This window comes from Ascidiella aspersa, chromosome 4 (assembly GCF_963924565.1).
Source record: "Ascidiella aspersa chromosome 4, kaAscAspe10.2, whole genome shotgun sequence".
In the NCBI taxonomy this organism is placed as follows: Eukaryota; Metazoa; Chordata; class Ascidiacea; order Phlebobranchia; family Ascidiidae; genus Ascidiella; species Ascidiella aspersa.
In genome coordinates, this window is record NC_139450.1 from 25,563,549 (window position 1) to 25,635,637 (window position 72,089).

A 72,089-nucleotide genomic window follows, 5' to 3' on the forward strand; every position below is an offset into this window, starting at 1 on the left:
AAACCCCAATTTTAATACAGGCAAAGCAATTCTTTAAACAAATGCCTAGTCATGTTGTTTTTTTAGTCAACATTCTAATAGGATTTGTTTATTAAAAATATGTAAAAATTAAAACAGAAGTGTAGTTAAAATTTGATTGGTATTTTCCAATTAATGACACAAATATAAACAGGTTGTTAGAACTCCAAAATACCAATATTATCTAGTAATCGAGAATGTTGTACCAGTACAGATACACTTTATTAGCAAAATGCCTTAAAATGCTCATGAAGTTTGAAGGGCAATATATAGTTTAGCAGAAGTGCTGGTTGAAATACTTAAAAGTTATCTATCGATAAGACATAAGTATAAATTACACTGTACATCTTTGCTGATAATGTGTAAAAATCCAGGGAAAATAATTTAGTAGTCTCAAATAATGTCAGTACAAAAAATTACATATAATTTTTTATTTAGAATCCAGTGGTATAAAGTAACATTAAACCTAATTGTGATTCTGTCTTGCAATAAGAGATATTTCCAACAACATTTTTCTAAAATAACAAGAGTCTTGTTTTTCTGAGTCATTTTCATAGCTGTTTGTTATTTAGATATAACTAAAATATCACCTATGCATTAAAGAGATTTGTAAACCCGAAAAAATAACTGATTTGTATTGGACAGTTTATCAAAAAGTAATTAAAATATTAATGAAATTGTTGATGGACATTTGTTGCACCTATTACGATTATCTAAACAGTTGGTTAAACATAGGGATATTTAATATTTAATAAAGGGTCTTAAGATTCAAATCCAAATTTATATTGCATCTAATTTCTCTGTTTTGGATGTTCAAACCAATATAGTTCAAGTTTTACAGCAAAGAATTGCCTCAATTGTACATACGCAATTAAAAATATTAATGAAATTGCAGACTGAATTTGTTGCACCCATTATGCTTAGCTGAAGAGTGGGTTAAACATAGGGATATTCAATATTTAATAGAGAATCTTTAAGCTTATATTGTATCTAATTTTGCTGTATTTGATGGTTGGAACCAATATAGTTTTTAGCTTGAAGTATAGGTTGAGCTTGGAGTGCAAAGAGTTGCTCCTAATTGTACATACGCAAGTGGCAAGTTTGAATAAAGGTCTGTAGCAGTGGCGAAACAATTACTGTACTTGCTATAAAGGTAGCCATTTACTGCGACACCAGCGTTTTTCTAATTATTTGCTGTTAACCTTCGCCTAATAATAATATTTATGTGGGGTTACTCGAGGTTAACAAAGGTTACTTTACAGTGTATTTACCCAGTGATAATAAGATATTAATGGCAAATAGTAACATGTTATTTTCAGCATCATATTCAGCTGATTAACCAGATCAGTTGTAGCAAAACTTAAATACAATACAACAGTTCCCCCCCCCCCCCTTTGTAAAGAGCTCATTGTGCTGCACCGCACTCATTAAATAAACAAAAAATTAAGTTTGGGCAACAACCAGGTGTTTCTGTTATGATATTTTTTGTTGGTAGTTATGGTCTACAATTTATACAACTTTTTGAAATGTCAGTTGTTTATAATGTTGAATATTTGTTTTAATTTCATGATATTAATATAAATGTTAGCAAATAGTTTTGCGGTTGATTGCACGACAACCAACAATTACTTTTGATATAGTAACATTATACTGTGTGGAGGCTAGCATTCACATATATTATATAGCTTGGTGTAAAGAAACAAAAGTCAGCTCACCGAGAGACACTTTGATGTAGGGCTGCGCCTTTCTACTAGATAGTTATTTTTCAAGTTTAAATAAACATTCTGATTATTGGTAAAAAAACGCTTTTATGATTAAAAAGAATTGGTTCGGTTACGATACTTTGGCACGGGAAGAAGTTATAAGATAAAAATTGGCACTCCGGCATGTTTGAGTTGGACACCCCTGGTTTAATGTTTATTATAGTTTGGAATCCAATCACAACTAAATCTTTTTCTATAATTTACTAATTTGGGTGTGCACCTGTCCTGGAGAACAGAATAGGCTGTAATAACCTTACAAATGCAATTTGTCTAGTTTAGATAAAGTTCAACTGAAAACTGTACTAGGGGTTTTATATTGTGATTGTGGAGTTAATCTGATTCCACAGTAAATTTCCATAAAATGCACAAAGTGCAACTGCATAAGATAAGGCAAACTTTCCAACTTGGGTACAATGTTCTTTAAGCAGTGGCCTACAAACTTTTTTGTCGCTGCCCAAAATGCTCTTTCAAGAGCTTTTAAAGGCCCAGCACATGAAGCGAATTATATCACAGAGTTTTTGTCATAAAACACTTAATACTAACAATTAGACGTTTAGTGCAAAAAGTTTATAGTTTCATTTAATAAAAATTTACTTTGTAGCATTTATAAGTCACACAGCTCAACATACGATAGTATGCACAGCATTTGGGGCATAAACAGTTTAATGCAGTATAGATTTTGGGGGATGTATAGCACGGTGGCACTATGATGCTACAATGAGCAAAAGTAAAAAAATACTCCTAAGCACACCATTTTTTAAAACACATTACAGTGAATGTGATAGTTATCAAGAGTCGTTTAAGGAGGCAGTCCATGAGCCAACACAAAAAAGATCAAAACTGAAGAAACTGCCTCAGTGTTTTAAAGTGCATATTGTCAGTGTAGCGATAGTCAGGTTATTGAAAATATGTAAATTAAAAAAATTCAGCATAGCTCTGCTTTTAATAAATACAGTTCACAGTGCAGCAAGAACATGTCTCGCAAGTATTGCAATATGATTGTTGTGTATGGTTGGGTGTATTTCCAGTAGCTGTGTTAAACTATATTATAGCACAAGAGTCCATCATGGAAAGTATGACAAGTGCACCCACAATTATTTTTAACAGACTAGACCAGCGTTTCTCAACCGGTGCGCCCGGCGCACTGGTGCGCCATGGAAGGCTGCCAGGTGCGCCGCAAACAAAAAGAAAAAATAATGTAGGTCCTATTATATAAAACATATTTTTTACTTTCCAATTAACTTAGCTCATTGACTTCACAAGGCTTTCAAGTGGAAAACTCAATAAGCCTACAAAGCAGCAATATCTAAATCATATAATTAATCTATAACAGGCTTTCATAGTTGGCCTATTAAGACCACCGAAAAAATAACGCCATATTCGCAGTAATAACCACGACAGAATAAGATCTAAAATAGTCTAGATAAGACCTAAACATGTCAAAATAAGTCCAAAATTAATCGGAATAAGACTTAAATGGACAAAATAACGTTTTCAGTCTTAAACACTGGAGTCCCTTTAAAGATATGCAACTATTAAACAATATTTGAAAAATTGCAGTAAGAGAAATACCGGGTACACCTAAAAAAATTCTCGCTCGCTTCGCTCACAAGGTGCGCCGCCACGTTTTCATACGTCTTTAGGTGTGCCACCAAGTCAAAAGGTTAAGAAACAATGGACTAGACCTTCAACCCTTGAAAATGAATATAATAGCATAATAGCAGTTTTTCAACAAATTATATTGGCGGGTGCAGTTTTGACCTTAGTTGCATCAGGTCATCCCAAATTTTCTGGCAGTGCAATCGCAAGATTTCATCAAAATCTGTCATATTTTCCATACGGGACAAGGGCGATGGCGGGTAAGCTAGTCAGTTGCTGACTTTGGTTCGGGGGAAAACGAAATATGCCAGGACAGTTTTAAACTAAGATTTGGTCTATTTACGCACAGCGCACAAGTTATAATTACAAATATGTTGGCTCGCTACATGTTTAGACCTGGGCAACTAGACAAGCCACAAAAAATGATTGCTTAAACGGCTGTGTTTCTTGATAAGTGATAGGTCCAGACTAGTGAAAACAGTTAAATACTAATAAAAATGTGACCGAATGTTAGCGGTAGTCGGGTCACAGACTCGTTCTGCAGGTATAGCGTTATTTGAGTAACAAAGCCCTTTACTATACGTTAGGCTGTCCAAAACGGTAGTAAAGACTAGTAAGCAACCATCTTCTATAGGTTAGATTGCGCCTAACATTTTCAACAATATATTATTGCTGCAATGCAATAACAGGGAAAGCTACTTGTACAGGCAGTGGCTCTGCAGGCTACATGACACCCTCAGGGCCGAATATAATACACTTTATCATGACTAAAACATAGCTGACAGGAAATGTTAACTGATCAGGTAATTACTTTTTGCCTTTTTTCATAATTTTTAAAACCGTGCTGACAGAAAGACAACTTTTTAAGCTGAATTGAAATTTTTTAGTGTTACGGTCGCTACAATGGGGAGTCCCCTTATACGAGAGTATAAGTTTTAAAAAAAATATTAAAAATTCTACATTTTCGTATTTCCTAGTTATTCGTAAACTAAATATATTTTTGCTGTTTTTATTCGTTATTACTTAAGTAGTTCATCTTTGCATCATTCTCGGGTGAAATCGTTACCTTTGTGTAATAAAAAAGCAAAATAATGCGTTTCTCTATAGCCGCTTGCCAGTAAATCACATTCACGAAGATTCGTGAGTGCTATGAACCGAGTGGAATAAGCTGTTGGCATAAAGCAGGCAAGTTTACCCACCAGTGGGTCAGTGGACATCCACGGGACTGCTTTAAGGCCGAAGAAGTGAAATTATAAGACGGCTTGAAGCGACCTAAACGAGTCGGATCGGGTGCATTCTTAATATTATGAAAGTATATGACGTCACGTGATAATCATGACAACATTGGTTACACATGGCTGGTTAACGGAAGCCAGTTGAAGGATTTTTTCGCTTGCCGCGCACATGAAAAACATTTTACCGCACTTTTTTCCTTGGAATAGAATTATACCGAGACAATATGGAATCTATAAATGAAGTATCAGTCATGTCATTTAAAAGTTAACTTAAATGCGATCAAGTTATTTTCAATGAACAAAAATCACTTGCTGAAAATGGACATATACATACATTTTAAAATGATTTTAAATCGCAAAGAAACGCCTTTGTATTACTTAAATCGCCAAAATTTAATTTTCGAAGTTGCGATGAAACGCACGACGCCTGTGTAAATCATTTAATCGAAATAGAAAAAAATGTCATGTTGCGGTCCAGGTCAATATGGTAGTCAAGGCACTGTCATTTAAAACCATTCGATTCAAAACAAAATTTCGTATAGCTAGCACCAAAAACTAAACAAACAACTATAGCAATCCCTTTTCCTAAAAACGTTAAGGGCTCTGCACACCAGACGCGGTTGACGGTGACGGCTGGCGATAAGCGGCGGCAACGGTTGATCGCGTTTCTTCCGCGCGACGTTTGACGCAAAAACGGCGTTCACACCAGCTATGCGTTTGGCGACGCGGCGACGAAGTGTTTTTGTCTTGCAAACACAGCGGGATAGGAATGGATCATCTTGTACTGAACAAAGGCTTTGCCAAATTCAAAAGGGCACGAAAAGTAACGGTTCATAACTTATGTGTCCATGGTTATTTGCGCTTTTGGACGCTTATAGCCAAATAAAGTGGGTCAGTGTGCTTGACAGAAGGAGTATATTAAACCCCACCCCAGTAAAGAATCAAATAGTCATGCATGTTTTTTATTTATTAAGACAAATATCTTAGCAATGTGAACAATTTGTTATTAAAGCCCAGTAAGGATCTGCATTACCTTTGCTACATATGAACCTCGTTCTTTTCATTCACTGTTTTGTTAAATTTGTTTTTGTACATATTAAAGCAAACAAAGCTTTTGCACATTTTCATGTTTGATAAGCCAGAAACAGCATAAACATTGGCTAATAATACAGAACAAAAAATATAATGAGGTAACAGAATACCATGAGTACACACAATTAACACTTGGAATATAAAAATTACAAAAAAGCATATAAAAATACAAGACACACTAACAAAACACCAGGAGCATATGAAATTGAAAACAACTAGACTGTACAAAAGTGCACATAAGCATACAAAAAGTGCAAGACACTATACATTAGTATATGTTAAATTGAATTGATTGAAACCAAACAAATATAAAAATACCATCTTTTGGTATAGCTCTTCATCTTGTGTGAAATTAATAATTGGACTGGAGGTTTGGCGAAAGTTGCCAACAGTCCTATGAAAAATCACAGTTGTTAACAGAGCACATTTAAAAAATTTCTATTAATTTTAAAAATCACACACTTTATGCCTCAAATGCTCTTGCAAAAATTTAAGAGCCTCATAGTGCTCCCTGTAAATTTGCAGCAGCAGCACCACTTTTTTGTGCATTTTCATTCTTCCTCTTTTCTTTAGCAAAGCGGTCTCGCAAACTCTACCAGCGCTTCATGCAAGTTTCAACTGCAACATTGATAATCGTGTCATAATTAAAATAATTTACCGGGTATCAAGTCTTATTTGTCTGGCCAGTTTGTTGGGCAATATGTTTCCACACATTTTCTTTCCGCTTTTGATCCTTGTACTGGCTGCTACCAGAACCATATATACAGGGAGAATCCTGAACCAATTGTATCAGCATTTCATTGAATTCCATTGTTTTTTAAGCAAAAGTTTTATCTTAACAAAAGTCTACAACACAACACCAAAATAATTAAATCAAACCAACATTATTGCACCTTTCATCGTGTCTTTTACTCTTCTTGCGACACTTTTTCAAAAAAAAAATATTAGGGAAGGACAAACTGTACCCTTACCATAAATAAATATTACATAAACCTTCTATCCTCAAGCCAACCAACTTAAAACTACGAAATTGTCCCGTTGCAACAAGGTTCTGCACACAGCTCTTCAGTCTGCAAGTAGTGCGGCTGACGGAAAAGTTAAATCTGCCGTCAGCCGTTTCAAGCGAAAAAATCACGCCGTCACGGCATGACGCCGTCTGGTGTGAATACCCTGTCGCTTGCCGTCGAACGCAAAAACGCGCCACTTGCCGCCAACCGCGTCTGGTGTGAATCTTGCTTTAAGTTTTTTTTCAGATATTTTAATAATGAGTTGCTGGTTTTTTTAATATTTCACGCAACTTAGATAAAATGACTTACAATTCAAAGATTATTCTTCCACATTTATTGACCCCCATTTTTAGATTTAACGCAACTTAAGGAATAGATTATGTACCCGAAGCGGAATGACCCGGTTTTGAAGTAACGATGGTCAAACCGGAGCTCAACCGGAACTTTTAAATTGCTTCGAACCAAAAACCGGAAGTGAACCGGATTCCGAAAAAATCCTTTAACACGAACCTCAACCTAAAAACTCAAATTACAGTTTAGGCCTATGTTAAAAATATATCCGGCTTCATTTTGTTGGTCAGGCGCCGTGAATATGTTTGTTAATTTGCCTAATAAAGAAGACAAACAAGAAGAGTAAAAAAACGAATAACGGGAGTAAGACAAAAGTGGCCGTAAACAATGGAAATTACGATTAGAAAAATTTAAATCCGCTGTCTTGTTACAGCTGGTATATAAGCTGACAGAAAGCCTGTGAAGTTTGCTTAAAACATGCTTGGCATATCGTTGGGTTTCCCACTTCAGGGTAGTAGGCCTATAGTTCCTTTTTGAACCAGTCGGTCATGTGCAGGGGCGCCCGCAGAAAGTTTTCCAGGGGACAATATGAATATATAGGGAAGGCGGGACAAAACGGATCCCTCACTTTTCTAGTGAACGAAAATTGCCAGCGTCAAAAATTGTAGGCTGATTCGATTTTGAAAAAAACTGGGAGGGGGGAAATGTGTTTGGGGGATGTTGATGTAAGCATATAGTACAGTAAAAAGAAATGAGGTTTTTCTTTTGTAAAAGTTCGATTTATAATAATTGTTTTAATACTTATGAGTTGGTATGGCTCAAGAGAAATAGAAGGCAGTTGATGTACGACCTATTTATAACCATTTAACTTTAATATTGATGCAACAAATGCGCATACTCGTAGTATATTTTGGTTATCTTGTATGTTTTGTCCTAATTTTGTAAAATATGTTTAAAGGCAATGTATACCATATTACTTAGATTATGATGTTCCGTAGTGACGCAATTTGTTATAAACATTTCTAAAAATTTTATACGACCCTAAACAAAAATCCTTGACCCGCCATTTCCACACAACAAGGCAGTTAACTATCTTTTATTAGTGGGGTCCGTTTTGCCCTGTAAAAACGGCAAAAATGGGTCATTTATTCGGAATGTGTGCCTTTTTCAGTGATTTTTGTAACTATTTTGTTAAACTCGGAAAATAGCATTTATCCCTTCAGAGGTCTGTTTTGCCCCGCCTTTACCTACACATAAATTAACCTAAATATTACACTTATAAACAATCAAAATAATCTTGCTAAATTTTCAGAAGACGGTCAAAGTTCTGAAAATTGAACCCCCGTGCAATATAGCTGATTACAGAACAAAGGGATTTAGGGGACATCGGGGCGGCGGGGCGTGTTGATAGTGTAGCGTTATAAGTAATAATTAGTGGATAATTTGTAATTTATTGCATTGTGTATTTATCAAATTACGATTTATGATTTGTCAGTTTTTCACGCCTTTTACCAAACACTCGCTGTCACACTGAGAACAAAGCATTCGGCTGTTTCACACATGAATAATGTTATATCGTGACACATATTTCCATTATAGATAAAAGTATTTCACTTGTGTGAACGCGTTATTGTAACAGTTCCCGGCTGACAAAAAGGCTTGGGTTATAAATCATTTCCGCTTTCTCGTGTCGCCTTTCCTCTTTTATGCAAACTTTCAACTTATATATGCGAAAACTTATATCAATATATATCCAGTCTTGTCTAGTCAATACAGTGAGTGGTTGTGCTTGCCGGCATTAGCCGGTTTGCCCATAATAGCCAACACAAACTTTGTGGATTTGTAATCAGACAACAGCAAAACTTATTGAAGCAATAGCGAGGTTGATTGCCGAGGCAAATTAGTTTAATGACACTTGTAATCAACACTCATGCTTTAATAGAATTTATATTATCTAATGTTTTTCTTTCGAACGAATGAAAAAAACCTTCGCCATATAAAAATACAATCTTTTAGCAATAAGTTGTAGCAGGTTCCATAAAAATATCTTGTCCACGGCAAAAAGTTATAGGTAAGCCTTTCAAAATAGATAAAAAAAGTGTTACAATTTGCACCGTGAACGGGTCGGTTGTAACACTGGATGGGGCGAATTGTAACAAACAAAAACAACCGCATAAATACATTGATAATCCATTTTTATTGTTAAACTTCAACGAAATGTCAAATTCAAAGGTAAATGTACCGTAACAGAAAGTATTCGCCTACGATAGACTAATAGGGCTACTATCAGCAGGCTGTAGGTCTCAGACCGGGTGTTACCAGGGGGTGAAAAAGGACAGGATTACTACTGTTGAATTATTGCCTACAGCTGAAACTGCAGGCTTGGATGGGTACGAATTATTAAACTAGCTTAAACGAAATTGTTGGTTCTTTGTGCTGAAAATAATTTAAACAACTCGATGGCAAACGAAAAAAAAGCAAAAATAATACGTTCTCTGAACGTAACATTAACCTATACTGTAGGTTAGATAGTGCACATCATGTGCATACACATGAGACAGCTTCGCAAGGTAGTGTTACCATAGTAATCCAGCAAATTAATTTTCAGCATCCGAGTCGTGGGCCCACAATTAGGTGACACATGACATGTTGATTCCAGACCTCGTTTGTTTTAGAATTTATGGAAATGTTCCATATATAACAAAGTACAGTAATTCTCTTCGTCGTCCAAGGCATCAGTTAGCGTGGCTCGTTTTCATGGGATGTTTACATTTGTTTAATTTTTTTGGCAACTTTTTTGGGAGAATTATTTGTCTTTTAGCTTTAGTAGACTTCTGTCTCTCCGCTTTTTCTATTGCTTTCTTGACTGGCGTATCCGTTATAATTTCTGCTTGCATCTTTTTCGTTTGGATGTAACTATTTGTCTTGGTGGTGATTTTGGCAATGGACGTAGTTTTTCAGGACTAAAGTTAGAATGAGGATGAAAGCATGAAGCAGAAGTTGATGGAGTTTGACCTAAGAATTACGAACCCGAAGACAGAAGAGCACCTTTAATGTGACAGACCTTTAATTGTCGCATTCCACCACACGACGAATAATAATTTACATGTGGAGACAAAGACGTCTTATTGTGAGTTGGGGCAAATTGCCAGATATAACATCTGGCTTGGAGATAAACACACCGACGTGGTGTTTGTGAAAACTCGTAGCCCTTCACAGACTCCCTGTGCACTTTGCAATTATAGAGTTGAATTTCATTTGATTTACCCATGCAGTAAACCAATCCGCTCCGGCATTACCATTTTCTTCCGGAATCTTGCGGGATGACTGCACTTGTATTTCTTTAGCTTCTGTTTTGCTTTGCAAATCTAGACAATGTTACATGGCAAATAGAATATTCTTTTGCTACTGATCGAATAGATTTTCCTGGTTTTTCACATCGTTGGCAGCTCTTGCTATTTCTTGCACATGGGGTGTAGTAGCCTATACCTCTGTCATTATTTTTTAACTGTCGATTACTGTATATTCAAAAGGTTGAGAAAAATAGGGGGCCACGGTGTAAAAAAGGTTGGGTCATGAAACTTTGCCCCACACCTTTTTCACAGCAAAACACCATGCCTGGCAAAGCTGAAAAGAAATACTATTAAGCATCTAGAGCAGGGGTTTTTAAATTTTATTTTACCTGGCGTAGACCACGGTAAGCGAGAAATTTCCATAATGACGTCATAAATTTACGTCACAATACAAATAGACCTCAGACATCTGCCGATTTTGGTACAAAAAATGTGGAAGTGTTTAATGGAGCCAACATTCAGTGCAAATCGTTTTAATTTTAATTAAAGTTATTTTAAATTTTTTTTATTTTTTAAATGTATACTACTATTTCCATTAGGCCTTCATGGACCCCCTAAAACTAGTTAACGGACCCCCAAGGGGTCCATGGACCCCAGTTTAAGAACCCCTGATCTAGAGAGGAACTCAACAAACGTCGATACAAGTATTATTGTTATTTGGTTGATACAAATAATGTCTTACTGCATCCTGTTGTTTTTCGGCAAAATTGCTTGTCGACTCATAAAGAAAGATTTAAAATTCGATTTTTTAGACTTCTTATGGCAGGGGTCGGCAACCCCTGGCACGCGTACCACTTGTGGCACGCAAGATGATTTTGCATGGCACGCCAAATGATTTAACGCGAACGTCATATCACCTTAAGAAAGTGCAAGCATTACATCACTACCACATCATTAACATTACTATTACATCACTAACACTAGCGCTAACTAAATGGTTGCACACACTGCCAGTTCGTGTCACAAATAAGTGTCTTAACTGTGTTGTACTTAATATTATTCTTTGTGGGCATTATACTTGTTGTTTACCAAAAACTGTTGCTATTACGACACAATGCCCCAATTTTGGCGTAACGTTTACTACGTTAAAGCAGGGCATTCTACATCAGTGGTTCTCAACCGCCGGTTCGCGTCAACTTTCCCGCCGGTCCGCCAAATTTAGTACAAATTTATATCTCAATTGCAAAAAGCAAGATGTTGAAGGCTTGTCCATCAAATTTATAACTTATATATAGTTCCGTAATTTGCAGCATTGTGACGTAACATAGAGTTAATGGTCGACTTAAACTTTAAGACCAGTTGTATGTGAAAAACTTCAATAGAACCACGTGTAACACGTGTGATATCAATAAGACAGCAGCAAATTTCTCATTACATTGAAGTTTTCGTTACTTGCTTTTAAGTTGTATACTTTTGTAATAATTACATTTTTTTGGGTTGATTTTAATTTTTGAAGGCCCATCGGTCCGCAAAAATTGTTTTAATATTTTACCGGTCCGTAAGCAAAAAAGGTTGAGAATCACTGTTCTACATTAAAAGTAAGCACGTGTGTTTTTGTGCGACTGAGAAACCAACAAAAAGCGAAACTGATAGTTTTCTAGGTATCAGGCTATCGGCTTAAAAAGCATCGAAGTATATTGCAAAAAAGATACGTAAATTAGATGTCAGATCACAGCAGGGCTGCTGAGTCGAACTCGGGACTCGAGTAAGACCAGGTAAAACTATACTCGAGTCCGACGTGTGCGGCATGCGCATTGCGCAGCCGCAGTACCAAATTTCGACACTGATTTAGGCAGCAAACTGCAAATTGTTAAGGTGGAATAGCATATGCTCGTGGCATATTTTTCATGACCCTATGAGTGAATTGCGGAATATCCACCTTATTTAAGTTACGTAAATTGGTGAAATACAGAGGCTGAGTCGGACTCGGGACGCGATGAAATCTCACTGTCTTATGGTATTACGGCAACACTGCGACTCGAACCGTCACAAGAAAAATACATTTTTATTACTTTTTCCAGGATGTTTGTAATGACAGTTTGTAATATAAAACTCTATGAGTCGGTTTCAAATTATTTTAATATTTAATTTAACAATTTGTTTTCTTGTGTTGTGGGCGTGAGAATTTCGGATAAAAACGCCGTTATTTTTAGTGTTGGGCACATAACTGCATAGGCCTACCATTTGTCCATGTAAATAAACACCCTGATTTGCGGTTTAAAAACAATTTCAGGCGAGATAAAAAAGGCAGGTTAAATACTTGAAAATCATTTTGGTCGGATGAAAATTCGCTGACTGGCTGTCGGCATTTTTTGCGAGTGTTATTTTGCTGGACAAGTGCTGCTTGTCAGACCCTCGCTCGACTGGAAACTGTAGATTGTAATTCAATGCCAACCCTGAAACGATTTAAGACTCCGTTCGCGTCTTTTACGTTTTCAGACCCAAATAAAGAAAGTTTGTTTTGTCCTGATGTAAATTATATTCACGTAATGTAACTTGAACAAAACCAATTACTCTTTTTGTAACGCCGTCACCAAATTTGTCACAGGCGCACATATTATAAAATCAATGAGTCAGATGTTTGGACTTAATTATGATTTTTAACACAGTTTGTGCTTTTCATTGTGTTGCCAATTTAATAAAGCAAATTTTATTTTTACAAGACTTTATAGCAGGGGTGTCCAACTCAAACATGCAAGCGTGCCAATTTTTATCTTATAACTTCTTCTAGAGTACCATGAGGATCTACTGTAGCCTATACATCGTTTGTAACGTAACAGGGCGTGACATTTAAAACTGTGGAATGTCTGTGATGAACTGATGCGTTAATACTCATAACGCTACAAAACAACTAAATTTTTGGGGGGCATAACCCCTGTGTCCCCTGGCTACGTCCATGTTTGTGTTCGGTTACGGTCCGGGAAAAATCAACCCAAAACCGACTCATAGACAAACGAACTTTAAAAAAGTTTTGTTGTAGCATACAGCGACATTTGTATATATTGTAATTTTTTTTATGATCCATGGATATTAAGCCTACCAGGTTTTATTTAATACTCATAAATAGGACAATTTTGCCCCAAAATGGACGGAAATCCAATCCATTTTTTTCTTACGCGTACAAACTTAACAAAATTGCCTTTAAAGGGTCACAAAAATGAGGCAAATTTGTATGTGAGACTCACAGTATAAGGTGTTCCTTTCAAATTCTTCGATAGTAAACAGTTATAAGAAAAATTAGAACTCGTGCTGTTGCCAATAAAGTCTTTTGACCTTTAATTAGTCGGTAATCCAATGATACTAACCGCCTTAATCGTCATTAAAAAAATACTAAACAATTTTGTTAAAGTTATAGACAAAAAACAAAACAGGAGGATATTTGAGCATTTTTAATCTTCTGGAAGGACCTTTTTTTTTAAAAGAGAACAAATTCTTGTAAAACAGAAGATATTTTAGCCCAAGTGGACATACCTTATAAATAATTTTTAACTTGGTGTAAATCGTTGTGTGTATAATACCATGACTGGAAGTTTTGAAAGAAAATCCCCTAACCTAGTTATTAAGGAATTTAAAACGAAGAGGCACATAGATTTATTTGTAATTGTTATAATTGTTACCGGATGCAAGCGTGAAGAGCGATCCGGTCAAACAGCCTACAGGAACCTTCTGAGGCTTTACCCGGCTAACTCGGGGCGGATCCAGGGTTTCGTTGGCACTCAAATACAATACTGTCAAAAACACTTGTTGTTCTCTGCGCCAAATAAACTTTAAAGCAGCCTAATTACGCAAAGCTTAAGAAAGAAGAAAATAGTTTATTTGGTTGAATTGGCGAAATTTTTGTGGTTTGTGGTCGCCAAAGATTCATGCCCAATTTTTTTTCGCTGAAATCCGACGCCAAGATAGGGCGATATATACGCCATAAGCAACAATTTTTTATGGTAAATTCTTTATGCTGGCGATTTTGGCTTATAGTTTTAGGCAAGCATTCCACGCCAAAGATCTGTGGCGGGGCAGTACAAGCATGCAATCGGGTTACAAAGAATCTGCACCCCTATTTCCCATCTATTACCCTAGAGGGGTGCACTTTTGACCTTAGTTGCACCTGGTCACTATGATTTTTTTGGTGCTTCACCCACGAGATCATATTGAGATCTGCCATACTTTCCAGTGGGACAATAAGGTTCTTCATGAAAAAAATTCAGCCTAACGTTATATGAGTACGGCATAGATGTTTAACCAGATTAAATTTGCATGGCTTAAATTGGGGGTGCTCCTGTCTCAGATCTCATGTGTGCATGGCCAAAAAATGGGGTTGACCAGGTGCAACTAAGGTCAAAATTCATATCGCCGTATAACATATGGGAAAACCGGCCGCACATTTCATGGGGGTTCACATCCCAGGACCTTGGATTTTTCAGGTGGAGATGATCTTGCAGCTTGAAATTGCGCGGGTGAAATAACATACCGCCCAAATTTGCGCGACTGAAATGCCATTATTTGTAAAATTTGCATGGCAGAAAATGGTGTACGATACTAAAATCAGTTAGCGCCACAAAAGTTTTGCGCTTTTTGCTGCTAACCACATTTTCTGTCACTTTTACATGAAATACGCGGCTATTTCCACCCCTAAGTGGGAACTGTGCTGGGGATTTATCCCCTCTTCAGGCCTCACCATCCAACCTGGTCCTCGTCTAGTCTGTTAAAAAAATCGCAGGTGCACTTTCCATACTTTCCATAGTAGGGGACGCTGGTCTAGAATCTTACCATATTTTCGTCCAGAGGTTTAAATTGCTTATATTATTTTGGGTAGGGTGCAAATTAGCATTTGGATTCGGGTGGGTCAAGTATTATTATTGTATTTACTTTCCTATAAAAAATTATTTGTTGTAATTTCAATTTTCACAACTTTTGTGGGAGTGGTAAAATGAAAGTGTTGGATTTCTAGACCAGTGCCAAAAGGTTAGGCTGTAAAAGAATGGAAAAGGCTAATCGTTACTGACTTATAATAATTCACACTTCTGTCCATGGATCTGCAAAATTGCAATAGAATTTCTTACATTGAAGTTCAAGACCCAATATTATAGAATTCCTAGGACTGCCCTTAAGTCAAAATTAATTGTTGTTATCAGACACACTTGACTCAACTTAGTGATCTGCAAAATAATGTATTAGTGATTCTGCAAAATAATGTAAAGACCGATAAGCATAAATCGGTTTCGGTGTACACATGTTTATATCAATGTAATCACAAATAAAATAATCCCATCACACATGATAAAAAGTTTTGTGCATTCAATACTATGGTAAACAAATATGGCCAACCATAAAAAATTGTAAAAACACACGTATAAAAAAGGTGGGTAAACAGTGGTGAAAACATTTGGGTAGGGCGGGAATTTGCAGGTGTCATTTCTACATTTTTTGTCATTGTTATTTCGCCCAAGCGAGTGCTGATTGGTAGGCACTCACCTGACTGGTGAATCCAAATTGTAATGTATCAACCCTTTATTATAAGGCTGGTTTGTAAAAGTGTTTTAGTTTAACTTATGCATTTAAATGTCTTACAATTGCAGGTATATTCAATATTTAGTTGCTAAAAATTATTGTTTTGTCTTAAATTCCTGAAATAATGCATATCACTTCAGCTGGTAAGTTCAATGAGTATGTTTCTATCATGTTGTGGTGCATGTTTTTTTATTGAAATCTGTTTTTTATTTGTAGCTGGAGTTATCTCGCTGCTAGATGAACCAGAGGATGAATTAAAAGTTTATGCTTTAAACCGCCTCAATGATATTGTTCCAGAGTTTTGGCCAGAAATTTCTGACCATGTTGAAAAGATGTAAGTCAATATTACCTATTAAATGTATAAAACTTGGATTTTTAAGAAAATCCCTTAAACTATGTTCGTCTAATTCAATTCAATTCACCTTCTCACTTTTTGTTTATTAAAAACTTAAAAACAGTTAAGAAGTGTGATGTGAATTTATGGTAACAGTTTTTAATAAATGGACGAGACATGGCTAATAAAGGATGGTCAGAATCATGTACTAAATAATTTTCTTAACTGCTGTGCTTTTCATTGCGTTGTTTAGATTTGGTTTTATACAGATGACTATACTCAAGGTTTGAGAAAATTTTCTGGTCACATTAATTAAAAAAATCTTTTTGAAATTTTTTTTTAAAATACCCCTTAATATTTTATCTTTTTAAATATCTTATATGCACATCATCAAAGTCATAAAACTCTTACAGAGAGGTTCTTTATGAAGACGAACATTTCAAGCACCGTGAGATCTCAGCATTGCTGGCTTCAAAGCTTTATTACTACCTTGGCTCCTACGAAGATTCTCTTAATTTTGCCCTGTGTGCTGGAAGTGCCTTCAATGTAAAGGAAAGTTCGGAATATGTGGTCACAACTATTTGTAAGTTTAGTAAAAACAGACATTCTGCAAGTTTTAAAAGACATACCAGCTTTTATTAATGATTCACATAAATAGATTTCCTCTGACATACCTTTGACTCCAAAAAAGTTGTTCTAATTGAAACTGCCGTTTTTACACAGCAGCTAAACAAAATTATTATAAGATATTAAACTGAGTAATGTTTTGTATAAAATGTATCTACAGTTTAAGACAGGGGTCGGCAACCTACGGCCCGCGGGCCGGATCCGGCCCGCCGATGAAATTGATCCGGCCCGCCGCCTCTTTGATAAATTAGAAATGAGTCTATTTCACATACTTTTTGAATATTTTAACTACGTAAGAGCGAAAAATGTTCGCGCTTCGCGCGAATGACCTTTCTGCATCCGGTTTGTTTACGTTTTGATGCTGTCTTTTAAACTAGATTAGGTCTTTATCACCGTTGCGCCGTGGAAGGTTGCCAAGTGCGTCGCGGAAAAACGGAAAACATACTTATTCTAAAATATTGGACATATATTTTTTAACATTTTATTTATTTTTCATTTTCGGCAATGTATGAAAACTTGCAAGAAATAGAAATGCCCGTATACAACAAAAAAATCGCGCTCGCTTCACTCGCCAGATCTATTTTGACCCAAAAGGTTAACAAACACTGAGCTATCGATGAAGTGCGTTCCATCAAAGTACTTTTATTGCACTTTACATTCGTTGCACGGATGACGACGTGTGAACTCTAATTTTAAACCAAACAAACGCTTTTTTTATTTAGCGCTTTGCGTCAACACTTTACTGCCTCCTTAAATGTAATTAAACACGTTTTAAAGTGCAAAAACGATCCGAGGCCTGCCTGATCCACATTTCTAATATGTTAATAACACAATTATTAGTTAACATTTTGTGCGGCCCGCAGAGACCTTTCTGAGTTTGGTTTTGGCCCGCGACTAGAAAAAGGTTGCCGACCCCTGGTTTAAGATGATACTTTTTGCTGGATTCACAAAATCATGATATGCTTTATTTTTTAACGTTATGTAGGCCTACCTTATTGTCTAATAAACACTGGTTAGTTTATTATAATAAACATGGGCATTTTTAGAAATTTTATTTTTGGTCAAATATGGGGTTGACATCTATCCTCACTTACATTTCCATTTATGTCTGTAAAAATTGCAATACACAGCTAAAATATTGGACTTCTCAGGCAAATGCATTGATCACTACACCAAGCTTCAACAGCAAATTCATGATGCCACTGCAAATGACACGATGGCTCCAAAAATAGACCCAAGACTTGAAGCGATTGTAAATCGTATGTTTGACAATTGTCTGGAATCTGGTCAGTACAAACAGGCAATTGGAATTGCAGTGGAGACTAAGCGACTGGATGTTCTGGAAAAAGCAATTAGACTTACTGTAAGTTATATTCAAAACAGTTAAACTTCCAGGGTAAGGATTTTGCCCTTGCATGCATGCTAAGGCGAGTACAACTTTCTATAGGCAAATTATGATTGCGAGTGCCCTAAGCAAAAATGAGTTGCTGCTGTGTGACATGCTGGACTTAATTATTATAATAAATTTCAATGTGCAACAGCCAACAATTTTTGTCAAACCTTTAAGAATGAAGGTTTTTCTTACATTTATTTGCTCGTGGTATTTCATCAGGCAGGTGCTGATTGGTAGGCAAATATTAATATAGTGTCAACCCTGAGTCATTTGGAACACATTACACAATACACATGTTTTCTTTGTAATTTCAATAGAAAAGCCGATTTTATTAGGTTTTATGCTATGGTTATGTTTAGTTCTGTCCTATATAATATCAATAAAATTACACTTTTATAATAGCAGTTTAGTGTTCAAATAGTTTTAATGAGCTTTTTTTAAGTAACTTACTTTTGTGAATTTTTATGTCCTAAGTGATGTATTTTATTGCTGACAAACCAACAGAAATCTTTACTTTAAGTGAAAGGAGAAACATTTATTCTTTAGAATTTGTGAATTGGGTATTAATTTGGATATATATATATAAATTATTAAAATTTCAGTTTATATTGATTCTTTTCTGAAAATCCTTTGGATGTTAAGGTAGTCATTTTTTAGGCTGTTACTTTTAAATTGTCGTACAAGTTATGTCATATATATATATATATATAATATACTAAAACATACTTTATAAATGTACATTATTTCCAATTCATATTATATATTTAAACAGCCAAAACTGAGTGAGGTTTTGTCATACTGCACAAACCTATGCACGAGGGTCTTACAGCACAAAGGGTTGAGAGAAGACATCCTGCGCCTTCTCGTTCGACTCCATTCCAACTTGGCTCCCGGCTCAGCGGGAGCTGGCTCCGAGCCAGATTACATCAACATCTGTCAGTGTCTCATTTACCTTGATGACCCCGCCTCTGTGTCTGACATCCTCCGCAAGTTAATAAGAGGCGACCAGGTATAAAATGACCAATTTTGTTTACTAATTTGTAGTTTTGTTTTCGCGAATTGTTTTTATAAGCTTAAAATTTGGTTATAAATTTCTTGTTAGTAATATATATAATTTTTTTGGAATATATAAATGTGCTTTGTGAAAAACTATATGATGCTAGATTCCAGCTAGCTATGTGTGAGTTTTTAAGGAACACATTCTGTTTTATTGTCAAACAATACTTATATTAACTGCTTTTGGCATTCCAATGAGAACAAAAAAATGCCAACTGTCAGTGGATGGTGCTTTTTCTGTTTTTAATAAACATGACGTTAACTAATGATACGTAAGCCATAATCGTTGGTCAAAACCTAGCTTCATTTGTTACTTGAACCGCAAAGAGCCACACTTTACACACATGAAACAAAAAGAATAGCCTATAACTCCATTTCTTATTCACTCCCACACAATGATTGCACGAAGCGCGAAAAAAGTGTCTTTATTTTGTTTAATAGACAAAATTTTAATTTAAAAGGAGACGCTCTTTCATTGAATGTTCATTAAACTACTTGGCATTATATTTTAACAGGACCAAATATCCCTGGCATATCAGATTGCCTTTGACCTCTATGACAGTGCGTCTCAACATTTCCTGTCCGACATTGTGCAAGCTTTAAAGGCTGGCCTGTCTCCTGCCCCTGCTGCCCCAGAAACTGAAGAAAACACTGGTGAAACAAAAACTGAAGCAGATGCTGACAAGGTACTATATGCTATTTGTCGAACTTGTTAACTTGTTGTACATAACCGTATGAATTTATCTCATTGCAATGACATTGGTATGTTGCAGTTAAATGAAAGTTGAAGGGAGTATCTTAAGCTGATCTTCATTTGTTCCAATTGTGGTGTAATGGCATAGGTGTTGCAAACAACTGTCAAGCTCAGGCTGCCTAGCGTATTCAGTGTATTAAATAAACCCACTAAACTTAAATTAATGAAAATAATCACAATTAAAAACCGTGATTTATGGAAAAGTCATAAATGAAAAACGTTGTTTGTTCTTATCACTAAAAGGAAGCAACTGCACCAGTGGAGTCGCAAGATGACAAAAACGTCAGGAAATACACAGAGTGCTTGGCCAGGATTCTTGGTGGAGATGAAAGCATTGAACTTCATCTTCAGTTTTTCATTAGAAACAACCACACCGATTTGCAGATATTGAAAAATACCAAAGATCAGGTAAATCAGTGTATTCAACTTGTAATCTATGTGCTAATCACCTACAACAATAGTACAATAGTATGTGTGCAAAATTTTTGCAAAGATGATATATGCCATTTTCAAATTAAAAAATAGAAATATGCTAGATATGCAGTTTAGTCCATATGAGGACTTATTTTGCTTGCAAAATTTTAGTTTTACTTTACAAAAATTCTCATTTTCGAAACATGCAAGGTAAGAAGGTAAACTAAACAAACATTTGAACAAATGAGCAATATTCTTACTTCCTGTTAATTTTGCCCTAGGTGAGGAATTCAGTTTGTCACAATGCTTGTGTCATCGCCAACGGGTTCATGCATTGTGGAACCACAATAGACCAATTTCTCAGGTAACATTATTGATTTTTGTAATACCTTTTTGTTCAGAACTAAGGCTGCCCCGATTCAGGCTATACCTGATATTTGTGGTATAATCGTAGGACTTTTGGTTGTATACTAATTGCTATGGTAAAGTAAACAAAATTCATAAATAGAATATGAACTAAGGGGTTTAGGCCAGTGACGTATCCAGGGGGGTTGGGGGTTCGGACCCCCCCCCCTTTTGTAAGTGACAATATCGTTTTTTGTCAGCGTTTAAACTCACCGTCCGAAGCTGCGTGTTTTTTAGGGTTGGCTGAGCAATTGTGTGTTCGACAATTAACATCAATAAATCAAGCGGTCTTCATTTTTTCTAGCTGAAAATGTTGAGTTTGGCGGTGCTGATGTTTCTCTATGTTTTCTGCCCACGTTGATATAGATGTTGGTGTAAGACAGGGGTCGGCAACCTACGGCCCGGTGTAATTTATCGGGCCTGCTGCCTCTAACTATATACGAGTCCATTTTATATACTTTTAGACTATTTTAACTACGTAAGTGCAAAAAATTTTCGCGCTTCGCACGAATGACTTTTATACGTCCGTTTTGTTTACATTTTAATGCTGTCTTTTGAACTAGATCAGCGCTTCTTTACCGTTGCGCCGTGGAGTTATTGGACATATATATATATATATGAATATTTTTTTTCAGTTTCGACAATGTAATAAAAACTTGCAATAAATTTAAAAGAAATGCCGTTATACCAAACAAAAATCGTGCTCGCTTCGCTTGCCAGGTGTGCCCTCACTTATAACTATTGAAGTGGCGTTTTTATGTTGTGCTAGTCGAATAACACCGGGGAAAAGCGATCTTCGTGTAGTAATGCAGGTGGCGAAAGACGTGCTTGTAATTTAGCGTAGTCCTGTACATGGATCTACCAAAATCAATGACATATATTTCACGGTCTTGTTTTCGTTTTTCTCCAGAAGTTAACGATTGCACGCTAAGCGATTTCGCAGCTGGCGCCTGGCAGGAGTGTAGACGACACACGTCGCATGTGTACGCTTTGCGCCTAAAGGTTCGCTTTTGCTGGATGTAATCGGCTGTTTCTGATGATTTTTATTATTTATGACGTCATTAACGTCAGATGGAAAAACAGGGAATTCGCCAAGTTGAAAATTCGGGACCCCCCCTTTTTTAATTTCTGAATATGCCCCTGGTTTAGGCCAGAATTTTCTTTAACATTAGGAAGTTCAATTTACCTTCAGTTGTTTTTTGTTTTGATCTAATTATTGTACCAAATTCACATTTATGTTTTTTTAAAGTGTCTCAATCTCTGCGTATATGAAAACGATTAATGCCCAATTAAATCTTTTATCGTTTTTTTTTTACGTACATTGTAATTACTGGCTATATAATTTAAATTTTACGCAGTAATTATGACACTCAAGTCCATAATTAATTCATTGGTGTTGGTAAATCATCATATATAAATATTTCATGAATAGTGTAGTCATGTTTCACACGATGCCGATATGACTACGCAACACCTCATGTCATCAGTTTGATGTAGTGTCCGCAACGCTATCATATCTATAATGTTATATTTCCAGGAAGAATTATTTGTAGGTCCAAACATCACTGACATTGGTCCTAGCATATATGTCATAGGATGGTTTATTTTTTATTTCACCACCTCAAAATTTCTCAATAAATATGCCATTTGTAGTGTCCGCAACGATCTGTAGTGTCCGCAACATTAAAAGCACTTGCACAATAATGAACTGTTTTTGGAACATTCATAATAAATAATCGCAAAAAAGTAATGATGGAACACCCCGTGTCACTTTTAGAAAATGCATAACAAAAGATGGCGTCAATATGGAGTGTAATAGATTTGGGACCTCTCCATGGATTTCCTTCAAACAACATGGAAATAAAAATAAAGAATTTTCAGCATTTAAAGTATTTCGCTACAATTCTAAGTTCACCTGTTTCATTAAAAAGAGAGTCAATCATTAATAGGTATTTGCAAAAGTGCTTAAAGATAACACTAAAAAAATTTGTAAAGTCCTGTTCTAGTTTGCAGTAATCCATTCATTTGAAGTCATAGTGCCACTTTTTGCATCACACACTTTCAACTTGGGGCCCTGGGAAGTGGAACAAATGCTGATAACAATATTTATCATCATTTTTTACTGATACCATTTTATAACATGGGCAATAGATAAAGCAACACCTTATTCTGATTTACATCAATGTATATTGTTATATTGGTAAGATTTAAGGAGTCCAAAGTGTTATATTCTATTAATTATTATTTAATACATGCAATAGATACATATTGATGTACAACATCAACATTTACTTTACAATTTTCATAACTTGTGAAAGTAATTACAAGTGCTCATCACGTTTATATGTTTCTGTGAAAATAAATAGTTTATGCTTTTTAATGTTTCGCGCTCAGAAATGACTTCAAGTTGTCTTTTGTAAGTCTCGATTGGTCAAACCACTTAAGTATATTAAAATAGTGCCTTGCATTTATAAATGTGGCAAGTGTGGCTTTTTATAATGAAATTTTGAAAAGAGTTATAAATATTTTGTAGTGTCCGCAACGCTATATTTTCACAACGGGTGCCCTCATAAAAATGCTTATGAAATTCTGAATTTACTTGATAAGACAATAAAATTCCATATCTGAATAGCTGGATACATGTAGTTTGCAAAAACACATATTTCTTATTGATTTGGAACAACTTAGTTTGTGACCATTTTGCACACAATCTGCACACCTTATCCTGATTTACATGAATGTGCTTTCAGGGAAAACCTGGAATGGTTGGGTCGTGCAACGAACTGGGCCAAGTTTTCAGCCACCGCAAGTCTCGGCGTGATTCACAAAGGCCACGAAAAGGTATATGCTTAGCTATAAACAGTAAATACAAGGATCTAATATCTATGTTGTGACTTGTACCACAAAAAGTTTCATATAAACGATATTCGCTTTGGTATATGCTTGAAAGCGGCACTGATTTTTTGACAGGCTAAACCTAAAACATACAGCATTTAACGAAATAAATTAACAAGGCATAGAATACATCTATCAAATACTTCCAGGTGTGCGTATTCAACCCACTCAAGGGAACCATCATGAGATGATTAGTTACACTGTGCTTTGTTACGGGTAAAATTAACTGTCAAGAATACAACTCGCCAAAATAACACATATTTATCCACTACGCAGATCAAAAAATACGTAATGTCACCGTTTAAGTTGTTTTCTTTGTCTCCTGCTACTTTGTTGAATTATACTCTGTTCGGAAATCCTGATTTAAATTTCTCGGAATCTCTCACTTTATTTAACACTGTGCATCACTTTTTGTTAGCGTATAGTAGATTGTGATGTAAATTATTCCCAGTGTCCAATATTGAGTTAATACTTAGTATTCCTAAAAAAAACGTCTGTTACTTGTTGTAATTGGTATATTGACAAATAGTTTTCCGCCTGATTGTCCATAAATCATCAAAAAAAGAAAAAAAGCTGAGTTGCTAGCTATACGTCCGTTTATGCCGTTTTTTTAAACAAAGATTAACTTTTCCCAACCATTTGTTTTTCATCCAGGACTCGCTCAACCTGATGTCGACCTACTTGCCAAAGGATGCGTCAGGGGGCAGTTCTTACCAGGAGGGTGGTGGCCTGTACGCCCTAGGCCTAATTCACGCCAACCATGGCAAAGGAAAGATCACAGACTACCTTCACTCACAGTTGAGCTCCGCATCTAACGAGGTAAGGGTTTAATTTCATTTAAATGTCCGCCCCTTACACTCGCCGACACTTAGACCATTAAAGTAGCAGCAGAGAACAGGGCTTCTTAACCAAGGGTACGTGTACCCCTTGGTTTCACGAAGCACCAAAGCAGAGGGTACGACATGCAGTGGGAAGTAGTGCGCACTTAGGCAGATTTGTGAAGAATGCGTAATTTACGAAAAGCAACAACAAAAGAGCCAATAGTAAATTGACTGATTGTTTGTGTGTTGAAAATACTGCTAAACTTACAACACTGTTTTAATGCATGTATTCAACGCGTAATTTATAAATACACTGAGTTTAATTCCTATTATTACAATTTTATTTACTTAACGTCGACCATCGTGGACGAGGAAATTTCATGAAACATTACTTGCAGTCCAGCTTAAATATAAATGTTTTCTTTTCGGGTTTTCAACAATGGTTACAATGGCTAAATTAACGTTGCGACGTTGTCTGCAAGAAAAGCTTTCCATCAAATGGCTATTCCTCGTTGTCTAATTTGCCAAAAGTTTACATCGTTATTTATAGTTTGTATTCTGCTAAATGACGAAATTAATTTGTTTGCAGGTCATAATCCACGGCGGGTCCCTCGGTCTTGGTCTGGCTTCATTAGGCACGGCAAATCATGGTAATGATACCAATCTGTGCTTTCTGCTTTGTTAAATGTTGTTTTATTACTGTTTTCTTGAAGACCATCGCCACTGATTTACTAGATAAATGATAAAAGCGAAAACAATACTACAATTAAAGTTGTATAAAATATTGTTTAAAAATAATAAAATTTAAAACTTAGTTTTACCATTGTTCTGGAAAAACGACTGATGCCACGTATGTATTAACACACGCTAAGTTCTTCTATAAATTAAGTTTCTTGTTTAGTTTGATATAGTCAATCTGAAGGCGACGAGGCAAAACAATGCCATGTGAAGACACCACTTCAAAAAGCACTGGCCTCGTTTACATATAGTTAAAAGTTGGCAAAAAATATTCTTCTCTCAGGGCCACATTTGACACGTAGGGCTTTTCAAGCTGAGCCAATTTAAAAATTCTATGTAACACCAATTTTAAAATAAAGTGCAATGGATGTACGACTATCACGCGGCCCACAACTACGTGATAAACACTAAACTATCCAAAAGTAACTCGCGGCCCACGAAATATGGCTCTGCGACCCACATTTGGACCGCGGCCCACAGTTTGCCGACCACTGGTTTAACCTGTAACTGTTCTTGTATGCAGATGTATACGAGTTGTTGAAAAGCAACTTGTATCAGGATGATGCTGTTACTGGTGAAGCGGCCGGTCTTGCAATGGGTCTTGTGATGATGGGTGAGTAGCGAGTAATGAGTAAGGATTGTACTCTGCTTTTTTATCATGCAGCTTGGTTGATTTTAAGATGGCAATGTGTTATTCCGTTTCGACTAGGTGGTTAGCTGCAGGTTTATTGTTGTTTAATGGTGCACAGGAGTTATATAATCAGGTCGTGTGTAACTCAATTATAGGTAACTCGGGTTGCTTTTACTAAAAAACGGTAAAAAACTTTCTGGTAATATTTATTTTCTTCAACGTTTCGGCCACCTATACACTTATACAGGTATCCGTTTATCAGGGAATGCAACATATGCAACATTCCCAGATGAAGGCATTCTGTATAGGTAGCCGAAACGTTGGATAGCATTAACAAGTACCGGAAAAGCTTCTTTTTAGTATACGATGCCTAGTAGCAAAAGTATATTTATCAAGTTACATTAATGTTATGATTACGCTTCGGTGATTTTTTTCTTTAAATAAAGTTGATATACCCACTGTTAAGTGCTTCAGCGATTTTTCCCTCGGAAAAACAGCGCAACCCCAAAATAACCCACCCAACTGGGCAAAAAAAAAATATAGAACTTTCGCAAAAATATCTTTTTGTGTGTTTCAGGCTCGAACAACAGCCAGGCCATCGATGATATGGTCGCTTATGCGCAGGAAACTCAGCACGAAAAAATCATCCGAGGTCTCGCTGTCGGCATTTCTTTGGTAACAAATGGTTATCCTGGCTAAAAAAACATCACTAATAGTTTCATTCGTCAAATACTGTTATCTCTGCGAGCATCGCGTTGTACTTATTTAACTTTACCTTTTTCTGTAATGTTGAATTAATCTGTTATATAAAGCGTTTTTTTTTTATTGGCACAAACAAGATGTTTATATAGTTTATTTAGGAAATTATTTTTAATATTGTTTAGTAAATACAGGTGTCAAAATGTCTAATGAACGTTATCCAATTAGAGTTGGAGTGCAAATTTAAAAACACAGAACTTGCCGACTACTTTACCTTTTGTGTAGTTATGGTGTGCCTGAACAACTTTTATGTGCTTATGGCATAATGATAAGCTGTGTGCCTGGGGTTTGTTGTGTATCGTTGTCTGGCATCACCTCTGCAGACGTTCAAACATGGGTGGCCCTGGGTTTGCATCGACTTACAGAGTCATTATTGCACACAAGGTTCTACACAAAACCAATGTGTTGACCCAGATCTTGGAGAATAACTATTTGTCAAAATGAAATGTAGAGTTTACTAAGTATAATAATAATAGAACAAGAATTTGCTCAGTCATATTTTTTCCATTAAAATAACATTTCCTGGTAAAAATAATTAAAATTTTGATCACACTTTAAATTACCAAAGTAAATAAAATATTTTAGTTACTCTCTCTAATTCAAACAAGAAAACATGTCCCAAGCATTACACAACAAGGGCACAACGAAACGCAAATGTTCTACATTTAAAAATAAAATAAACTTCCCCATATGGCTAATGGTTTTAAAAGCAGCTAAAATACAGGAACTTTCTATTGTCGACAGCATCCAACCGAAGTGAAAATTGATGCCCAAATACGCACGCGTACGCATTCAGTTCATTTAGATTCACTAAAAAGAATCTGTTTGTTTGCCTCTCTAGGTGATGTACGGGCGAATGGAGGAGGCCGACCAGTTGATCGAAAAGCTGATGCGCGACAAGGACGCCATCTTGCGGCGTTGCGCCGTGTACACGATCGCAATGGCTTACGTGGGGTCGGGCAGCAATAAGGCCAATAGAAAGCTGCTGCACGTCGCCGTGAGTTCAACCATACTTTTTTTTTCTGGATTTAACGGAAATTTATGCTTAAGCGCAACCAAAGCCTACAAAAAGAATTACAAAAAGATTCTTGTTGGATAAAAATCCAACGCGAAACTCCGGCCCGGCAGTTGTACGATTAGATAATTATTGTTGACGATATGAACCTTGTGTGCAAAATCAACCGGTTTCTTATTATAATTTTTTTTTTATAAAAATACAGTTTTAATTAACTAAAATGATTTTATTTTAGCTAGGTTGTTTTGTTACACTATAATTGGATCTGTAAAGCCAAGTAAGACGAACAAATCAAAATCATCTTGTTAAAGACGTTTTGATACGCACTTGTCGAATATATCCAAACCTCACTTATAAAAGGTGGAACGCAATTCTAATCATTTTGATATAACGGCATTGTAAATGTTAATTGTATACCCGTGTTTTAGTTACAGTAATTACACGAATCTAATATCTACGTTGCGGTTAAAGACTCTCACCACAAAAAGTTTCATATAAACGATATTCGCTTTCATGTGTGCTAGATAAAATTCATATATCGACAAACTCTTATTGTACATGCTTGTTTTCAGCAAAATACTGAGTTCGCGTGCGCATTTTGGCTAAACATCGGCCATTATTTTGCGAGTAATGGTTCTTCTATTTTGCATCGCTAATGTTCCTATGCATTGTTTGCTTTATTCGTTGATATTTCCCATTTTCTGTTATAACCTGAATTCCCTATACCTTCAGGACCAACTGACTCGACAATCATTTGTGGTCCGTCGTTTATCCCAGCTACTGTGATCGCATTGTACCATTAAATAAAGAGTTACCTTATCTTATTCCTAGGTGCTAATTTCATATTTTGTCCACTAGGTGTCAGACGTCAACAACGATGTACGTCGAGCTGCTGTTGAGGCTCTTGGATTCATTCTCTTCAGGTTAGTGGTCGTTTACTATGTAGTGTTAAGATAAGCGATTTTTATTTTTGTGAAACGATTTGATGTCGTTGTAAATATATATTGCACAACGATGGGTTAAATTTGTGTGGCCAGAGATCATTTTTGTTCACTATTATCTTACTCTAGATCAGGAATGGCAAACCACTGTCCCGTGGATTTTAATGATTTTTGATGACCCACTACCGAGATAGCACTATACTGTTTAAATAAAGTTTCGCATAATAATAACATATAAATGACCCACTTGTGCATTTTGTAAGGATTAAGGTCGTGTTTGTGACCCGCACGATGAAAAGGTTCGCCATCCCTGCTCTAGATGAAACAATTTTTAATCTTAATTGTAGAAATGTCAAATATTTATTTTTGACAAAAAATTATCCGATCCGATACTAAATGACGTTTTCTGTATGCTCAAACGACGAAAAGTACGAAAAAAATGAGTTTTAAAGCCGAATTTTGTTAGTATTACCTATAGTTTAGTTACCTTCAGGTGTTAACATTTATTTTTGGTAAATTAACCTTACACGTTGCGTTGGATCGCATATCTGTCCGGAAATTTCTACAACAATTTAGTATTGGATCGTCACCGATCCCACCCTAATATCCGACCTCAGACCTTTTTACTTAGCTCTATTATCCACCAAAGCGTGCGTATTGCGCTGGAATATAACTGCTGACCAAACAATTGGAATACCTGCAACGAGCTGTGTACTACTACAGTAAATAAAACCACCTGTCGGTGTGTAACCAAACATACTTTTACGAATCGTTGTTGTTGTCTGCTAGGCCTAGTAAAAAGGGCAGTTCTGTATCCCGATTTACGAGAATAGGCTAACGAAATGTTAAAACAATGTAGCCAAAACCGAAGACCCCAATCACGACTCAGAAAAAAGTTACCTGTATTTGCAAACTTTTCTGCGGATTTGATTAAAATGACGTTTTTTATTTGATTTTATTTAATTTAACAAAAGTTTGATATTTTGTTACATTTAGGTAAGAACAAATGTACGTATATATATATTTATAAAATGGAAAGTTGCCTCCAGTTATTGAAATCACTATTTGAAAAAAAAATAAAAGGTTAAATAGCTGTGTTGGTACACCGAAAGCCATCGCAGACTCACCGAATCTGTTGATCTATGATGCAAGCAGAGCAGACTAGAAAAACAACTAGCCTGCAGTGAGGTTCGAACTCACGACCTCCGGTCAAGCCGGGACCGTCGCTCTACCAACTGAGCTATGCAGGCTCAGAAGGGAAGGAGTCGAGAAACAACCATACGCCAATGCTTGCTCAATCTGTTATTACAAGCAACCTCATTGAAGGGGATCCACAGCACCATATCATTTATTCAATGAAACATTCACACATATGTGTGTTAATAGCTGAGATCTAGCCCTTCGAAGCTGCGTTTTGACCAACGACTACGGCTTACGTATAATTAGTACACCGAAAGCCATCGAAGACTCACCTGTTTTTTCTAGTCTGCTCTGCTTGCATCATAGATCAACAGATTCGGTGAGTCTGCGATGGCTTTCGGTGTACTAATTATACGTAAGCCGTAGTCGTTGGTCAAAAAGCAGCTTCGAAGGGCCAGATCTCAGCTATTAACACACATATGTGTGAATGTTTCATTGAATAGCTGTCTTGGCTCGCAAATCAATGCTTAAATTCGCCCAATAGTACCGATACAACCAAATTGAACCAATAGTATCATCCGCAATCCGATATTATCAAACATTCCTAATTCCAATTTTATTTGTTTTTTTAAGTATTTAAATATATTTGTTTTTATATTCCGTTTGCATTTTCACACTTAATCAATGATAGTTTAAGACGCGGCGCAAAATCTCTCCTGTGTGCAGACTTTCTGCGTTTCTGGCCAGTTATATAAGCAATGTTTTGCCCATTCTGGGCATTTCACATTTTTTAAGTGTCCGCAGCTTAGCGTTGTGTAGATTCCCTACAAAATCAAAGTTCCGCCAAAAGTTAGTAGTTCACGCAATGTTTGCCGTTTGTGCAAATAGAAATGTGTTTGTCATGTGGCTATTATTTCACGAGTAACAACTTCCGAATTCTTCGACGAGATGGCACAACGTATCTCGTTTTCGATTCGTGCAAAATATTACGTCATTTGGTGCAGCCATTCAGTTGCGCAGTCAATATAGTATTAATTATTTCGTGTGCCTAATGCATCAAATCTCCTCGGAAACCTCTTTCCATCTTGAAACCAATTTATTTTGCGCTTCGCGTGATTGATTAGCTAGCTTCAGATGCAATTGCAACTATGACTTTTTCGAGAACAGCACTCTGCATAAATTTATATAAATTATATTTTATAATTTTTTTTGGGTGTTGGCACATGCAGGTTGTACTTAAGAACTTAGTCAAATGCAGATTTCAAACAACCTTCCTAGTTTACTGTATCACTTATCAATTAGTATTGGGGCGTCAGACTACGGAAATCGGTAAAAAGTGGCGATGGGAAAAAAGGTTAACAAACACTGCACCAAAAGGTCACTTTTTTGCACCTTTGCTTTCCGGTGTGACAAAATGCTTATTATTCAGTTTGTGACATATTTTTTGTTTTGACTTTCGGAAATTCCATTTTCCTGTTTTCCGGAATGTATCGAACCGCTACTTAAGGCGGGGCAGCTGCTTTGCAGTTGGTGGCTTTACGAGGCACTTATCGTGTATCGTGGACCAAGTGGCCAATAGCGAGATTGGATTTCGGTGTTTGCTCATTAGTGAAACCAATAACTCACCAGTCGCATACCCTTGCCAATGCCGATTAGTCGGCTGGGGCATTGTTTTTTCGTTCCGTCTTAAGGGCGCAAACCGCTTTTCTCCCTGTTCGCGCGTGCAGCTATATTGTCGCGAAAAATACGGGAAATCCTCCGAATAAATGAAGCACCTAGTACAGTACAGTACATTAAGAGTTCGGTTTTGCTTTACATTGCGTTTAACTCCCAAGTCAGGTTTGGAAAACTTTTTTATTTATTCGATTTAATTCTTATTTGTTGAACATGTCGACTATGTTATCGCAAAAAATTATAAAAATCAAGACATGTGGTAACTTGATTTCAAGTTGCTCTCTTGTATCAATGTTTCAATCAGTTTATGTAAGGTTCGTTTAAGTCTAGTTCCCCCCCCCCCCTTCAATTCTGTTATTTTAACACTTTCAAAAATAAGGAATCTCTCGCAGACAAAAGAATTTAACAGAAAGATTCATTTCTTCACAATTTTTTTTTACTCCCGCTTGTGCTTCTACGTCGCGCATTTTAATTGCTTTCATTTCTACCTTGACCTAATAAAGCACGGTTGTGCGAAAGCTTGTCGTGACTTCAATACAACCTGTCTTTATTAAGTGCCACCTGGTTACCCTGTTTAGAATTAGATAAATACGGCCATCTACAAATATTTGTAAGAATGTATCCTTCGTCAACAATACTTGCATATTAGATCTGTAATTAGCCTTTAATTAATAAAAATTCGGTGTAGTATGGACTTCGTACGACTTTTTAACCTGACTCACGGTTTACTTTGTGCGAGTGTACAAAGCCTCTTGGCCACGAATAGCGCCTGATTTCATACGCTATCTTAGGTTTGTGGTCTTTTTATCAGCGCTTCTGGAGCAGGTGGCACCAGTTTTGCGACATTGCATCAAAAAAGACTGGGGAAATAAAGTCGGTTGCCTAACAGTTTCGTATTCCCCTTATCCATCCACATCGCTTTGCTGAGGCCGTTCTACGTATTGTTGTTTTTGCTTTTCACTTATGTTCACGCTTTGGTGGCTGGCGCTAGGTGATTTCCCATTTGTTTCCTTGTGGATGGACTTTTCTTATTTGGTTCGCTTGTATTGGATTCGAGTGCTACTGGATAAGCAATAAGCATGCAATGCGTTAGAAATATAACTAACATCTTTTAAAGAATCTTGGCTGTTTGTCGAACGAGGTCGTATGTGAAACTTCTCATTAACGTTTTGGCCTATATCAATGCTGAAAAGCTTGTGTATGTTTTTATAGACCTAATGAAGGCCAAGGTGTCGTAAACAGTTGACTTACATTAAAACGCGCGGCGGAGTGCACCTCGGAAAAGTACTGGCTGCTTCCTGTTCTCGGGTGACTTTTCAATCAACGCATTAGCTTTTGATACGCGCGCCGACAGGCAGCGCTGTTGGCCGTCGGTTCTGTAACTAGCACAAGAGCTAGATCATTCAATCCATGCATTTTTAATCGGCCCTCGGTACGCTCACTGTCTTCCTGATCGATCTGCCAGGTTAATTCCAATCGACACTGCAAGAACAACAGTGCGCCCTATCTAACTTGTTTCTTTCAGTGGTATGACACTGAAATTTCAACTTGGAGGTCCAGCAAATGTTTCCTCTTCACAATATTATTTTTGTGCGTCCGATGCTGTCCATATTTTAAGGATTTAGTTAGGTATGTAGTTTCGGCGCATTTCTTGCTTAATATACCGGTCGCAGTATGAAACGCACTCGAGGAATTTTTAGCAGCTAGACATCTTGTTCTAATTTGTGTCTTTCAGTGGCATGCCACTAAAATTTCAACTTGGATGTCCAGCATAATGTTTCCTCTCCATAAAATTCATGTTTTGCCTCCGATGCTGTCTAAATTTTAAGGATTTAGTTAGGTATATAGTTTCGGCGCAATTCTTGCTTAATATACCGGTTGCAGTATGAAACGCAGTCGAGGAATTTTAAGCAGCTAGACATCTTGTTTTGCGTCAACTGGATTATCGATAATCTCCCGTGTGTATAGTGTTACAAATATATCTATTTTGAAGCCTAACGTTTTGACACCGTAATCCAGATAGCCGCTTTCGAGGAAAGTCAAGGTATTCATTTAGATATTAAATTATTTCATACAACTAGTCATTCAACTTTACTTCTGAAAGGCATAGTTAACTTACTGGTTTACGAGTGTTGAACTGGCGTCACAGTTTGCGGCATCCCTCTCCGAAAAACCTCTTCAGGTGGTTGTGGTGTGTCCTAATGTAAAGTTAAGCCTTTGGCGTAATAATCAATACTGCGCAGATCTATTAGTCTTATTTAAATTTTGACATTGACTCCTGGTTTAGTCGCATTGGTAGGAGCGAAATGTTTCGCAATGTTTATTTTAAAACCGACACAAAATTGATAAACAAACCACGGCAGAAATCGTCCGTCCAAAAAAATGAAAGCCATAAAGGTGCTGCTGTATTTCTGTTACTTCGCCACGGTCACAGCTTTGCCAAAAACTTGCGCTATTTTAAAAGCCCTAGCAATGTTTGCTGAAAGGCAAGCCGGTTTCGCCATTTACTTACTGGTTTGTAATGTCCTGATTCGCGACCCGAATCAAAATACCAAGGGGGTCGCACAAAAAATTCCGTATGCAAAATTATGTATGGGCTCGAAAAGGTTTTTAACTTCTTGGCTTGTTGCTGGGTTGCTTTAACAGCTCTTGTTTTCCAACCTGCCCCCCTTAAAGATGCATAAAAGTAACAGGGTTGGCACAAAGATTTTGACTCTTTAAAAGTCTTTGAATTAAAAAAAAGTGATTTATGTATTGAAACGTCCTCAATAAACTCTATGTTTTTCCTAAAAGTCTTTAAATAGTCTTTGAATTTATTGTATGTGCAGCTTCAAGTTATGTGTTAAGTAAATGTGAATTGTTTTATTGTTTTAATCATTGCATTTATACTGTTTTGATTAAAAAAAGCATCGAACGATCCAATTTTAGTTGTTTAAAAGACTGTAAATTTATTTTAAAAGTCGTTAAATGTTTGAACTGTGTGTTACCCTAAACTTGCGGTTGTAGGCAGGCTATAAAAACTAGATAATTCTAGTTTTATTATTCAATGAATTAGAGCAAAAATGCGGCTAATTCTAACTCCAATCTTGTTTGTGAATTGCTTTTGCCCTCTAATTCTAATTCTAATTTAATTCGGATTTCACCAAAAATGATACTTAGTTCAACGGCGTTTTTATTCTCTCAGTAGAAACAAATAATTGAATTAATTTAATACTCTTTGATCGGAACGACTTGATTTTTACAATCTGAAAAGAGTACATTCTAAAAAATATAAAATATATAATACAAATATTTGTCATTTGCATTCGTATAAGAATGAATTGCGATTAAAATGAAATTGATTGTAAATAATAATAATTAAATGTAATTCTAGAGGTCAAATTCTGGTTTAAATGTTGATTTTGAAGAATTAGGTAGTTCTTATTCTAATCTAAATTAAAAAAAAGCTAAAATAGAATTAAAAAAAAGTTAAACATAGTTGTCCAAGTCTTGACGTAGATCTTCGTTCTTGCAATCTTTTTACTGCTGGTGCAATACGTAAAAAACGCGTGTGTGAGTCGGCGTAAACTCGGCGGTGCCAATGCGGAACCACGCGCTGCCCTTAATTTCGAATTTCGGGTTTCGTCCTGTTGGCGCGCTGCCAAGCCGCTCATTTGCTGGGGGAGTCGCCCACGATCTTTGCTAACATTGTTAGACTTTGCGCTTTCGTTTGATACCAAAAGTGGCTGCTGCTTCAGAGACCAGCCTCGAGTCCCTTTCCCCAACGTCTCCGATCTTCTCCCATTTTTATTATAACTTGATGAGGAAATCGGTAGTGTTCCGCGATTTCGTTTGGCCCTGACACTCCCGTTTTTTGCTTCGCCTTTGTTGCCGATTTGCGATGTTTCGTATTTATGATTGTAAAAATTCTAATAACGCAGCCACTGATCCCATTTTATTTTTGCATTTTTAACTGTTTTTATTTGTTTGTTTTATCGCAAACACTGAATGACTTTTGTTTTTTTGTTTTAATATTTAAATGAGTCAAGATTAATCACTTGCTTTTACTGTTAAGGAAATTGTCAAAACATGCTAGCCACTCCTTACTTGCCAACCGATTGGATATTTTTCTATGATTGCTTTGCTAGTCGATTTTTAGGCCGCACTACATGGCCAGGACTTGTGTGTGCATTCTTTTGAAACTCTTACTTAAATCAGCAAATAGTAGCGTTACAATTGCTTCCTCACGAAAGCACTAGTCTCTAAATCTAAAAATTCAGCAATAATTCCCGCCAGTGCCAACCCTACAACACAGGATTCTAGTGCTTTTACTGGGTTTTCTTGTCCGTGTTTATTTGTTTGTTTTATCGTGTTCGCCACTCACCCTCAACATGTACTGTTACGTCACTTGTCTGTCAAAACACAGCGCTTTGAAGTCGACCGTTACGATCAGGAGAGAGGAACACTCAAAATCACGCTCACAACTCTTTTCGGCTCTTTATTGTCAGGACACTACAGGGTGCATTTTGCGTGTTCTTGTTTGCCGTTGCGATATAGTAGGCAGTGGATAAGTCGGAGAGGCTATTTTGTTTTGCGGCGCCGACCCTTGACAGCGCGCTAAACGCTATACGGAAAGGGGGTTAATAAACATATAACGAAATATGCGCTCGTTGCAAAAACGGCCGGTGGAAAAAAACGCGAAAGAAAACGCAAATAAGAAGTAAAAATGTTACAGTGGTTTCTGCGGCGCGCCCCTAATGGAGTCACAATCACTCAGACATCAAGACAAGACGGCGCATCCATCAAACGACTCGCCCGTGCTGTAGTCCTCGCGTCTCAAAGCGGCCACGCGCTTAACGCCAAAGGAATGCGATAAATCCAAACCATCGTCAGTTTGTCCAGCACAAGTCTCGCAGTTTGTCGTTTCTCGCCGCGCGCTTACGTTGTCGTACACAGACGACCACTCCTCGTCTGGTGTGGCGGCCTGTACGCATTCCCTCTCTCTCTCCTCTTCGGATGACGTCCAATCGCTTTCGTCATCGCTACTTGATGACGTCATGCTCGTGGAGAAGCTCTCCGGCCTGGCAAGCCAAGGAGGCGAAATTCGTTTTTTCGGAGAAGTTTCCGAGTCTGAAAGAATTGTACACAATGTAGTTTGTTAAAAAAATCTTTCCAACTATCAGAATGTTTACATTGTTTGTGTCGAAACCTGTGATTAAAATTGCTTAAAATCTGCCGATCACTCACCTTCTTCGCGTATGGTGACACATTCGACCGTTGCGATCGCGGGTTTTCGATCGACGTCGCTCGCCGATCGGTGTCTCCGCACTTTGCCTCGACCGCCTCCACTGCAAACCGCAGAATCGGCCGCGATGCTGTCATCGACCAGGTCGTAACGCTGACTGACGGCGGCGGTGGCGGCGTGCCAAGATGAGCGCCACAGCTTGTTGGTGGCCAGGTGACGCACCTGCTGGTTCGTGTACACCAGGCTCCTTCGCAGCGGCGACTTGCCGCTTTGGTAAACCGTCGACGCTGTAGTGTCTTCGTCATTGCGCGAATGGGCGTTCACCTCAACCTCGACCACGCCCACTTTCGAGTTGGCGGCAGCGGAAGGCTTTACCCGGACCGAGGCTCTACCGTTGATCGACCCGCCGCCGAAGGTGCGAAACGATGCGTTGGAGGCGTTGTCCCGATGCGCCAAGTAGGACTTCCGCGCGTGGCGTGTGTTGATCTCCGAGAAGCGGCAACTCGCCAGCATTAGGAAGGTGCCGCGAAATCGCTTGCTGAACATGGTGTACACGCACGGGTTGACTCCTGACGACACATAGCCGAGCCATACGAACCTTAAAGTGATTAAATGCGGCTTTAAATCGAAAAGTATTTTCGTTTTCGGCAAGTATATAATACAAAATCGATGTAGGCACGTTTAATGCGTTTATATGTTTCAGGGTCAATTGACTCGCTAACTTTTGTGGTTCTTCGTTTATCCTTTGCTACTGTGTTTGTAGCAACAAATCGACATTTATCTTATCTTATCGACTCTTCTTATGGTTTTGAGACGAATGTTCTTTGCCTATATTTATTTTCAAGCAACATGTTCAGTAGGTTTTTATTTGTATTATTTTCTGACTCTAGCAATTAATTTGCCGGCAGCACTCTATAAACCTTAATTCCCTTGTACCCTATCCATAATTTAACTATAAAATCAATAAACGCCAGATAAACCCAGTAGACTTTGATTCCTGGCCTGGTAACCTTCCAGTTGCGTCATTACTGTTTAATTGATAGGGTAAAACGGTCGTAATAAAATCAGTCTCCGTTTCTCCCGTTTCAAACAGCAGGACAGCAGGTAAAGAAATGCCAAGAAATCGAACTGCAAAAGAGCGAACGATGTGTTTTGAGCGTTGTAAACAGGCCGATAGTTGTTTGCGTTCAACAGACCGATTGTGTGCTGTACTTTCAAGCTGTGTCAACGCGGTGTTCAAGCACGTGCGACATTGTTGTTTTCTTCTAAGTGTTGTAATAGCGCCTGTTGGAATTGTCTGCTTAACGTTTATTTGAGAGCTGTCGTGATTAACGCCTGGCCGAAGAAAGGTTGCGTAACTTGCCCATTAATTCGTGTTTGTACGATTTGCATCACTTAAAGCTCGGCTTTGCATAGCTAATTATGTGAATTGTAACAACGCACGCTGCTGTACTTCGACTTCATGACATTTAGATTGTTATTGGGTTTCAGCGGTTACCAGCGATTTTTTCACTTGAAAATCAACTCACCAGTTCATAAATTCCCCCATGAGCGCCTGATCACAACCGGGACAGAATCGGCTCACCACGTTCGTAATGAAGAACGGACACCAGAAGAGACAGAACAGAACAAAAATGAGCCCAAGAACCTGTAAAACACACAAAAAATCCAATTTTCAAGCTTGCCCTGAATTCAAAATAGGTCTTTAAAATTCACTAACTAAAAGCATTGGATTGGATTAAAACAGCAAAACACAACCGGTTTAAAAGGTAATTTGTTGTCGCAACGTTCTGGTATTTGATTACAGTATAAACCTCACCTTAGATGCCCGCTGTTCGTTGTTAATGCTGGCCATGGCGCGATTCTTAAACGAGCTGTTCATCCTTCGTCCATTCGACGGGAACTTCCGTGGCAAAAATGTACTCATTTTGTCCCGCTTTCTGCGTCGACCGTTGTTGTTATTGTTTTCCGAGGTTGAACCATTGCATTTACACCTGGAATATTGATGAGGAAATATTAAATAGCCGATTGTAGAGCTGCCTAGCATGTTATATCACTACCCTATTGCCAATCTTAAAACGCAAAAGGAAAAAACATAAAACGTTAATTCAATCAACAAGAATTTTCGAGGACAAACTTTATAAAATCAACACAACTGACGCCGGACCGAATTGAAGTTTTACAATTGATTTCGAAAAACCGCGAAAGCACTTAATTGATTGATCGGAAGAATTTACTGCAAAGTGGTATAAATCGAGATCTAATTATAACTGTATTGCAAGGAACAGGAGACTGATTTTTATTTAAAATTCACTTAATATAGATACTAAATATCCTAAAGTGCGATAAGCAATCCATGAAACCACACTTTTCACACATCATTTGATGTGTATATATATTTTTTGAACGTACTGGTGAAGTAATATCACTCATTTAATGAATGTGACGTCACTCTTTAAAAACAAACCGGTGGTAGCCTGACAGTACATTCCACAAAACGCTCTTCGCAAATGCAGCGCCAAAAGTTTCGTGAGCAATTCTACCACTCGCTTCTGGAAATTAAAAAAAGGGAAACTCACGTTTTCGAGAGCGACGTTTTCTCCTGGCTCCCAAAGGAACCCACCATTCCGCCCGCCCCGGCCATCGCCTGAATCTGCCTTAGCGCCTTGGCAACTGGCCGCAGTACTCCGCAGCAGAAGACGCTTCGCCGCTTCAAGCGTGCGCCTTCGCATCTGTCGCAATAGCGGCTCCCGGTCGTCGAGGAGCATCCTCGCGTCAGCAGCACCGAACCGAGACTGTCGCTCACCGAACCGTCGTCGTCGGTACCGTTCGAGTTTCGCGGGTCGCCACCGGACGTCAGTTCCCCCCCGCCACTCGTTTCCGACTTGGTCCGGCGCGAAGACAACCTACGCTGCTGCTGCGGTTGTACCATCATGCCGCTGACGGCTCGCGCTTGCTTACGCAACATGCGTATCGTGAGCGTGTACATGACGAACATGATTACGAGCGGCAGAAAGAAGGCGGCCAGCGAGCCGAAGGTGGCAAATTGCTGCATGTTGATGGCGCACATCACGCCGTCGATCATCAGGTTGTCGCGGTCCTGTTTGCCAAGGATCGGGATCGGGATTGCGACGCCTACATGCGGAAAGATTAATTTTTTGTTGTTGTTTTTATTACGAGCGAGATCTAATTTGTTCTCACATCAATATGGGTTTTTCGGTGATTTGCAGGTGATACGTCTTGGTACGAATGGTACCTTTTATGTTTCTCTCTGTATCATGTAACTGCAAATACCCCCAAAACCAATTCGTAATACGTACTTAGAAGTATGCGCATATTATTTTTGGTTTTTTGTAAACAAGCCTATCAACAATATCGCGCAACAGATAAATTACGGTATATCTGTTAACCAAGCACTCAATATATAATTGCTAAAACTTGGTGACTTGGCTCAAAAAAACAACGTTATTATGTCTGGCTCAGTTAAGCAACAGGCGAAAATCAGGGGATAAGCTTCATAAACAAGGGCAACAACAAAAATACTCGGTGACTTACAAAGCGAAATTGTCCAGACGACCACGATCTGCGCCGCCACCCTCCTGTCGAAGTTAGCGCTGCCGTTGTACCCGAAGCTCGGGCCGCCGAAGCGACCACTGCCGCCCGGCACTCGACTTCGTTTAAAAGGACGCGACAAGGCGAGATAGCGATCCAGCGAGATCATGCAGAGGTGCATGATCGACGACGTGCTGAAGAAGACGTCCAGCATCACCCAGATCCCGCAAAGGTCGTCGCTCATCGGCCAGACATAGTCTGAGTGAAACAATGCGTCTTTCATTTCGTCGACAGTTTTTTTCATGAATCACGCGTATTGCGCAATGTTACCCTTATAGGATATATCTTAAGCCCTATAGTTTGGATGATTTTAAATTACAACAGATGTTGTGTTTATAATTAGAGTCATTTTCACTTCGACCTGATGTCACGTTTTTGTGAAACCTCGCCAATTTTACCAATTTAGCAGAGTCATATAATATCACAAAATTCACAACTTTAGTTAATTGTGAGCATGTAAAGATATGTTCAACTCGTGTTCGAAATGTAATAAAAGCGTTTTTCCTATATATAAGATTATTTTTTTATGCCTTCCTTTAACCTGGAATTTCTTGGGTTCAACAATGCAATTGATCTAATGTGCGGTTGAAATAGAATATCAGCCCCTATAGTTCCCAGTTATGACAGGCCGTCGCCTGCAGCGCGATTTTGTGATGGAAGGTTTGCGATTGACGCTATAGGCGCGACTCGCATCATTGCAGATGCTTCCTAATACGGTGAAGCGACCTTTCCTTGACAGAGGCCGTTTAACCACTAGTGGTTGCCGTCAACCTATGCATGAACAAACGTTTTGTTTTGTACACTGCCTGATGCGTTGGTGCACCGAAATACAAATCGTGACAAGGCGATTATTTCCGAAAAAGTGCGTAATCTAGCAGTTGTGTCACTTAAAAATTAACACAAGCAGGGTACTTTACTTAAATCCTGATATGTTATCGTTCTAAGCTTTTCTACACAGAGTGTTTTGTTGGCAGTATTTTCATTCTTATCGCGGTTTTCTTTACTCGAGACTTGTCGACACAAGCGATCAGCTGCGGCTGTGGTTTTCTTTCTTGTCAACTTTCGCTACGTAAAGCCGAAAATAATTGGACGAACTTGACCGCATCGTTTGTTTTGGCCGCTTTGCGTCAATAGTTTGGGTTTCAATGCGTGAACTTTTCCTATTTTGCCGCTGCGAATTTCGGCGGCGCGAAAAGATATCCGCCTGACCGAGAATGGTTTCGCTGGATCATCCGACCTAACCACCGCCAACACAGTAGCGCTTCAGTGCGGCTTGGGCTGGCCCACCTCTGCCAGAACAAACAATCCGGGTCGGGCCGTTGCTAGTAGCTATTGTCAACTTGAACCCTTTCAAAATCTCTCGTCGGTCTCGTACTGTGCTGTTCGCCGCACTCTCTCCTCTCGCCAACAAAGTGCAAGCCGTGTAACTCTCTAAATGGCGTGTAGTCGTTTCGGCGCTGTGTTGACTTGCGTGTAGGCTATATGTTTACCGACTGTGAGTCCACTGCTAGCCATTGTGCCTTTACTTGCGCGCCAGGTGAACTTTTCAAGTGCACCTGACCTGATTTGCCACGGTCAATATGTTGCGATGCCACGCTCGTTGTCGGATAAGTGTTATTTGGGAACTGTGTTGCCAGGATGTTGTTGAGATTCGCGGTTTATTAAAAAGGTGCAGAATCGCAATAACGTTTTTCACGCTTGGCCTTTGGACTTAGCAGGAAGAATTCCGCTCGTTTTCATGGATCACTGGTGCTTATCCTTTTGCAAGTGTACCCTTTTCGTAACGCATTCCGTTGCCGAATTCCTCCATTTTGGCTTGCGTAGTCTGTACGTGACAGTTGGTGAAATTAAAATGGGGCCCAGCATAACAATCCTTTACGGTCCAGATCTATTTTGGGTGGTCGTATTGTCAACTTTTCTTCACCGCAATTTCGCTTTGTCGTTTGTCTCTTATATATCCCTAAACAACTAATAACTATCAAGAATTTAAAAACTAGTCGTTTTGGGGTATGCATGATACACCCAGACTGTTACTGAATAGCCGTGCGTTCCGCCTGGCCTGTATTGCGCACACTTAACATAATCCCCTTGCCGCTCGGATTGCAAAGTTGTTGCTCGTCACGCAAGGTAATGCGAAACTGCCGTTGTTTTTCTCCCGTTTATAACCAGGCAAATTGTTGAATGGAAATTCTTCAAATCTACGTTCTTTTCCATAATTTTGACCTAAAAACGACGATTTTTGGCTGAAAGAATGAAAAATAATACGGAAAGCGTGGCTGCACGGTTTCCAGTTTGGCGTACTTCATTCTGCTCCCTATAAAGTTGGCCACAAAAGCGAACCGCCGAAAAAGAAATGCCTTCTAATTTGGTTAAAACGAACATAGAGTAAACCACATTTTGCACACTTTGCACACACGTTTTTTATACTATATATATTTTTTCCCAGAACAAAACTACTTTAAATTCTATTAGCGTGATAAAACCAGAAAGAAAAAATAGACCCCCCTCCCACCGATATGTTAGATTGTAAACCTACTCCATATGCGCCTGTATGTTTTGACCGAAGAAGTTTCAAACAGCTGGCCAAAGCGGTTCGTTGTTTGTGCAAATATCAAAAGAAAAAAAAAAACGTTTGGCAAGCAACCGCTTTCACCACTCACTACTCACTGTTGGCGATCATGGCCAGGCTGGGCGGCATGACCGTTAGTGCTACTAGGAGGTCGGCCACAGCCAGCGAGGTGAGAAAGTAGTTTGTTGCACTGCGAAGCCTCCGGTCCATGCACACCGACATAATCACCAGCACATTGCCGGTCGCCACCAGCACAATGATCGGACACAAAAGAAGGATCGACAGGTTGGGCGCTGCAGTCGCCTCTTCGCTTTCTGTTGGGAATGAAAAGAAAATCGTTTTCGTAAAACTTGCTTGGGCTGTATGGTCTAGTCTAGGTGCTGTATTTGTTGCTGCTGCTTATTCGCAATTTGCTTGGATTGAAACTGTCAGGCCGTTCTATTGCCGTATAAAGTTTGTTTTGATAAGGTGTAGGTTGCTTGCTGTAGCCACTACCAGTTAAGTCCATTTTTTATACGATGTAATCGTTCATATCTCGTTAGTCACATATTTATTTAAGGAATTTTTACTATAAATACTCAGGGTAGTCGTCCAAACGGCTCATCTACCTGAGCGGCATTAACGAAACAAATTTCGCAAATAGGTTAGACATTAATAAAACAACTTCAAATTACATGACACAACGGCCTAAAAACGTGGAAGTACTTTTTTAGTCTCACTGCACGCACAAGTTGCTGTACAAACCTGGCGTGCTCGCGTAAAACTGTGTGACATTGGAGTCGTAGACTTGAGACAAATTCATCGTGTTCTGTTGACTATTTGCCCCGGTCTTTAAGGCTTTCTGCTTCCACTAAACAAAATACCTTGTGTCGAACAATTTACTGTGTTCTTCGCTGAAAGCTGAACTTTCCGGTATTAGTTGTGTGCGAGGCGCACCTGATCATGACAAACTGGTAAACGATCTGCCTTCACCGCTCAACAATAGCACTAACCCAACCTCCCTTTTTCCCCATCTCTCTTCTGTGCACGAGAGAATGCCTTGTGTTGTAGGCGAGCGTTCGAGTGGGGATTTAGACCTAAAAAAATCGCTCGCGAATTTGAAATCTCCGTAACCCGACCTTCGATGTTCAATTTGCTCGTTTGTCTCTGGAGACGATATAATCTGGATACCGTCTGCCTGTTGTCACTTGCAAACCGACGAAATCGATGTAGGTTCTTTTATTTTTCTTGTTTTATGCCACCCCTTATGTTTTAGGTCTCAAATAAAAAGGTTGGTCTCAATAAAGGATTTGCTAAAACATTAGGGTTGTCGCGTACATCGGGTCTGTTAATTTTAGCTAGGCCATAGCTCACATAAATGCGAACCCTTACTTTTTGACAATTGCCTACAACTTCTTTTCCGAATGCAAGGATATTAGTTAATTTTTTTCTAATAAGGAGTTGTGATTACCTCGAATCTTATATTAACGACTTTTTATATGTCGTTGTTTGAACTTAGTAAACAAATGCTTGGCTGTGTGTTCACCATGGTTGTTTATTAACTGCCTTTTCTAGTAAGTGAATTGATTGTTGCCAAGCGTTTTGAAAATCCATGGAAACTTTTAACCCCACTTTCAATATTTGCAGTCTGGTGTGTGCGTTCACGAAGTCGACTTTTAACACCTATTTTTTAGAAAAAAACCTGCTGTTTAAATACGATAAATGTTTCGCGCTAAAATTTATTCTAATATATTTTTACGGACCTTTCGAATACATTAAAGCTCAAAATCAATAATATACTACCCAAACGTTGGCATAAATTAATGACATGGACATCCGTTCTGTTTAAAAATAACTAATTCTTAGTGATTTATAAGGTAGCCGTTGTTTAGCTAGCCGTTGCCTAATACGCAGCTTACGTCATTTTACTTAACTTATGACGCTTGCAACATATATTGCCTACCTTTGGTCGCCAAAACAAAGAAATTGTCTGTTGGTGCGGTCTGTAGGGTTGAGCTTTAAACGAGATAAGTGGTTCACTGCTGATTTTGTGGTTATGTGGACCCTTAACGCCTCAGTAGGCGATCAAGTGTTTTTCGAAATCCATTTGCCTAACCAAGAGACGATTCTGTAGGAGTGTAGGTGAATCGGTGAAAAATGTGCTATCGTCAGCACTATACTTTTACGAATTGGGAGTTACTATACATTTTTGAACTCTTATTTAGGTCATTTTTTAGCGTTCGCTGGACATATATTAAATGTAACTGTTGTTATACAACTTACTAAATGATTGGTAATGAGAAAAGAACAATAAAAGCAAAATTTATATATCGACCCTGATGGGACTCGAACCCACAGTCTTCAGCTCCGGAGGCTGACGCCTTATCCATTAGGCCACAGGGTCGCAGGTCGCTGTATGCGCAATTTGGCGTTTTTATTAAGTTACGCGTGGTAACGGTTGTACGCTGTATTGTCGTGCTTGTTAATTAAACTTTTTTCTAGGTTATGATTTGCGCTGCATTTATATAACGACAGTTATAATTATTGCCGACCCCTAAATTTGCCCGCACGAATCAAGTATTCGCTATGTATCTTCAGTTTCAATCATTCGTTTTCAAAATTACGGTTAGAATCAGTTTTAAAAGGGGTTCGTAAGCTTAATAATGTTTTAGAACAGGTCACTGACTAAAATAGGTCGCCGAATCTGCATTTAATATCATTAAAAAAATTAAGTCTGTTAAAATTACAAAAAAGTGCAAACTCTTTTTACCAAAAAAATACATTGTTTAGAGATTTTGGTATCGCGCAAAGTTTTCAATATATATTTGTTCAAATAACATCTTCCTTCTAGCCATGTCGAAATTCTCATACTTTTACCATATGTCGCAATTTATACCCAAAAGCTTTTGTAGGCTACCCCTTGAATATGCAACGCTGGGAGCTTTTAGATTTGGCTTAAATTTGACCGATTTTAATTATACACCACTACACCAGCATAAGCATTAGTTTTCAATTGGTCCAGCATCAATTCTTGTTGTAATATTTTTAACCGACTTATATAAGAATTCGAAATTCTTTTATAATATTTTGTGGGCCTAAAAAAGACTAATAAATAACTGATTGTTGGAATCTGTCGCCCAATTGATCTCTAATTAGCATTCCAGTGCGGTCCAGGGAACGTCATTACATTTTAATTGACAGAACGGGGCCACATTTGGCAACACGGTGGCATTGATCATCTGGAAATGTCCCGATTCGATTGGACTGTTATTTTAAGATTTTTCAAGTTTAGGACCGGGTGTAGAACAGGGGAACGATAGAATTGATTTTTTTTAACAGATGAACTTGTCCCATTGATCATTCGTTGGGGTTCAAACACTTGTAATTATTTTTTTTATTCTAAAAATGAAAACTTGCCGCTGGTTGTACCATGTAATAATAATAGCGCTAAAGGGTTAAGACCTTTTAAAAGACGCTCAAGTCAATTTAGGTAAAACAATGTTCTCGACGGCCTTATATTAAACAAAAGTGTTTATTATTCTTGAACAAGGCTATACAGAAATACAACGGTGCGTTAGCTGCAGGGCTCGTGCCACATTAGAATGCAGAATTAAAGCCAAAAAGGTTAGCACTGCACCTTTCAGGCAACCTAATGCACTTTTGAGGAAGTGACGACCTTTCCCCGCTTTCCCTAGTTTTTACTTCGTTATACAATCGAATCGCACTATACGCACCAGCACGGGGTTAGGCTTCGTTAGATTGCAACGATTAATCACGACCTCGTTGTTTTGATTGCAGAACGCCCGAACAATGCCCGAGCGTGGTTTCCCTGCTGTCCGAAAGCTACAACCCGCATGTGAGGTACGGTGCTGCAATGGCGCTGGGAATTTCCTGCGCTGGTACTGGAAGCAAGGTAAGGATGGACCTGCTGACCGTATTTTGCCCATATGGTTCTTAATGAGGGAAAGTTTACACACAGACACTTGAGAGCCTTTCTCCTCCTATGCGTTCCACGCCGGTGAACGATATACTCAGGGATGCTCGAAAAGCTGTTTATGAACGTTTCTTTTTTTCGCGGTGCTTTCGAAGATAGAGATTTACTTCGTATATAAAGATAGAGATAGAGAGGTTCACTTGGTTCAATCAATAGTTCTGCATTATATAATGCGAGTTCTCCCCGTAGAGATGATTCTTGTCATGTGCTCCCAGGTGCCTTATTACAAAAGTAATTGGCTGTCGAAAATTTTTGGCAAACCAATGAACTTCCTCGACTCTGTTGGCGTGTACCTTCGTAAGACGAAGCCCCACAAGAAAATATAAAACAAACAGTTCAAGCTAAACTAAAAAAAGTAATGCAATACAATACTGAGTGAACAAATTTGCAGAACAGAAACGCCATTCATAATATTTTCGAATTCCACCAAGGAATGCCTAATATGACAGCCCTGTGTGGTAATCTTTTATCTAAATTTTGTTCACGTGTCTAAAATGTTAATCTTCTCAACCTTTTCTGGTAAAATTTTCTAAAATTTAAAATTTTATTAAAGTACGAACGTTTTGACCGCCTATTTATTCAGGGCAATATAATTGCAACTATAGGCGAACAAATATACCAGACAAAACAACAACAATGTACTTTTTTACCCGTGTGACTTTCTCAATCAACCCTGACGTCTCTTTTCTAGGACGCCCTCGGCCTTTTGGAACCGTTGGCCAGCGATTCCGTGAATTACGTCCGCCAGGGTGCGCTCATTGCTTCAGCCATGGTCCTCGTCCAACACACAGATTCCACCTGCTCCAAGGTTAGTAACTTTTGTTGGGGAATAGTTTTAGTTTTAAGGAGTATAGTATACCTTTCCTATAAGTTGTGTTTTGTTTCTCAAGTTTTTTTAAGCAGTTATTAGGGAACATAGAATAGGACCTAAAAAGCAACAATGCCTAAAACAGAGAAATCTATAAAACCATAGTATTAAGGCAACAACATAATAAACTCAAGTACGCAGTAATATCTACTACAAAATAAGATCAAATAAGGCCAAAATCTGCCGGAATGTGTCCTAAATTCATCGGAATAGGCCTAAATGACCAAAGTAACGCCTGGAACTTTAGGTAGAGGGTATAGGACGATCGGGGGCCATGGGTCTGGCATCGGACGTTTTGGTGTCGACATTTGGACGCCGTAGTTTGACTGGCGCCGTTAGGGCGCCGCTATTTTAGCACTGGGGTTATTGGTGGGTAATTGGCGGGGTTATAAAATGGGATAGGGTTGAAATTATTAGGGTAGTTAGTTATGTAGTTAGGGCAGTGTTTCTTAACCTTTTTTACTTGGCGGCGCACGTAGAGACATTTAAAAACGTCGCGGCGCACCTTGCGAGCGAAGCGAGTACGAAATTTTTTAGGTGTACCGGTATTTCTTTTAAATTGCTTGCAATTTTTGTTTATATAGGCTTAAAAGTGGCATATCTAAGGGACTCTAGCCTTAAGATTAAAATAAGAACAAAAGCAACTTCGGAATAAAAGACAGTGAGGAAAAAGGCGAAAATAAGACTAAGGCCAAAACAGCGGCGCCCAAATGTCAACAGCAAACGTCCAATGCCAAACAGGTGTCCCCCAATCATTCCATTCCCTTTCCCTACAGTTTAGGAAGTTATGTATTTTTCCGATTAATTTTGGACTTGTTTTGACATGTTTAGGTCTTATGTAGACTATTTTAGATCTTATTCTGTCGTGGTTAATACTGCGAAGTTGGAGTTATTATATGTCGGTGGTCTTAATACTATGGTATTATAGATTATCTGGTTTAGATGCGGTTGCTTTGAAGGTCTTATTGTGCTTTGTACTCTAAAGTACTGTGGAATCAATGAGCTAAGCTTAATAGAAAAGTAAAATATAATTTTTACATATCACAAAATTTTTCGTTTTGCTCGCGGCGCACCTGGCAACCTTCCATGGCGCACCAGTGCGCCGCGGCGTTGAGAAAGCGCTGACTTAGGGTGTGGGATTTGTGGTTAGGTAAAATGTTGTTTAGGCCTGATTCTGACCACTGAGGTCTTATTCCAATGTGCTTAGGACTTGTTCCGACTTTAACTGTACTGCGACTATTAGGTATTAGTCCTATTTTGGTCTTATTATTTGGTCCGAATTGTATTTTATTCAAAAGTTGATGTTGTTCTTATCCAGGTCTTATGGCTGAAGTCCAGTTATTAATGTACCAGTAAAACAATTATGTTGTTTATGAAACCTTATCCGAAAAAATGGTTTTTCGGAAACAGTGCGATTAGTGTGACTGATTCAAGTTGATATTTGTACTTTACAGCTTGATGAAAGCTTATTATAACTAATGTATCAGATTTCCAGCTGTAAACAACGGTGACAAATCGGCTTCAGCCATAGAACCCCATTCGCTTGTCTATCATAAAGTCAGAACGCATAGGATTCAATTGTCAAGTCATTTATCTGAAGCGCCATTGTCAAAAACGGTTTCGCTTTTCCAGTTGCGTTCGGCAACTTCCGCAACAAGCCGCCGGTTCGGTAAATGTCCAAAGCACTTCCCTGCGCTGCGCGAACGAGAGCGATTGTTGTATTTGCCTGTTGACACAGGGATTGGGAAACACCGCAGTCTTGACGACACACGCACCAACAACGACCCGCGCAGTTTGAGTTTTAAATTCCACTTCTTTCTCTAAAAAATCACCCCGACTTGCGCAAAGCAAAATCTTCATTTAATCCCGGTTCAGTGGTGGTGGCAGACGAATGCCAACTATAGTCACCAATCAATCATTAAATGTATAGTAACTGCGCGATAAACAACAGTCACTGATCGAGTTTATGTGGCCTCCTGGAAAGTGCTCAGCTTCCTTGTGTTATTTCGACCATTATAAACGCGACCTTCTGTTCTCGAACTCGCTACGAGCTTTTATTGTTTGTATAACCTTTTTTTCAAGTAGTTTTGAAATAAAAAAGTATTATTGGGAGCACTTTTGTTACGCCAAACTGCAGGATTCCTCATACTTAACGATGAAATAATCGATGCAAACACTTTTCTATTTTTTTATTGTAATGTTCTCTTGTTTTACCACAAAAACTTACAAAAAAAATTCAAGTAACCAAACATCAAATGCGCACCCGTAATTTTTAAGAGGCACCAAACCTTAATATAATTTTAAAGGAAAAAATGTAAATTTTAGAAAACTTAAAAAACAAGAAAAAGAAAAAGCAGAACGTTACTTAATTGTCTCGCAAACGTGATGGAAAGAGTGAGTTGACTGATTTCGAGTCTCAGTTCAAACTAACAAAGAGAGCGTTCAATTCCCAGAAAAAGCCCTTACGTACTTCTCGACTCAACGACTTGGGCGTCTGTCAACTGGCAACTCTTAATCGTACTCGTGTGGGTCAAACTGAACTAATAAGCGTTTCCCGGGCGACGCTTTTTGCCGTTTGTCGTTCTACGTTGCCGCAACAAAGCGCCTCTAATGCCCGTGGGAGCAATTCCGCTCTCGTCGGAAGTTTTGAGGGGATCCTTTGTCATCGCAGTGGATAAGTTGTTGAAGAGCGGAAAAGATGACCCCCTGAGTCGACACCCCTTTACCCCCCGGACAATCACAAGTTCTTCCCGATGTTCGGCCTGTGTGAGTCATCGGCCCACGCCCCGTGTATAGTAGAGAAAATCTGTCGCACACCGGCTCGCTGATAAGCCCTGTCTGTTAGAAATTTTGTAACACTGTCTTGCCAGTTATGTAGCTAAATTGACATGGAAAAAGAGGCGTTAGATTTTCTGTTGAAATTTTAAACCGCGTTTTTTTTTTTTACTTTTTCCGCGCCTGTGCCAGTTTACGTGGACGATATTAAATTATTCGGCTCCGTTATATTTTTTATTGTACCTATGCGGTTTTCCACAGAACAGTTCCTACCGACTATAAAGTGGCCTTATTCTGATTCGAATCTGTTGTGTATAGTAGTGGGTTAAGCATTCCGTCGTTTAGCGAGGTGTCGCGATCTTCTAGCGTCACGCGTCTCAAGTGTTGCGCGTTTGATATCTTGTCGTGAAGGGTGCTTTGTTGCCCGTCACCGCTGCCTCTGCTGCTCACACAGTCACCTTTGTGACTAATAACCCGGGATGTGAGTTGTAAGCGATAGCGGGGGCGAGCGAAATCAGTTATTTCATTTAATTTAATCATTTTTTTAAGTTGTTGTTTCCCACACGCAAAATAACTTCTCTTATAGGTCCCAGACAGGCTAACGTTTTGCTACCGTGAGTCACTATTTCACTTTTAAATCGAAACTTCCAGGTATCTTTTTGTAATTGATTAATTGGTGAAGTCAGGAACCCGTCGGTCATTATTTGTAATGCGAACCAAGGAAAATTACAGAACATAAAAAACATACTCTTTAGGGATGCTAAAATAAAAATGTTATTATTTCTGTTGTTTTTATTTGGATCTATGCCTGTTCCAACAATGAGAGTTGGCGTCTTTTATTCATCATCCTAAGATTCAAAAAGTAGAACAAAGGTAAAAAAAAATTGAAACCACTTTATTTAAAACACAACAAAATACGGCAGTTACGCCAAAACGGTATCATCATTTCTGCTTAACTTAATTCGAAAGAAAGTAATGTTTATTTAAAAAAAAAATCGCCGCTAAATTAACAGGCAAAATAGGTCTTTTGAACACCAAATGTGAACGTTTAACTAATTTTATCAAAAAAAATATTCTCGAAAGAAAGCATCACGTTCACCTGCATCACGTTTCCAATCACCGGGTCAGTACGCTAAACGCTATTTCTGTAAAAGTGTTTATCTGTCCCCGTATGCTATTCGCGGGTATAAGTCAACCTACCGATGTTTGGCGCTATTACGAAAGGCAGTTACCGGGGAGCGGGGATGGACGACAGCCTTCCCCTGTGCCCGGAACTCAATCGTGTTTGAACTTGACGCAAATTGCGACGGCTCGCCGTACAATGCCCAACCCACCCGTCCAGTTTACCAACACTCAGCTCACGTATTGCCCTCAGGGTTTGGAAAGTCGCGCACTCCCGTAGAACGTGTTGCAGCGGTAGTATACAAGTCACATATAGTGTACAAGAAGTCGTTTTCTCCCTATAGTTTGTGTTCCGTCGGTTGGACGATCGGTCGTCTGGTAGTTTAAGGTAATGACCAAATATCCGGTCGCCTTTCTTGTCCCGAAACGCGAGTTCACCCGTGACGTCTTCGTACATCATCAGCCAGTGATGCGTGTTAACGCGGTTGTAGAAACTTCTTATTATAGCGGTTACTCGTCTTTCGCCAATTGGAGCCCTATATTTGTGGAGAATTTGATTACCTTTTAGGAAACCGGCTCAGGGATAACACAACGTCAGGTCAAAATTATGCGTGTTGGTATATGAGAATAAATCCGTTTTGTGTGTGTTGTAAATAGCTTGGTTTATCACGGCCACCTGACTAATATAGTAGCATTTTCTAACTGTCGCAACGGTCAGTTAATGTTACGTAACACAAAAAATGCATTCGATTTATAAATAGTGATGTAAAACAAGGTTTCGAAATGACGTTTCGCTATATTCTAACCATAAAATTGCATTGTCAGCGTTCGTTTTTAACCTACTTATACACTAATCTTATACTACAAACCCCCTACTATCAAGGACATTTTTTACCACAGCTTATAAACACAATGCTAGAATTTTTTTTGCTTGCTTAGAATTGCAGCCAGCAACTCGTGTCAATGCAGTTTGGCTCCCAACATTTTTATATCCATTTTCTTAATCAGCCACATAAGTTTTTTAACATTGATCATTACCAAAGAAAAAGCTAACGTTGCTCAAATCTGAAAGTTTCTTTTTAGGAAAATACGCGAAATACGCCTTATAATTTTTTGCACGCCGTGTTAAACGCAATTCGTCCAGTCATTGACATTATATTCGAAATGCGTTAGATGATTTTGCAGCACATTTCTCATATCACTTTATACCTCCAGGCTTCGAACGCAATCAACATTGTTTGTTTTTTGCCCAAGAAAGGCTGTTTTTTTACTATAACGTTAAATCTAGAAAACGAAGCACACAGAGCACACGTATTTAAAGTTGTGTTTTATCGGACGTACCGCAACTGCCACTTAAAAATGGGGCATCGGCTCCGATCCGGTATTGTCATACATCCCCAATAAAAAAATAAAATAGTTAAAAAAACTTCAAATTTAAAATCTTAGAAACACTTTTTACCTTCAGGTCAAAACCTTCAAGGAGCTTTACCGCAAAGTGATCAACGACAAGCACGAGGACGTTATGGCAAAGTTCGGAGCAATCCTCTCACAGGGAATCATTGATGGCGGTCAGTACTAAGCTGGTCATTAACAACAAAAAAACTCGAGAAGCATATGGCTCCCTTTTGAACTATATCTTAGTAGTTTTTTGCACTATTTGGAGTACTACACGGTTTCTAAAGAGTGCTAAAAATGCTTGTAATTCGATATCATGCCACCGGTTCTTAGTTCAGTTACAAAAGTAAGTTTTACATACACATTTTAAAATCAGCCGACTTCCTTTTTTAATCGGTGAGAAATACGCATAAAGTATAGTCTGGAAAAAAAGTTATCGTCTACGCAAACCTGCATGCCATAACCTCTGTCGTGTAAACATACAGTGCACGTTTTATTACCGTGTTGACATTTCACTGCCGCATTATGGCGTTTGTCAACGACTCTCCAATAAACCCCTTCTCGAATGACGTACGTCAGGTAGTGTTTTTCGTAAGGTAATCTCCCCTTAACGTTGGCCTGAACGTCAATGTCGTAAAATTTTTGAACATGTTTTCTCGCGTTTTGTTTGCGCAAGGTACTTGCGTTTGTTCCGCTTTGAAAACCGCATAACCAACAATTATACGTTCAAATATTTAAAAGTTGTTTTTTATTGAAATACACCGGAAGCTTATGCGAGATACTCTGTTTATATTAAATAATTTGTAAGTCGGAAATTGACCAAGCTAAGGCCGCGGTGGTTTGAATTAGCGAGTTTCGTTATACCTTCTAAATCGCTGAGCTACGCAGTACACATATGGGTACATTGGTATCAAATGTAGTCACCGCCACTAGCGGATATTTATTTTCTGGTTTTGGTTCTACTATCGCAAAACTTTTTTTTTAATTTATCGGTGTAAGTTTGTTCTGTAATTTGTCCCTGATAACGACCACCGTACAAGTTTTGACTAGTTTTTGCAGTACGGGATGTATAGCATAAAAATAAAGGGGTCGGTGGAGCCAAGCTGTTGGAGCTCTTTGTATAATTATGTAAGCTTTCAAAAGTACGGTACACACTAGTCTTACAGCGAAATTTGATTCGTGTGCGCGAAAATCAATATTAAAAAAATTATAATCTTAGGCTTTGTTTTTTTATTTGTTATAAAGGCTTCTGGGTATTATTCTCACGAGTCACGTTATAGTTTAAAAATGCGAATTCACATTTCACAAACACTTTTACAATATGCCCAATTGCACATATGTGAAGTTTATATACTGTACGATTTAATTGGCTTTATTTCATATTTTGTGTGTTATGATATCTGCTGATCGACTGTGTATAATAAGCTAATGCATTTTTTCGGCTTGTCTATTAAGGTGGTCGCAACGTAACTCTGTCGATGCAATCCCGCACTGGTCACGTGAATATGGCTGCTGTGGCCGGCATGCTGGTCTTCTGCCAGTTCTGGTACTGGTTCCCGTTGTCTCACTTCTTGTCGCTTGCCTTCACGCCGGCCGCCATTATTGGTCTCAACTCCGAGCTCAAGGTATTATGCTTATAAATGTTAAGGCCAACCTTAGCTACAATGTGGTTACGACTATAAATTTAAGTGCCGCCTTAAAAAAAGTTGTAAGTATCATTATCTTCGGTGTTTTACCCGGATTTGTAAAATGTATTTTTCCTTACTCTTTGATTTTTTTGAATCTGTATTAATTTTTGTTTTAAATTAGCTTAAAAAAACACCATGTTTAACAGGAAACTGTTACATTATCGCGTTAAAACCAAATAGAGGTCATTTAACAACCCCTATTTTTATGTTTATTTTTAAATTCGTAAAACGAGCAGACATGTTGAAATCCGACAGGTTTTGAACGCAAGCAACATTGTTTTTTTTTTTGCATAAGACAGACACACAATGTCAAATGACCGACAAAAAAACAGCCTAACAAGATAACGCAATATCTATAAAAACCAAGCACTCAGAGAAAAAACACGCCACACAAGTACACGTTTTCAATTTTTTTTTTAAATCGGACGAGTACCGATACTACCATTTGAAATCGGGCATTGACTCCGGTCCGGTATTGTCAGATATCCCTAATAAAAAGTAAACCAATGGCCACATAATCACCTACCAGGTGCAGCTCCCTAAATGATTCCAAATTCTATAAAATTTAAATATCTAATATACTGAAGTAGGGTTTCTGGTATAAATTTGTTTATATAACGTTTCGGCTAACTACCCAGAAAGCCTTTGTTAAGGAATGCAACCCACCACGCTCAACAACACGCGAAGTAAAATGACACAAAGAAAAATAGGAGATAAAATCCGCTAAACCTACAGTTTTATATCTTCTGTGTCATTTTTTGGGAGTGGTGAGTAACATTATCTGATGAAGGCTTTCTGGATAGTTATCCGAAACGTTGGATAAACAAATATATACCAGAAGATACTACTATCAGTATATATGTAGGCCTACTATGCACCAAAGGGAAGTACGCAGCTCGAAATTCTTTGCGTAATTTCTCCGGAAGTAAACAAGATATCGATTAGAAATTTTTACACATTACTCAAAGCAGCCTAAATTAGCCAGCAATCAGACTTAAAAAAAAATATTAAAATATTAATATTCATAGTTATGAATATATTAATATTCAGTCATATTCGGCTTAAAAATTAAATTGTACCCTAAGTGACTTTCGTAGGGTGGCACTGTGCCTGGTAGCAACAGCATATTTATCCAAATACCAAATCTTGTCGCCAAGATGCCGAAAATGGAGTTCCGCTCAAACGCGAGGCCGAGTGTGTACGCTTACCCGAGCCCTCTCGAGGAAAAGAAGGGCCGCGAAACCGAAAAGGTGGAAACGGCCGTGCTTTCCACCACCGCCAAGGCAAAGGCCAAGGAAAGCAAGAAGGAAAAGCGAAAGGCGAGCACCTCGTCGGGCGCCGTTACCCCGGCAACCGGCACGCGACCCTCCACCGTCGAGGAAAAAATGGACCTGGTGAGTTAAGAAATGTTAAGAAAAATACTGGCAAGCTTTGAAAACTTTGGCCTTTCTAATATTTTTAACATTATTTTTTAGTGTTAAATTTGTTTTTATTGTAACTCGATGTTATCAAAGAAAAGATTGGGCTTCTGCAAATAAAGGCCGAAATAAAAAATATATATTTCGCTTAGTGCAAACTTAGAACTAATCATTGCAACAAAACTCTTTGTTTTTTGAGAATTCTTCCAGCAAATAATTCATTATGTTAGTTCAATACTGCTACTTATTGTAGTCCTGTTCTTTGATGTCTACATTGAATATTGATAAAAACAATGTCTTGTTGTCCAACATTTACACGTTGCACATACCTCATTTGCGTTTGTTTTAATGATTTCAGGACGAAGATAAGCCGAAAGTGGAGCCGCAAGAGGCGGATAGTGCAATGGAAGTGGAACAGGTAAACTGGTTACTATTCGAACTTGCGCTTGGCTGCGTGTACATTGTGCAGTGTACAGCGTATTGCAGCTTTTTTGTAGTGGTGTTGTCTTTGTTTTGTATATGCTCCTGACGGAAAACATATAAAACGAAAACGAAACGGCGATGACAAAAGTCTAGACTTAGCTATGTGACTATCAAACTTTTCGAACCAGGCCCAACTCTTTTGTTTATCAAGTTTGGAGTGATAATTTTGTCAAACTTTAAAGTATTGCCAAAATAACAAAAGTTGTAATAGAACGGAAATACTACGCAAATGACTCTCTGGCATTTTAAAACTTTTTCGTCTGTATAGCAACACTTAAATCGACTGGTGTTATGAATGCTTGTCCGAGTATCTCCAGAAAAAAAAATACCTTTCCAATTTACTCAGCAGAGTGCTAAGGACAAAGAAACCGATGCAGAAAAAGAGAAAGAAAAGGAAAAGGAAAAAGAAAAAGAGAAGGAGAAGGAAAAAGCTGAACCGGCTTTCGAGATGATCAATAATCCGTGTCGCGTTATTCCCCCACAACTGAAGGTCATTACGATGCCGGAAGGAGCTAAATACGCGCCGCTAAAACCCGTGAGTTGTCCTTCTTGTTTGCTTTATGGTAAATATTTCGTTTGAGCAGAATACCAAATTCAGGTTTTTCGTTTCGAATTAGATGGTAAATCGAGCGTCAGTAAACAACTTTAACTGATTAAATTACAGTCTAAATTTAGCTGTATAATGGCTGGTGGTAGTAAGACGTAATAAGAATATCAAAGCCCATGCAGAATATAGGTTTCATTTTAAACGTTTCGAATAACTCTTTATTCATTTTCTTATTCGAAACGTTCAAAATGATACCTCCTTCTATATGGGCTTATATATAAATTTAAATATTTGTATACCGAAAAGCGATAGAAGGCATATTTAAATTGAATTAAAATCGTTTAATTTTTAAATTTTATTTAGGGTAACGTTGTTCCCAGAATATCGGAGACATTTTTTCTATACCTTTGCACCCGTTTCTTTAAAATTATTTTGGTTTCTTTACCATAAAATTTGATATCACATTTTTCGTAAAATACAATTTTCTTTCTCAAAAAAAAAAAAACCTTAATCACCAGATTTAACTAAGCCATTCTCATATTTCAGTTGTCCCACGGCGGAATAATTCTCCTAAAGTACAAAGAGTCCGCGGAGCCCGAAGAATTACTAGAGCCAGTAGCAGGTAAATACTTATCGGTATTCTTGCAGGGTTTATTGAGTATCGCGTATACGCCGTGTTCAAAGTTATTTAATTTTTTATAAGGCAATTTGCTGCCACTTCACGGCGTATAAGTGATTGCGACAAGCTATTTCTTTGTGTGCTCAAAGCGAAAACGACACAAGGGTATCAGCGAAAGTTACATGTTGATTGCTGCGAACAGAATACAATCCAAATACTTTTCAACTTTTAAAGGAACTATCCCACTTTTTTATTTCGGAAAATTTTAATCCGCACGAAACAAGCACTGTAAGTTTGCAACCTTTAGTTTTCCCTATTTGTGAAATAACAATGAAAGGGTTTGTGTATTAAAACCGTGAGCCTTAACCGATATAAAATAGATACCTTCGCTGAACCACTGAGAGGCTATATTTCTGTACCTGTAATGCATAAGTGGGCGCAACACCTTATTTGATTACCGTATTACACATAATGAAAAATAATAATGTATGCGCCATTTTCATCTGCATTACATTTTATTACATCCGTACAAGTGCGTACCATTCCACGGGTTAAAAAGCACTGGAATGGACTATAGATTTATCCGAACATTAATTACCAAAATATGAATTAGAGGCTAATCGGTTAAACCGACACGATAGATTGGAACTTTGTTTTATTAACAACTTGGCATAAATAGCAGCGTTTTTTTTTCAAGTGCGACTTTCTAGGTCCTAGGAGGTTACCCGAGTCCGACTCCGGTCAAAAAACTAAACCCGCAGCCAAATGTACAATTTCATCGAGTCCCGAGTCCGGCCCTAATTCTACAGCCTGTATTCCGCCAATTTACGTAACTAAATCCAGTGGATATTTAGCAATCCAATCATAGGGGTGTCGTAAACTCATTCACTCACAATACATGGTTGGAAAATATTCCACCATATATTATTCCACCTTTACAGTTTTATATCAGTTTTAAAATTTGGTACTGCCCATGTGCACGGACTAGTTTTACGTGGCCTTACTCGAGTCCCGAGTCCGACTCCGGCTAAACAAACCAACTCCTCGAGTCCTGAGTCCGAATGTTAATAGTTGTTTTCCGATTTTGTATATTTTTGCAACGTTTTTTTTTCAGCCGGAGGACCCAAGAAAGAAGAGGTCGAGGAAGAAGGAGACGAACCGGAACCTCCGGAGCCATTTGAGTTCACCGAGTAATATTCTCCTCCCAACACTGACGAAAACCCGGCTGCTTAAAGTTGTTGCTGTCGTTTAAACGTTGTTAACCCCCTTAGTTCCCCTCGTAAGCGAAATTCAAACAGAAATATGCGTCGTAATAAAATACAAAATAAAACTGAACTGTTGAATGCTAAGATTCTCCGGTGAAATCAGGAAAAGTTTATAAACCTTCGATCTAGGGTCAGGGTTGTTCATGTGGGGACCCCTTGGGGGTACGTGGACTACTTTTTTATGTGTTTGGGTGTGGGGGGGGGATAAGTGAACTAGATTTAAGAAACAACATAGAAACTAGTTATTTCTTTAATATACTTGTTTTGTGAGGCCAATTTTTTACCTCATCTCTAAAAATTCCTGGTCCACCAGAATGATAAAAAATAAGGTGGTCCTCGTAAAAAAATGTTAAAAAACCCTCATCTAGGACCGAGGTGACTTGATGTAGCCTCGAAGGGGATAAGCCGAACTCTTGTATTGAAATCTGTACTATTTGTTTCTATGTAGTTGAACTACCAATTTTTAAGAGGCCGAACTGTTCAACTTAGCTGTCGTTTTCCTGCGACTTAATATCCCATGCTGTCTGATTGCTTTGTGATGTCCAATACTACGATTACCTCGCATATAATGTTGGTTGAATAGTTGTTTAGTTTTTAAATTGAAAGTTATAGTAGGGCAACCGGCAATTGTATAACGGATTTTTTTCATGGTGTTATCAGGGCTCGTATGATTCATTTAGCTTTTGTGGTATCAATTTAAAATAACGCTTTCTCGAGGGGTAAAAGAGGACAAAAAGTTCTCAAAAATTCAAGCTATGAAACTTATTTTAGATAAATGTATATTTTTTTGCGCTTTGCTCGAATCTTTAACGTCTCTAACCGTATTAAGTATCATTAAACAATACTAACACTTATACAAGTGCTAACTTGTTTTCACCACAACATATAAGTTGGTAACAAAGTGCCGGTATTTTTCACCAGGCGTCGCCTTAAACCTAATTTTCTTGCCCAATTTAATAAGGCATTTGCAAAATTTGCGTGTTTTTTTTACCGGAAACGCATTTTACCGAAACGCTGTTACGGGTCTATTATTTACGGGAACGTTGTTAAGGCTTGCTATCACCACTGATTAGTATTTAGAGCAAGTCAAGTCCTTGGCATAAAGTTTACTATTAAATATGCAAACCTGTCCGATTATGAGCAAGAACTCAACTAAATAATAACAAAAAACATCACAAAGCAAGCAAATTTGTTTATTTCCAAAAATTAAAATAAAGACCCAATTTCTTTTTAAATTCAAGTCACTTTTGTACAAAAGACTTAATTCAAGTTTAATAATATCGACCAAAAGACGTAAAGTTGTTGACTTAAGTCATTACAACCCTGGTAAAATGATTTATTGGTTATTAGCTTATTATATATGGCTACGAAAACAGAGAGATTTTGCATAGATCCGTGCCTTCCTTAAAAGCTTCTAAAATTTTAAAGATCAGCATAAGAAAATATTCTGTTACAGTTGTGACATGCATCATTAGTCATTACTCACCTTGTATGTATACCCTTTGTGTAGGCAACCTTTTGGAGTTGTATGCCCTAGCTTTGATCTGGTATACCATTTTCTTCAACAAATATGGCTATGCTGACACAGACAAACAAACTTTGATTATATAAGTGTTTAACCGATTATATTTTGCTGTTTTAAATGTTTTATACATTTTATGCAAAATGGTTTCGGATTAAAGTGATAAATATTTTACAATAAGTATTAAAACAAAAAAATGAACAAACCCACTGTTCTGATAAATATGACATGTGTTGCTTCTTTAAGCGTCGATTGACGTCGATAGCATAAAAAAAGCCGCAATGGCAAAACGGAAATACGAAATTTTGCTGCAACAAAATTCGCCACCGACCCCATCTACTAAAAAAGGTTTGTATCGTGCCTGTTGTTTGTTGACCAGTATGAAAATATGAGTAAACAAGAAGATTTATTCTCAACGAAAGTTCAAAGGTTAGTCTATTGTTGAATAGTAGTTAAACAATTGACTTTTTTTCAACTTTGTTTACAATAATTAATAAGATAAACGTATCTACTTATTTTACTTTGCTCGAATCCTTTATTTAGTATTAGGGGCCAAAGTTTGTAATTAAGAATTTTGCTAAAATTTTAGCCAAACTCGTTGTTCTGCCCTTGCAATAAATCTATAACAAATCGTATAAATGGAATATATTTTGGCTCCAATCCTAAAAAAAAACTAAAGAAAGCTGTTCACCGCGTTTTCAGTTCAAAAACAGGTTTCTTTAGGCTGTTTGTTTCAAGAAGTTACATTGTGACGTAACGTGTGTGATACGGTGTAATTTGTTTTCGTTCCAACCTGTTTTAAAAAAAATAAATAGTTCGTCTTTTCCCCCGGTAAGCATGTTGCTCTTTCAACAACATATAAACAAACTCATATTTATTTTTACAGTCAACTACAATGGTACTCGCCAAGACCGATGGTAAACAGGTTACAAGCGGTTGGTCCCATTCCTTACTGCAATGTTTTCTACAGACCACCAAATCAACCCATTTTGTATTACGTGGCAAGGTTAATATTTCAAGGCCGAACAACTTTGCATTTTGAGTAGATTTACACACTAACAAATAATAGTTGTGACTTAAAACTTTTATTCAAAACCTACCATACTACAACAGCAGGCCGAAAATAAATCTGCGTAACGAGATTGTCACATAGGTTTATAACATTTCTTTGCCCAAATGAAGCTTAATATAATGCGACATACGTAACAGTAAAATCAAAGAAAAAAAGGAATAATAACTGTTGTTCATTGGTAAAATACTAATGGAGGTGAACCACAGTCTTGTGCAACCAACCACTTTATTGAACATAACCTTTCACTTTTTCGTTATAAACAATAAATATATTTGGACAAGATGTAGAAATGGCAATCAACATTTGTTTGTTATCAGCTTTTTTAGAAGTTTTAAATATTTTTTGTAATCAAATGAACTGGTAATAACTTTATTATTTTATCGCAGTGCATTTCATCTGACCAACCAGACCTTAAACATTTGGACGCACCTTCTGCCCTTCGTTTATTTTATCCACAGATACGGTTCACACTTTATTGATAATGGCTACAGTGTAGAAAACTATGCATTTCCACTTTACCTGCACGGTTTTGGTAAGTTTGTTTATGTTCGATGGATACGAAATATGAATTTCTAAAGGGTTGTGCTAACAACTTAAATTATTTTACTGAAATTTCGTTAATTTATGTAAGCTTTTGTATAGGTTTGGAAAGATTTTCGGATCTAATTTGAATTTCACTAATAAGGTTGCGCATATTACGAGGATTAGGTTTCAGGTGGCCAAGATCATGTGACTTAATGTGACCAAATGGTACAAGCTCTTAACAATCAGGTAGTTTGGTAGGTTGCGACGATGTTTAATAAAGTATGTCATCGTAAGCCTATAAGATTTGCTGTTTATGATCATAAAGTCTGATGTTGCAAACATAAGAATACTACAAAAAACTTAACTGTCAAATCGCGAACCCTACACTTCCAAAAGTTAGCTCGTTAAGAACTCCCAAGTATAAATTAATTTTCGTTTTGTCCACAGCTTGCTGCACCTTGCTGCTGGTCAGTTTCTTGGCACACATGTTCGGCGATTTTTCATCGTCCTGTTGCCGATACTGCTTCGCCACCGACGTTTCTTGTATTTTCCTATTTTGCTTCGCACTGAGGGAAGCAGGCGAACAATACTTTTGTGCAGCGGATCAATTCTGTAACTGTAAGTTTAACCTAAGTTGACGACCATTTTTGTTTATACTGCCTGCCGGTCGACCAGCGCATAGCATGCCGAATTAATTCCGTGTGGCGTTCAAACGCAGTTGGCCAGTCGGGTTGTTCGTCTTACAAGATGTTTAATGGGAGGAGGGAAGCTTGCGCTGGTGAACGGCTCAGGGTTACTCCATAGACTAGTTCTAGAACGTTAAATAGAATAATTTTGCCCAAGACAAACAGCAAAAAGACGATTTTGAAACGCTTTTGTTAACTTAGTTAAGGTTGATATACAGTAATCTATTCATTGCGGTGTCATATAATTTACCCATCTACAATACTTGGTTAAAAATATTCAACCATATATTCCACCTTTACAATTTACAGATTGCGGCACTTTCAGATACGAAATTTCATAATGCCCATGCCCACGTAGGACTCGGGACTCGGGACTCGGGTAGTCTTACCTAGTCTTGTCCCGTGTCTGAATCTAGCGAAACAAACCGACTCCGTCGAGTCCCGAGTTTGACTCCGCAGCCCTATTACAAGGTTAACTATTTTATATCGCCGGCATCGCCAGTAGTTTAACATATCACGTTAAAGTTAACTTACAGTACTATACCGGTAAAAACCATATAGGCCTATTACTTGACCAATTATTATATATGGGCTCTTTTGAAAAATGATGAATGGATATAGGCAGGTTTTATGACATCTCACAACACATTGTTCGCTTGCAGGGCCGTTCTCCCTTATGTCAACAGCGTTGTACGTCGTTTGCCTGGTGTGCTGCTTCTGGGGTTATTTATTTACTGTTTACACCGGTCATTGGTATGGAGCATTTTTTGTGGCGGCGACTGTCTGCATTGTAGGGGTCGTTGGATTTTTCCCGTGCTCGATCAGGCAAGAAAAATTGATTTAAAATAACGAACCGCTGAGGAGTATGACAACATTAGGGAACTAAACAGAAAGAAAATATATTTAATTATGCTAATACAAATGTCTTGTTTCATTCACTTTAAAAAAACGTTTGTTTAAACAAAAAATAGTATTGTGGTGTGTTCGTTAGGATTGTTTATATTGAATAAAAATTAAAAATGTAAAGTTTATAAGGCTTTTCCGATGAAAGGCATGAAATAAACGACTTCTGTAAAACAAAATCAAAATTAAAACTAGACAGGGTGTGCGTTTTTTGTATATTTTGCTAGGGGGTTATAGCGCGGTTCTACTATATTATACCAGGGGGGGTACAGCGCAGTTCTACTATACTTTACCAGAGTGTTATTTCCTAGTTATTCTATATTCTTTCAACGGGTCTTATTTGTCAGCGTCCATATAATCCCAATGTTGTGCTTCCAGTTTCGGTGCTTTAGCAGGCAAAAGCGGATGTGGCCCGAAGTTGCGTGTTATAGGTTGGACATGGTGCACTTTTACAAGATAGATTGCCAGTGGTCTTAATATAAATTTTGCTGCGAAGCAAACCTATAACTTGTCTTTATAATTAATAAATATTTGACAATTTTTTCTTGCACCCCTATACGCCTCTAATTGGGGACAAAAGTCAATAGTGTGACGTAATCGATTTAGTTCTTTACAGCTATCTACTTTAATCTAGCGGCAGAAAACCTTCAATACAGAATTTGGTCATATCGCTTGCTTTATTCTGGCCGCGAAGCGGCTGGCTCCCTGCTGTGCTTTTTTTGTCCAGCGCGTGCAACATCCATTGTGCAAAGTGTCTCGTCTTAGTGAATTAACTTATTGCTCTTACAAAACAACATATTTTACCGCCGCAAGTCTAAATAAAAAATCTGCCAGGCAGTGTACACCACTTTGTTTGCAATTTTTTTTCCATCAAAAAATCACTTTAATTTCTATATTTTTGGTTAATTATTTTTCCCCATGGGTTAATTATTTTGAGTTGAAGGTCAAAATTTTGCTGTGAAGCAACCTATAATTTGTCTTTATAATTGAAAACTATTTAACAATGTTTTCTTTAGTTTTTTAGACACCTCTAAACACAAAAATGGCCGAATTTTAATTTTGCCCCCCTAAAATACTCCCCTATTTTCAAGAGGTAAAATGTTTATTTTAACATCAGCTTTAAATGGTTCTCTAACATTTGTGAATTTTTCAGATTTTTATGTCATTTCCTTCTAGTGTAAATATATCATTGAAATTGTGTTGTGCATTTTGACCCCCCGGATAAACAGTTCAGGGCTAATGTTTAAAATTTTGTTACTTAGCATTGTATATGTTATGTATCCATCATCCATAAATATATCCGATTTTTTTTACAGTTTTTCATCTCTGAAAAGTGCCGAAAACCAAAATTAACAAAAAATGACAGTTTTACCCCCCTAAAAACCACCCCTTAGAACCTAGGCAATTTTTTTTTATATTAGAAACAACTTTGGGAGGGTATTTAACAGTTGTGAAAAATTCATGTTCCAACTATGTTTTTTTCCTTGTCAAAAGTGAGCCATAAAAAATTGACTGAAAAAAAAAAAAAAAAAAAAAAAACTAGACAGGGTGTGCGGTTTTTGTATATTTTGCTAGGGGGTTATAGCGCGGTTCTACTATATTATACCAGGGGGGGTATAGCGCAGTTCCACTATACTTTACCAGGGTGTTATTCCTTGGTTATTTTATATTCTTTCAACGGGTCTTATTTGTCAGTGTCCATATACTCCCAATGTTGTACTTCCAGTTTCGGTGCTTTAGCAGGCAAAAGCGGATGTGGCCCGAAGTTGCGTGTTATAGGTTGGACATGGTGCACTTTTACAAGATAGATTGCCAGTGGTCTTAATATAAATTTTGCTGCGAAGCAAACCTATAACTTGTCTTTATAATTAATAAATATTTGACAATTTTTTCTTGCACCCCTATACGCCTCTAATTGGGGACAAAAATCAATAGTGTGACGTCATCGATTTAGTTCTTTACAGCTATCTACTCCAATCTAGCGGCAGAAAACCTTCAATACAGAATTTGTTCATATCGCTTGCTTTATTCTGGCCGCGAAGCGGCTGGCTCCCTGCTGTGCTTATTTTGTCCAGCGCGTGCAACATTCATTGTGCAAAGTGTCTCGTCTCAGTGAAACTAAGCGCGTGCGACTTGCCTTTTAGAAAGAGGCTTCTCTTAGTAAATTAACTTATTGCTCTTACAAAACAGCATATTTTACCGCCGTTTAAATGAAAAATCGGCCAGGCAGTGTACACCACTCTGTTTGCAATTTTTATTCCATTAAAAAATCACTTTAATTTCTATATTTTTGGTTAATTATTTTCCCCCATGGGTTAATTATTTTGAGTTGAAGGTCAATTTTGCTGTGAAGCAACCTATAATTTGTCTTTATAATTGAAAACTATTTAACAATGTTTTCTTTAGTTTTTAGACACCTTTAAACACAAAAACGGCCGAATTTTAATTTTGCCCCCTCCAAAATACTCTCCTTTTTTCAAGAGGTAAAATGTTTATTTTAACCTCACCTTTAAATGGTTCTATAACATTTGTGAAATTTTCAGATTTTTATGTCATTTCCTTCCAGTGTAAATATATCATTGAAATTTCCTAAAGTGTTTTGCATTTTGACCCCCCGGATAAACAGTTCAGGGGTAATGTTTAAAATTTTGTTACTTAGCATTGTACATGACATGTATCCATCCTCCATAAATATATCCGATTTTTTTTACATTTTTTTATCTCTGAAAAGTGCCTAAAACCAAAATTAACAAAAAAATGACAGTTTTGCCCCCTAAAAAGGCAATTTTTTTTTATATTAGAAACAACTTTGGGAGGGTATTTAACAGTTGATAAAATTTCATGTCCCAACTATTTTTTTTTCGGGACACATAATATAACCACTGCACAAGTTCGTGTACAAGTTCGTCATATTCATAATAACCACTGCACAAGTTCGTCAGACAAAAACACAACACAAAAATAAGGGAACCCCCTTACTGTAAAAAATGCATTCAGATTTTATAGCTAAAAAACTACTCCTAATTAAACTTATTGTAGTTTGTATAGGTCTCAAGGGGAATTTACCTTCACGCCCAAACTAATCAAAAACTGCTGACATCATCAGAAAAATGTTCAATTCGTCAGAGTTAGTCACGCAGAGGAGTTTAAAGAAGCTTCGCAGCAATTTTGTTTTCTGCTTTCTCTTTAAAGAAATTTATTTGCTAAAAACGACATAAACCTTCCTTTATGAAAGTTTATGAGTTATAAGCTCTAAGCAGGGCTGCGTAGCCATAGTAAAACAGCATTGGCTCCGGCTCGTGTAGCCTATAGGTAATTTTAATTTGCTTCAGCGAAGGCTAAATTAAATTACATTATCCACGCTAAACTGTTTAGTAGTTTTCTTTTGAGCAAATTAATATTTTTTCGAACTAAAGCAGATACAAATTCCAAAGCTCCAGCTCTTAAAATTTAAAAATGGCTCTGGCTCCAGCTCAGGCTGTACAAAAACATTTAAATTTCTCTGGCTCCGGCTTCCAAGCCCTGGTTACAAGTATGGCGATTATTTTTTGTCCTGTCAAAAAGAGTTATAAGTTTGTCAAAATGTACTTTTTCGGCCAAAATTTGTCAAAATTATTTCAATTAAAAATAGTTTACAAAATGCACAAACATGACACTAATAAGGCACTTCTTTGTTTAAACCAATGAATTTCCTATAGGTTGTAATTTCTCATTTTAAAGGTCAAAATATAATCGCCTAAGCTATAAGCTTGTTGAATGCTGGGCCACTTTGTATATTGTTCAACCTGGTAATGCAGCATTCAACAAGTTTACAAGTCACAGATCTTATTTCAACAGTCTGTATTCTTTTTAGCAATCTTATATCCATGACAGAGAAAGCAAAAGTCAAAATTTCGTGAACCTTCTTTAAACCCCTCATCGTGACGAATTCCTACCTGGCGTATCTGTATGTCACGGAACTGTTGATGTCAAAAACAAACTGGCCTACAAGGTTGGGCCAGAAACTTTGTTCAGCGTTGATGGACTTGGGTTAAACCATAGTTAGCTCAGCCACCCTCTAATTATTTCTTGATATTTATTATAACAAGTTTGCGAAATTTGTTGCGACAATTACGTCAGTAGGTGTCCAAAGTGGTTGTTTTGTTCATTATTTGTTATTTGCCTATTTTAGTGCTGCAAGAATTGTTGTGAACCTTATCTTAGCAGGACTTTGGAATATAAATACTCCTTTTAAGTCTTATAAAAATTGTTTAGAGTTTTATAAGTAGTGCTTTAGGTATAATGGGTAGTTTTCAGCTATAAATGCTAAAACTTGTGCGCTTATGTTGTTTCACAGTGGGGAAATCCCTTGCTTTGCGGTTTTGTCTTACGACCTGAGCGTATAGTGCTTATACTAATGCGCAAAAAGCAAAAGAAGCATTAAGTATATGGTAGGCCTACTATTAATTGAAAAATGGCGTCGTTAAGAACCTTAAGTAAATAGACATTGCACCTTCAGCAGATTATGATTTTGATTTATAATGTTCGCCACATGGTGAAACAGCGATGTAAAACTTTCTTTTTTACAGATTGTGGTCGGGCACTCTTCCCGATGAAAAACATCTCAGTTTCTACGTCACATTTTTTCCACGCGGGATAGTGAAGATCGTTCTGTTGTTAAGTTTGTCAGGTTTCATCTACGGTTTTAACATCCCAGAAAGGTTTTCCCCAGGTATCGCAAATCTGGTTTTAACATTGTTTTGTTAAATATTTTAGTTCAGTGTAGCGAGAGTGGTTGGCCGACTGGTTTTGCGTTTCGCCGTTTAACCAATATTCCTTGAAAGAGCACGATTTAAGGCCCGTTTACACTACAGCTGCACTGAGCTGAGCAAAGCGTAATTTGCATTTAATTTTATTGTGGCGAGCGTTTCAAGCTTTGCTAAACTCAATCCCCGTGCAGCAGCTCCAGCTAGCTTAAATTTACGCTTTGGAGCGATTTTCACGCTTTGCTAAACTCAAGCCCGCAGTGCAGCAATTGAAACACGTTACGTTTGGGGGCGATTTTTACGCCCAGCGCAGCTCACTGCAGTTGTAGTGAAAATAATTTCACGCCCAGTGCAGCTCAGTGCAGCTGTAGTGTAAACGGGCCTTAACAATCAACACCATCGGAATATTACAGTTGAGGCTGCGTCTGCTGTTTTTGATTGCTAACGTGTAGCAGGAAATTTACTATCGTGCTATAATGTCATTAACGGAGTTCATGTCAAAATTTTCCCAAGATAATTCTTGGATAAAATAATAATTAATATTTCACCAAACTAAAAATGGTCAAACTGAGAATGGTTAAACAACTTGAAGTCGAAGTATAGTAACTTAGGAATTTAAATAACCCGTCTTGTTACAAAGTAGCTTACTAATATTAACTATAAAGTGTGTAAAATTGGTCGAACATATTTCCTTTAAAAAATATTGCAATCGTTAATAACAACCGCGTCTATTTTAACGTTGCACTTTGTCGTGTGTCTGATTTTTCGTTGCAGACACTTTTGCAATAGTGGGAAACTCTCATCAGATAATGCACGTCTTAACAGCAACGTCGATGTACGTTCAAAGCAATTTGTTCGAGGCCGCTGAGAAAGATATCCGAATAAAAAACGGAATTGGGTAATACGAAAGTGGTCTTTTCAGTTTTCTAAAAGTAATACACGTTGAAATTCAGTGCATTGCAAGTCAACCATTTATATTAGCAAAAAGAACAGGGGTTCTCAATTTATTTGAAGCATATGCGCCCAGGGTTTTTTTTAAGGTTCGGTTTGGATGACCGCTAAGTAGTTTTAAGAGACCGCAAGTGTTTCATTTAAATACCAAAAGTTGCAAGTCCAAAATTTGTGAAACCGCTGGAGAAATTTGACCGTTTCGGAACACTGTGTGCGCCTATTATGTAACAATAGAAAGGAGTATACGGACTCCAACCATAAGATCGAGATAAGAACAACACCAACGTCAGTATAAAACACAATTCGGAATAAGGCCGAAATAGGACTAAAACCTAATGACCTAATGGTATTAATACCAAATCGGAATTAAATCCAAAATCCGTCTAAATCGGAATTAATCCTAAATCCGTCGGAATAAGACCTGAAAGGTCAGAATCAGGCCTAAACAACACTTTAACTAACCCCTAACCACACCCCTAAGTACATTACTAACTCCCCTAATAATTTCAACACTAACCCATTTTCTAACCCAACCCATTACCCACCAATAACCCTAAACAAAACCAAAAATCCAGTGCCAAAACAGTGGCACCCTGACGGCGCCGGTCAGACTATAAGGGCGTCCAAACGTAGTCACCAAAACGGTCGATGCCAGACCGATGGCCCCTTGTCCCATGCCTTCTACCCACAGGTTCGGGCGTTATTTTGGACATTTAGGCCTTCTTTCGATAAATTTAGGCCTTATTCCGATGAATTTAGGACTTATTTCGATGAATTTAGGCCTTATTCCAATGAATTTAGGCCTTATTGTGATGAATTTAGGCCTTATTCCGATGAATTTCAGACTTATTCCGATGAATTTAGGCCTTATTCCGATAAATTTAGGCCTTGTTCCGATACATTTAGGCCTGATTCCAAAGAATTTAGGCCTTATCCCGATGAATTTAGGCTTTATTCCGACAGATTTAGGTCTTATTCAGACGATTTTGATCTTATGCTGTACTGGATATTATTGCGTATTTGGCTGTATTATGTCGTTGGTCCTAATACTATGGTTTTATCATTTTTTTTGCTTTAGGTATTATTTGTTTTTAGGTCTTATTGTGTGTTCCCGAGTATACACATAAATTCGTTTTAAGTTGCTCCAAAATGGATTATATTAAAGATCACTGCTACCTTTAAGCTAGTCATGTTTTCACGTGTTTTTAAGTATAAGTGTCGTTACAGATATTTTACTGTGTACTTGTTGGAAAACAAGTCTACGAGGATCGTAAAATGATCGTCGTTTCTATTTCTAACTAAAAGACCATTTAACTTTGGTCAAGGCTTGGCTATATACTGAAAACGAACACAATCATGACATAAAACACGATTGGTTCACTAGAGCAAACGTAATAAATACAATTGTTAGACTGGCGCGTCGTTTTGCTCCGTCTACTGTGAACAAAATCTTGCCGCAGCACGTAATTACAAACTGACATGCAGAGAAGCATGTTAGACATAAAAGCACGCTATACCCATTTTTCTGATAACCAGGAGAGGATTATGGAGGAGGAAGTCCGTCAGGGCATGCTGTGTAGCCTACTGTGTAGCTTGCACTATGTAATGTTGGGCCGTGGTACTGATAAATTTCTTTGATTAAAGAATCTTGCTTGCAGGAAATTTAAGCTATCATTTCTCAGCATGATCTCAAATAAAACTGAACGCGGCCCATTTTTCGAGACTGTTGTCCCGTTTGAAGGAATCTCTTAAATTCAAAAGCCCATATTCAACGGAAGTCCGTAATCAAAGACGCGCAAACTAAGCTAATTTATTTTTGGTGCACAGCATGTTCTGTCCTTTAAATGAGAACAAAATAAACGGCCCTGCTCAATTTACTATTTTCCACTCAGCGACTTAGCTTTAACAAAATGCGATTATTAGTATTATATTTAAGTGTAATATGTATATTAAGGTTAAAAATATTATACATTATCCATTGCTACCAGTGGCGTATCCAGGGGGGCGGGAGTTATTACCCTCTTTTTGTAAGTGATATTATCGTTTTTTGTTCGTTTTTGTCATGGTTTAACAAACTGTTTGAAGCGGCGTGCTTTTAAAGTAATTGGATCACGCGTCTTAATCTAATGCGATACCAAAATCGAGTGCAAAACGCCGTTTTTCGTCTTTTGTTTGGCCGAAGGTAAACGCTGGAATTTTTCTCTTTCGTTATTTGTTTAGGTTAACTGTTTAGCAAGTGTGTATTCTACAATTGACAACGCTAAGTCAAACCTTCTTTATTTTTTCTCGCTAAAAAACGTCGAGTTATACGCAGTATGTTCCTCAGTGTTCGGTCTCTGCGCTAATATCCGATGTTAGTGTAACACCGTTTCATTTGTTTAACTGAAGCATATTCTTAAAAGTAGGTATAATGGTGACTGCCGTGGGCTGACTTGGCACACAGCTCGGCGCAATTGTTGCGCTAATCGTGGCATAATAACACCAGGAAAAAACGATCTTCGTTTAGTATTGCAGGTGGTGAAAGACAATATTTAGCGGTCGTTCCGTTCATGGAAAAAAAATGCGCTGCTGATAGTCGAATTATGTGTGATTCTACCACAATTAATCACAGATATTTCACGGTCTTGGTTTGTTTTTTTTTGCCTGAAGTTACCGTGTTTCGCAGCT

The 72,089-nt window shown here is 37.8% G+C and overlaps 2 protein-coding genes and 2 non-coding genes across 7 annotated transcripts; 1 reads left to right on the plus strand and 3 right to left on the minus strand.

Annotated features, from left to right (window-relative positions):
• The first annotated feature begins 15,930 nt into the window (after positions 1–15,930).
• On the plus strand, positions 15,931–59,064 carry LOC146157152 (26S proteasome non-ATPase regulatory subunit 1-like). 4 transcript variants are annotated; one of them, XM_083388510.1, is made up of 24 exons: positions 15,931–16,006; positions 16,080–16,197; positions 16,611–16,780; positions 17,976–18,187; positions 18,990–19,226; positions 19,789–19,959; positions 20,271–20,435; positions 20,723–20,805; positions 23,597–23,687; positions 24,396–24,560; positions 25,152–25,212; positions 25,824–25,913; positions 26,509–26,606; positions 27,532–27,687; positions 28,564–28,628; positions 46,643–46,757; positions 47,530–47,646; positions 53,069–53,171; positions 54,454–54,623; positions 55,844–56,080; positions 56,463–56,522; positions 56,934–57,122; positions 57,681–57,756; positions 58,868–59,064. In XM_083388510.1, exons 1-24 carry the CDS (start codon positions 15,988–15,990, stop codon positions 58,945–58,947), a joined length of 3,048 nt encoding a protein of 1,015 aa, XP_083244636.1. In that variant the 5' UTR covers positions 15,931–15,987; the 3' UTR covers positions 58,948–59,064. The 4 variants fall into 4 exon arrangements, with proteins under 4 accessions (XP_083244636.1, XP_083244635.1, XP_083244637.1 ...); XM_083388509.1 differs by lacking the exons at positions 15,931–16,006; positions 16,080–16,197; positions 16,611–16,780; ... (1 more) ...; positions 18,990–19,226; positions 19,789–19,959 and having other exon boundaries at positions 20,275–20,435; positions 56,937–57,122; XM_083388511.1 differs by lacking the exons at positions 15,931–16,006; positions 16,080–16,197; positions 16,611–16,780; ... (2 more) ...; positions 19,789–19,959; positions 56,463–56,522 and having other exon boundaries at positions 20,275–20,435; positions 55,844–56,084; positions 56,896–57,122.
• Trnaa-ggc (transfer RNA alanine (anticodon GGC)) lies at positions 29,822–29,896 on the minus strand. Its single transcript has one exon. It is a non-coding gene; the product is annotated as a tRNA-Ala (tRNA).
• On the minus strand, positions 35,872–43,802 carry LOC146157154 (octopamine receptor-like). The gene is made up of 8 exons (XM_083387128.1): positions 43,610–43,802; positions 42,964–43,179; positions 40,240–40,494; positions 39,264–39,819; positions 38,504–38,678; positions 38,214–38,332; positions 36,687–37,282; positions 35,872–36,569 (listed from the first exon to the last, which is right to left on the minus strand). Exons 1-8 carry the CDS (start codon positions 43,665–43,667, stop codon positions 36,220–36,222), a joined length of 2,325 nt encoding a protein of 774 aa, XP_083243254.1. The 5' UTR covers positions 43,668–43,802; the 3' UTR covers positions 35,872–36,219.
• Positions 45,176–45,248, minus strand: Trnar-ccg (transfer RNA arginine (anticodon CCG)). Its single transcript has one exon. It is a non-coding gene; the product is annotated as a tRNA-Arg (tRNA).
• Positions 59,065–72,089: the final 13,025 nt, after the last annotated feature.

Excerpts from the sequence above, each read along its gene's own strand:
- LOC146157152 (XM_083388510.1), top strand. Across the intron at positions 16,781-17,975 it reads ATATGTGGTCACAACTATTT|GCAAATGCATTGATCACTAC; the intron begins GTAAGTTTAGTA and ends TGGACTTCTCAG. Across the intron at positions 46,758-47,529 it reads GCGCTGGTACTGGAAGCAAG|GACGCCCTCGGCCTTTTGGA; the intron begins GTAAGGATGGAC and ends TCTCTTTTCTAG.
- LOC146157154 (XM_083387128.1), bottom strand. The coding sequence starts at position 43,667 with ATGAATTTGTCTCAAGTCTACGACTCCAATGTCACACAGTTTTACGCG. Across the intron at positions 43,180-43,609 it reads GTTTTACGCGAGCACGCCAG|AAAGCGAAGAGGCGACTGCA; the intron begins GTTTGTACAGCA and ends CATTCCCAACAG. Across the intron at positions 38,679-39,263 it reads AAAACGTCGCTCTCGAAAAC|GTGTAAATGCAATGGTTCAA; the intron begins GTGAGTTTCCCT and ends TCAATATTCCAG.